Genomic DNA, 72,089 nt, shown 5'->3' with positions numbered 1-72,089 from the left:
TGATAATAAAGAAAGGGCTTATGAAATCCTCTGGCCCTTATGTCTCCTCCAACAATTTTTTTTGAAAGAAAAAAAAAAAACAATCGAAGTATGTTCTATCTCAGAGAACAGAGCCATCCACTAATTTAAAAAATTCTACAACCAAATGAACCTAAGCAATAAAAAGATTGGAAATTTTTATATTTCTCAAATTTTATAAGTATTATTAGAGCGACTGAAGTATTTAACATTAATATGATAAAATGTCCAAATGTCATATATACTCAAATGTGAATCGCTCTTTGTTTAAAGTCTTCATTGTACGCACTTCTCTTTTTCAACGACTTGTCTGTTTTCTGTGTATTGTGGTTTAGAGGCATCTGAATTGAGTAAGTCTCTCTCTCTGCTCCCACTTCCTTTGCTTCTCTTCTCGAACTCACCAGTTCAAGACTTGTCCTTTTCAGTGCTCTTCTGTATGTGCTTTTCATATTTGCCTCTCAAAATCTGCCATCTATTTTAAGAGATTAAATCTTTTTTGAAAAATTAATCTCAATCTGAAAATCTTTTTTAATCTTAAGAGCTTAATTCCTTTTTCCTTTAGGATCATTATTTGGCTCTTGTACATTCTAATCCTTTTTTATTAACTGCGTGAAAAATGCTTTTCATCTTACATTTTTAAATGAGAGGAAATAGAAGATTTAATTAAAAAAAAAATATGAAATGGGCCTAGAATCTCTTGTGGCGCCAAAAAGTAAGGAAATGCTCAGCAAAGGATGTGAGCATGTTGGAAAGACATGGGCACCGATTTGAAGAGGCTCCCAGCAGCCAATGCTAGGTCAGTTTGAGCAAATAAGTAAATAGAGGTGCCTGAGTGGCTCAGTTGGTTAAGTGTCCAACTGTTGGTTGGGACTCAGGTCATGAGCTCACGGTTTTGTGGTTTTGAGCCCCACATCGGACTCTGCTCTGAAGGCCTGGAGCCTGCTTGGGATTCTCCCTCTTTTTCTGCCCCTCCTCCACTCACACTGTCTCTGTCTCTCTCAAAATAAATAAATGAACAAACAAATAAGTAATAGTTACAACATTGGATTAGAACCCATAGAACAAGACATATCCATACATCCATGCTGATAGAAACATAATTGAATAAGTGAATTAGTGAGGGAGAATAGAAAGCTGTACCTTGAGGAGAATTCTAATTAATGTAGAAGGAATGAGGGAATAGAAAATCGTCATAAGGCAAACAAGAGAGTTATTAGAGGCAAGATCCACTGATAAGTGCTAAGAGTAGTAGGTGAAAGTTTGAGAAGGAGGGTTTCTGCACTCTCTCAACATGTCTTGCCCCAAGGTATTAATTCGTTATAAGAGAAAAAGCAGGAAGTTTATGCAGCACAAACCTGGCAGACACCACCTTGGCTGTAGGACAAATCTTCATCACAAACCACCTGATAGGATGCTCTGAGAAGGACATGGCATCGCTTGTGCAATGTTCTTGCCAAAAATGAAGAACCTGAATCTTACATGAGAAAACATCACACCAACCCAAATCCAGGAATATTCTACCTGCCAAAGTCATAGAAAACAAGGAAAGATTGAGGAACTATTACAGATTAAAGGACACCAGGTAGACCTGGCAACTAAATGCAGTGTAGGACCTTGAATTAAATCTCGGAACAACAGCAACAAAAATGGACATTAGTGGAAACACTGCTCAGCTTCAGATGAGGCAGCTTAGTTGATAATGTTGTGTCAATATTCCTATCCTGGCTTTGGTGATTGAAAGCTGTGAACATTAGAAAAATCTGAGTGAGGGGCAGATGAGAGCTCTGTATTATTTTTACAATTTTTCTGTAAGTCTAAAATTACTTCAAAATGAAAAGTTTATATTTATATGTTTATATATGTATGTGTATGTTTTAAGCATTGGTTTTCTCTGTCTTAAAGTTTCATGCTGTACTTGTGTTAGCTCTGTTTCTTTACTGTTACAAGTAAAGAAAAGGCTCTTCAGCCTTTTTTTTTTTTATGACCCTTAAGCAAAGGTCCATATTTGTGCGTTAAGACCCTTAAGCAAAGGTCCATATTTGTGCGTTAAGAACGACAACAGCAACCACTGAAACCTTCTAAATAGGTATTATCCATAAGTGTGTAGCAAATTTTCCTGCCCACACCAGAGAACTAAGAAAGAGGTTATAGTTTAGAGTTTTTATGGCCGCCTTGATGTTCTATCATTTTTTTTGAAAACTGATTTAACAAATAATGGAAAACATTACCCATGTCTCCCTGAGTGGGGCAAACTCCAGCCTTTCCCTGAGTGCTCTGTCCTGTGGGTGGTGTTGTGTCAGTGGCTGTGTCAGGAGAGGGATGGGGCTAAGGAAGTGAAGGAGAAGTTGAAGAGAGGACAGAAGCCCCTCGGGGAGGGGTGGAAAATCTTCCCCTCAGCATCCTATTTGGTAGTTCCACTTGGCTGCTCCAAAAGCCCCCTAGGCTGTTAGGTTTTGGTACCTACTACTGTGCTTTGACTAACTCCCTTGCTCTCACTTAGATATCTCTCACTTAGCATCTCCTGAGGGCAGTAGTCCAGTTAGGTGACAGTCAGAGCACTATTTATCTTTGTTATAAATGGGTCAAAATGTAAATACCTATATGTTTACCAGCAGGGGTTGTCAGACCAGGCAATTTTGCAGCACCCCCTTCCAGGAACATTTGACAACGTTTGGAGAAATTAAAAAAAATTTTTTTTAAGTTTATTTATTTTTGAAAGAGAGAGAGAGAGAGAGAGAGAGAGCATGAGTGGGAGAGGAGCAGAGAGAGAGGGAGACACAGCATCAAGGCAGTCTCCAGACTCTGAGCTATCAGCACACAACGTGACACAGGGCTTGAGATCATGACCTGAGCCAAGTCCGTTGCTTAACTGACTGAGCCACCCAGATGTCCTGGCGATATTTTTGATTGTCAGAATGGGGAGGTTGTACCAGAAGAGACCAGGAAGGTTGATAAACTTCCTACAATGTATAGGACATCCCCTCACCAAAAGGATTACCTGAAAATGTCAATATTGTTGAATACCCTAATGACATAACTTTAGTTGTTTTTAGGAACTAGGTAAAGAACCCTATCAGAGTTCTCTAGTCCTAAAACCAGCCTGTATCTAATATCACACACACACACACACACACACACACACACACACACGTCACCACACTGCTAACTTCCCTTTTTAATATGTTTGCATTAATAATGCAAGCTGATCCACTGCTTCAGCCTTATTTGACTATAACAATAACAATTAATATTTACATAGAGCTTTAAACTACATCAAGATTTTCCCATGTGTTACCCCATTTGAACCTTGGGTCAAGATGCAATCACGGCGAGGTCATTCCAGGGTAGAGCTCATTAATCTTGTGTGGTAATATCCAAATGCATGTATCTAGGGGTCTTAGCAAAAATAACGCATGCTCTCACAGAGGGCACAAGAGCAGACAAGTAAGTTAGCTGATTCTCAGAACCAGCCCTCCAAGTCCACTGTCCCCTGGAGTAAATAGACAAACTATTAATGACCTGGATTATGTATCTAATTAGATTTTTGGCAGAAAGCACAAGAAAATCAAATCAGGTTGTTGCTGTGAAGGGACACAATAATGTTTACTCTTTGATTTTTCCATTTTAAGAAAAATCAAGAAAGGAATGATGACTACTATTAAGAAGGAAGCTATTTTCTGTTCTTTTTTGTTGTAAGTATAATGCAGCTGTATTTATTAGATGGGAAGAGGGCTTTAAATTTTCCTAAAATTGTCTCATTTTAATTTTCATTATACCATCTTTTCTAGCTACCACTAAATGCGATTGGTTTCCAAACACACTTCCCCAGGTAAGAATCATATTAACCACCTCAAATCCAACATCCTCAGAAACCAGGAACAGTTCTCACTCCTTCCCACAGTCCCTTCCCCTCCTTCCTCTGTGCACCATTTTGACAGCACCAGTAGCCTGACAGCCCAGAAAAGTTTAGAGGGCTCATGGGTTCCTTTCCACTTCCTCAAACCAATTTTTAAAATCTAAGTAAGGGCACTGTTTTGTTTTTAATATTCATTTTTAATTGTGGTAAAATACACATAACAAAAGGTGCCCTTTTAATCATTTTGAAGTGTCTGATTCAGTGCCATTAATTACACGCTCCAAGCTGTACAACCATCACCATTATCTAAAATCAAAATTTTTCTGTCACTCCAACCAGAAACTCTACCCATTAAATAATAACACCCATCCCTCTTTCCCCAGACCCTGGTATCCTCCAATCTACTTTCTGTCCCTATGAATTTGTCTCTTGTCAATATTGCATAAAAATGGAATCTTACAAAATTTGTCCTTTTATGCCTGTCTTATTTCACTTAGGTTAATGTTTTTAAGGTTCATCTACATTGTACCATGTATTAGAACTTCACTCCGTCTATGGCTGAGTAATAAATGTGGATGTACCACATTTGCTTATCTATTTACCTATGGATAAATGGGTTGTTTCCACGTTTTGGCTATTTCAATCATGTTTTTGTGACCATTCACATGCAAGTAACTGTTTCAGTCCCTGTTTTAAATTTTTTGGGTATATACATATGAGTGTCATTGCTGGGTCATACACACACAAAGAAAATAATTCTTAGCATTCTAATTGGATGAATATATTTTACAGAAATAAGGAAAGTGTGTACACAGTTATTTCCATGTTATCTGCAGATATATCAAAGCATGTATGAATTTCTGGGAATTGTTATTTTTAAATAATTTTAATATTTTATTTTTAAGTTATTTATTTGTTTACTTATTTAATCATTTATGTTCTTTTTTAAAAATGTTTATTTATTTTTGAGAGACAGAGACAGAGCATGAGCAGGGAGGGGCATAGAAAGAGGGAGACAGAGAATCTGAACCGGGCTCCAGGCTCTGAGCTGTCAGCACAGAACCTGATATAGGACTTGAACTCACGAATGGTGAGATCATGACCTGAGCCAATGTTGGATGTTCAACTGATTGAGTCACCCAGGCACCCAATATGTTTTTTTTACTTTGAGAAAGAGAAAGGTGGGGGAGGGACAGAGAAAGGGAGAGAGAGAACCCCAAGCAGGTTCCGTGCTGTCAGCACAGAGTCCTTACATGGGGCTCAAGCTCACAAACCATGAGATCATGATCTGAGCTGAAATCAATAGTCAGACACTTACCCAACTGAGCCACCCAAGCACCTCTCTATTCTTCTTTAGTAATAAATATTATTCATAGTACAATAGTAAAAAATGACTTATATCACACTTAAAACAGCTTGTGACACACCAATGATTAATGTAGTGACAAAAGGATCAACACTTGGTATGAAGTACTATCACTTAGGTCTGGCATTGGCCCCCCTTGTCCTGTAATTAACCGCTTGGAAATAATGCCTAAGATAGTAGGTGATGGGTGCATAATCTTGGGAGAGATTGACATATGACCATAGTGGAAGTTCAGAGACATCTAAAAAGAAATTCAGTACAGAGACAGATAAAGTCTGGCAGAATGTAAGAGTAATACAAGATGACAGGATAGTAATATTAATGTCCCTTAATTATATCACATAGGTCGGTGTCTGCTCTTTTGTGGAAGGAAAAAAAAAGGCCTACTGTCAGCACAAAATATTAGGGTGAATATGAGGTTCACCTCCAGGAACCTTAGCCACCTTCCATGTCATACCAACTCTGCCCTGGCTCATGCCCCCTTCCTGGGGCTGATAGTTACTTGTCTCACGAATGCTGGGATCTTCCTCATGGCCACCACAAAGCAGCCAGGCAGGCCCATCTGGAGTTCTGACTCCTCCAGCTACCTGAAGATTTCAATAAAATATCACGCCTCAGGGCTTGACTTATGGCATCCCAAGAGGCAGCTGAAATAGCCAAATGATGCCACCTGGCAGCATGGCGGGTTATATTCCATTGATACACACTTTAACCAGTGGGGAAGATATGTGTGAAGCCCAGCCTATGTATTCCCTTCTCTTTCTCCCTCCAAGGGACTGGCCTGATGCATGGATTCTCTTTTTGGCAATCCAGGATATCCCATGCCAGGTAGATACATCTGCTGATTACCATGGCTTTGTATCTCCTTGTGCCTCATGTCTCTTCTTTCCCTTACCCTTACCACTCCAGATTTTCACCCCCCCCCACCCCCCACATTAAGTATCATTGCTTTCAACCTGGCCTCAGGCTCTGTTTTCTAGGCAATCTGGGCTGAGATGTTTGGCATTGATATCCCCATTTTACAGATGAGGATAATATTAGTAAAACTCAAAGAAGTTGAATAACTTTGAAGTCACATAAATAGCAAGTGGCAGGCCAAATCCAGTCCAAATGCTAGGTCTGTAACATACTCCATCTGCATCTAAGAAAGATTAGTTATGTCTTGCAAAGGCAGTAAAGTGACAAACACAGAACTATTATGATAATGTCCTGAAGCCTAGCCATCACTTTAGAAAGCCCAGGAAAATACAACGCTTGAACTTAAAAATGGAAATGTCATTAATACATTCAGAAAGAAAAAAATCCACTAATATATTTCTAAGGAAAAAAAAAATAGGCTGTTTTTAGGCAGAACACCAAGACCAAACACAAGGATCTGTACTGTTCTTAGCCAAAGGATTTTAATCTTGTTACACTCTCTTCCCAATCTTCTCTGTGCCAAGTATTCCATTACCAAAATTAAACTGGCAATGTTTAAGTATAGCATGAAAGCATTTTCTGTGAATGTGGACAAAATAAAAATCCAGATATATCACATTGTGCTAGTTACAAACTGCATGTGTCTCATTTATCACTTTTGTGCTTTGTGTTTAAATCATCATTTTTAATCGGTAATACGTTCATATGGACCAAAAGGATATTCAGGTTAAAATCTCCATCTCACTTTGTTCCCAGCTGTTCAACTTCCCTAAGAAAGTGTAGTGTATCCTTCTGGGATGAAGAAGTTAAATTAACTGCTTGAAATCTACATAGTCCTTGACAGGGGACATGCACCCAAGGGAAGGACAGGAGACCTGGTCTAACTTCTGGCATCTGGACCTCTACCTATAAATAGACTTACTAATACGTGTTAGGAGGAAGAGGCATTGTCTCAAAAAGGTTTTTAGCAGGCAGTCCCTGGCTGAGGATAACCTATGGTAAACAGAGCCCAGAGTCACTGAGGTGGGCCTCCTGGGTGAACGTCAGGTAGGATATACCTGGGTATAAAATAGAGATGTATCATAATTAAATGCTCCTACTGTGGGAGGTGATTCTGTGAACCACACATAGAGAGCATTTCTGGATGATGGGGTGTCAGCCTCCATAACTTCACAGACTTCTCTCTGCTTCATCTGAGCATTTTGATCATGTGGGCCCTCACCATTCTTAATAAAACCTGATCTTGAGAAATATGTCTGTGATTCGTGGCAGTCTATGTGCTACCTCACCCTCTGAGAACTTCTATGCATATACACAATACATATTTCTATCCTAACATTTTTTAACCAGTGTGGTATATGATACATACTGTTCTGTGACTGGATTTCTTCTATTAATTTGAAAATTCAAAAAAAGAGCAAAGCCAAAAAAAAAAAAAAAGACAAAAAGGGAAGGGATCACTTATAATACCACCAAACTCTATTTGTCGTGCAGTTTTTACATTTTCTGTGTTAAGTCAGTCTTGGGGAAAAGAATGGAGTAAACACAAGCTACATTGACAGGGGTGGATAGAAACAGGTATTTTCATACATCACTTATGGGAACGTAAATTGAGACCATCTCTGTGAAGCACCTTTGGGCCACGGCTGTCAAAGTCATATACACCTCTTTCCTTTTTCTTTTTAATTTTTTAAAAATGTTTATATTTACTTTTGAGACAGAGAGAGACAGGGCATGAGTGGGGGAAGGGTGGAGAGAGAGGGAGACACAGAATCCGAAGCAGGCTCTAGGCTTTGAACTGTCAGCACAGAGCCCAATGCGGGGCTTGAACTCATGAACTGTGTGATCATGACCTGAGCCAAAGGTGGGTCATGACTTAACCAACTGAGCCACCCAGGGGCCCCTACACCTCTTTCCTTTAAGTCAGCAATTCTGCTTCTAGGAAACCGTTCTACAGATGTACTTGCATATATGCAGCGTATTAAGCGTACAAGATTATTCCCTGCAACAACTGCTTAAGAAAGTAAGTTTAGAAACAACCTAAATTCTGTCAACAGAAAACTGATTAAATTTGCATAATACTGAAGCTGTAAAACAATGAGAAAGCTCTTTATATGCTGCTACAGCATTATGTACAAACCATATTAGTTACAGCCACACATTGCAACACTTTTTTATTAACTGCTAAGGAATCTCTGGTATATATATTTTAAGGGATTTTTGTGTGTGCATGACCACACCGATATATTTTTCCAATATGGTATCATACTACACATGCTATTTTATAACCTACCTTTTTTGTTATATTTTCTAATATGATAAACATTAATTTATGTTAAATAAACTTCAGGGATATGATATTTCCAAAGCCTTTAAAAAAAAAACTTGTCTGTTTATTTTGAGAGAGAGAGAGAGCAGGCGAGGAGTAGAGAGAGGGAGAGAGAGAATCCCAAGTAGGCTGTGTGCCGCTGTCAGTGTAAAGCCCAGCGTGGGGCTCAGTCCCACGAACTGTGAGATCATGACCTGAGCCCAAATCCAGAGTCAGACACTTAACTGACTGAGCCACCCAGGCGCCCCTCAAATGCTTTAATTGAAGTAACATACACATATGGGAAAGCATACAAACCACAAGTGTATATACAGCAATGAGTTCTCCTGAAATGAACAAACCCACTTCCAAACGCCAGTGGCAATTTCTATCCTCACTGTCCTGACTTGTTCATGAACTCATAACCTTTTTGGAACAAAATCCCATTTTAGCAAGTCTTCTCTCTATATTATAAATTTTGCAATGTAAAGATGGCAAAGTAGTTTGCACTAGCAATATAGAGCCAGTTATGACTAATTTCTGACAGCAAATCAACTAAAACGTATTTTACGGTGGCCTTCCTACTAAAAAAAAATCTGAGCTTGTGAAGGGTCTCTGATGTGATAATACATCTCAAGCTGAAACTATTTATATTAAGCTCATGGGCTGAAAGTATTCAAGTATTAAAGTTCTTTAATGAATTAAGACCACTCTTTCTGAATATCTTTTCTGTGGTTGATACCAACCTATTACCTACCAACTTTGTTATTAAATATGCTTTTAATAAGGACATATGTAAATCACCATAAAGGTGGTAAATGATTATAGGAGACATTTAAATACTAAATGATGCTTTAAAAACCAGTAAATTTTGTGACAATTTTATTTCTTGAAAATGTAGTATTCTGGGGGCACTTGGGTGGCTCAATTGGTTAAGCATCGTCTGACTTCAGCTCAGGTCATGATCTCAGAGTTTGTGAGTTCGATCCCCACATAGATCCTCTGTCCCCCTCTCTCTCCCCCTCCCCCACTTACACTCTATCTCTTCCTCTCTCTGTCTAAAATAAATAAACATTTAAAAAATCTTAAAAAAAAAGAAAATGTAGTATTTTATAGAAAATACGTAAGTGTATTATTGGAAGAAAAAAGTCAAACATAGGAAACTTTTTTTCCTAGAAGTAATAATTTTATTCACAATTGGTAAATAATAATTACCAAGTTCATAGATATAAGTGCTCTTGTTGGCGTGTTGTAATTGTCATTTATGACTGGTGTGGCCTGACAGTGTGTATGAGAAAGCCCATGGTGCCCATGGGCTCTCTGGGCCTCCTGATGTGAAGTTGGCCTTGTCTCTTCCAGTCTTGTTTTCTTTCCTATCCTTGAGGGAGTCTGTAACTTTATGGACTCTTGCGAAGGAAGAGAGGAGGAAGGGACCAAATCTAAGAAAGAAGGATATGTTTTTCAGGTATGTGTGTATCAGAGAAACACTTGAGAACAACTTTGACATATGAGGAATTGAGGGGGAGGAGACCAAATCTTATTTTCATTTTTACTTTTTAAAATTGTTTCAATGTTTATTTTTGAGAGAGAGAGAGAGAGAGAGAGAGAGAGAAGAGGAGGGGTGAAGAGAGGGAGACACAGAATCTGAAACAGGCTCCAGCCTCTGAACTGTCAGCACAGAGCCCGATGTGGGTCTCGAACTCACGAACCGTGAGATCGTGACCTGAGCTGAAGTCGAACACTTAACCCACTGAGCCACCCAGGCACCCCTATTTTTAATTTTTAAAGAAACACTATGTGGCTCAAGTTTCCCTTTCATAAGACTTGAGAAATACAAACAGGATTATTTTGACATTACTTTTGGGTGTGGCGTTGTGCTCTTGCTCCATACCTGAACCATGTGGCTTAGCCATCTACATGAATCCTGAATGCAAAAGCTGGGCTTTACTGTAAATGTAGCATTAACTAACAAATCTTTGCCAATTTAATATCTAAATTCAGCATATATTTGTCACATCATTGAAGATATAGTGTATGTGAAACACTATACTATATGAATTCTTTCTCTTGGATCTTGACTGAAGGGTCTAAATTTACAAAACGTACTCTATTTCACAAATAAGACTGAAGCAGGTGCTGATGACATTACATTTCTTCACCGGGGTGCATTTATATATGTGGAAATGTTTGGGTATAATGAAAGGTTTCTATGACATTTTGGGTCTTTAGTGGGAGGCTGTTGTGTGCATTGGAGAATATTTAGTAGCACCACTGGCCTTTGACAGCTATGTACCTATAACACCTTCCCCTCCTAAGTAACAACCAGAATGTGTCCAATCACTGCCAAATGCTCGCTAGGGGACAAAGCCACCTCCATGCTCCATTGAGAACCACTATTAGAGTAATTTTCTAATGAAAATCTCCACCTACAGGAGAATGCTTGTCTACTCCTTCACAATAGCCAACATGATTTTTACTTGGACCTGCCTCCTCGCAACCTAAGTGAAAAGTGGTGTGGTGTTTGTTTCACCTTCTCCTAGGAAGAATGTTTTCTGTCACTTTTCCAAATCCTGGGTTTGCTTCTATTTCTTAGTTCTTTTATCCAGTGGTTCATACAGAAGAAGTATTTTATTTTATTTTATTTTATTTTATTTTATTTTATTTTAATTTTATTTTATTCCAGTACGCTTAACACACAGTGGTATGTTAGTTTCAGGGTTACAATATTGTGATTCAACACTTCTGTACATCACCCAGTGCCCATCACGACAAGTGCACTTCTTAATCCCCATTACCTATCTCACCCATCTCACCACTCACCTCCCCTCTGATAATCATCAGTTTGTTCTCTATAATTAAGAGTCTGTTCCTTGGTTCATCTTTCTTTCTCTCTCTTTCTCTCTCTCTCTTTCCCCTTTGCTCATTTGTTTTGTTTCTTAAATTCCACATATGAGTGAACTCATACAGAATTTGTCTTTCTCTGACTGATTTATTTAGCTTAGCATTATACTCTCATCCATGTTGCTGCAAGTGGCAAGACTGCATTCTTTTTTTCTAGCTGGATAATATTCCATTGTATATATACCACATCTTCTTTGTCCATTCATCTATCAATGGACACTTGGGCTGCTGCTTCCATAGTTTGGCTATTGTAAATAATGCTGCCATAAATAGAGGGGTGCATGTATCCCGTTGAATTACCATTTCTTGTATATTTTTTAAAAGTTTATTTATTTTAAGAGAGAAGGAGAGAGGGTGTGAGTGGGGGAGGGGCAGAGAGAGGGGGAGAGAGAGAATACCAAGCAGGCTCTGCACTGTCTGCCCAGAGCCCCACTCAGGGCTTGATCTCACAAACTGTGAGATCATGACCTAAGCCTAGATGGAGAGTTGGATGCTTACCTGACTGAGCCACCCCTGCTTTGTTTTTGTTTTTGTTTTTGTTTTTTAGTAAATACTCAGTACTGCAATTACTGGATCATAGAGTAGTTCTATTTTTAACTTTTTGAGGACCCTCCACACTGTTTTCCACAGTTCCTGCACCAGTTTGCATTCTGAAGAGGACTTTTTAATCACCTTTAATGATGTGATGAAAATTCTGTCTTTTGTACAGCTTAGAAAAAGATCAATCAAGGAAGTCTTATACTTTCAAACTAAACATCTGAAAATAAAATTAGTTTACTATTTCTGGTCCATTAGTATGGGAAAATCAAGTATTTGTAAGTGTTACTTAGATTTGTTTCCGTTTTTATTGGTAATAAAAGGTAGAAGCTGAAAACTTGACAACATAATGCACATTTAATATTACAGATGTTTTCAAGTACATGTTGTCTTTTTTTTAATGTTTATTTATTTTTGAGAGAGAGACAAAGAGAGAGAGAAAGAGAGAGAACAAGCGGGGAGGGGCAGAGAGACAGGGAGACACAGACTCTGAAGCAGGCTCCAGGCTCTGAGCTGTCAGCACAAAGCCCGACATGGGGCTCAACCCATGAACCGTGAGATCATGACCTGAGCCGAAGTCGGACACTCAACCAGCTGAACCACCTAGGCGCCTCTAATATATTTTTTTAAGTATTTTATTAGAGTTTTTAAATCCGTACTTTTAGTATTTAGAATATTAAGTTAAGGAGATGCATTTCGTTAAGTGGTAGTATAGTATCATTTCTCAGTGTTTGCAGTGGGGTGCTGGAGTTATCTTGTATCAGATTTTACAGAACAAATAATATGTTTTCAGAAATTTTATCAGCTGGAGGACATTAAGCTGGTGGTCTGAAATCAGCCATGGTGGCAGAACTTAGAAACTGGCAAACTCAACAAATCAAGGCTTCCCAGCCTCAGAGATGTGGGCTGTTAAACATCTACCATTATACCTCCTGGCTTAACCTAAAAGGACGTTATACAGAATCTATCCTACTACATTTATAATTTTAAAGTATTCTGTTTATTCCTCAGTAATAAATTGTTCTAGTGATTTAGGTGAAATACAGACTCCTGTTTTAAGTTACATTTTAGTTACATTTTCTCTGATACCACAGACTTTGACTATTTTTCCAATTTTTATCAGGAACGTATAAATTATTCCCTAGCAGTTATCCCAAAGCATTTTCTTAGGTAAAATGCAAGATATTGAACTCTAGACCTGCATTCTCTAATATTTTAATGATTACCTTTGTCTAATATTGGATTTTAGAATTTTATAGAATGACAAAGGAAGAGGAGCTTAAAATAGGGACAGAGACTAAACATTAGGAGTATAAAATTAAGTTTATTCAGTGGTGAACAGTTGTTTCCTACCTTCACCAAAATGTACACAAAACAAATTTTTTTAAAAATCATAATTTAAGTATCTGGGGAAATATTTGCTTCATATATCAAGAAATATTTACCAAAATGAGATATGTACAATGAATTCTTGTATAGACACACAAGAGCTGACAGTTTAATTAAAATGTTTTGTTGCCTTGGAGCAGAGCAATAAACTCAAAGGACATCTTTGTTCCTTCCAGTTTCTTCTCTACAATAAAAATAAATAGTGACTTAATGTGTTAAGCACACAAATATAGTTTCTAATTTCCCGACCTTCAAATGCCAAAAGATAACAGATACTTGTTCATAATAAACGTGGTTTGGATTTTTTTTTTTTAAGGTTGAGAGTTGAACTTTGATGTTCTTAGACTTTCATGCCGTTGTATCATTTTCTCCATCTGCCCCTCTTTATTCCTATGTCTTTTTCAGAGTAGCACTCAAGTTCATTATGTTCACTGGCGTGTTCTCAGCCTTCCTATTCTGAAATGCTCTACACCATCTAAAACTTAGTATTTTCTGAACATTACTTAAATTTTATTGTTTCATGTGTTATCAGTCAATGCCTTGCACATTAAGAACAGAGACTCATGCCTCTCTTGCTCTCACAGAATCTAGCATAAGACCTATACACAATATATGCTCCATGAAATTTGTTGAATGAAATCTCTAGGCCCAGTGATTAGTACAGATCACCAAGCATTATAGGCAAGTGTTATACTTGGATTCATTAATGTTATTTTCCCTTTTGTGTACAGTTTGCTAGATTTGTGGCACACAACTGCTATAGAATAAACATTATGCATACCTCTTTCCCAGTTTTCATTTAATCCTACTTTAAAATTGATACAAACATGCCAGGTTCCTGAATATCCTGTAATCAGAGAATATAACTGAAAAGTGAGGAGGGTGAGGGGCACCTGTGTGGCTCAGTCCATTAAGCGTCAGACTCTTGGTTTTGGCTCAGGCCATGATCACAGTTTCTGAGTTTGAGCCCTGCATCAATGATGTGCCAATGATGGCTCAGAGCCTGCTTGGGATTCTCTCTCTTTCTCTCTCTCTCTCTCTCTCTCTCTCTCTCTCTCTCTCTCTCTCTCTGTCTCTCTCTCTCTCTCTCTCTCTCTCTCCCTTCCCCTTACCCACCCCCACTCCCCGCTGAATCTCTAGCTCTCTCTCTCTCAAAAATAAAAAAATAAACATTTCTTTTTTAAGTGAGGAAGGCGAGTAGTTACAAAAGGAAAGTATTTAGAGTCCACTGGGGAGTTTATGAAACTGGCGTGGTTTATTCTAATCACACTTGATTGAATCCAAAGAGGAATCATTGGGAATCACCAAATAAACTATATTAATAACTATAAAATATACTTTCCTGATGAGCTTTTTGCTCAAGCAACTCTTCATATTCATCTGCCATTTTCATTTATTCTTCTCTGGCTATTTATAATCTTTTCTATTTTCCTCTTGGGTTGTACTTCTTTTTCTTAATTATTAGTAGAACTTCTTGAATTTTAGGGATATGAAACCTTTGTGTATATTTCAGATCATTTTGCCCAATTTGGCTTAATTTTATATTTACTGTGTGGCAAACTTATCAGAATCCTTTTATGACCTCAATGTTTCATGTGTTACTTAAAAAGACTTTGCCCACCAATGATTCTAGAAGTATCCTCCCAAAACTTTTTAAAGAGCATTTGTTATTTTGTGCTTTTTTCATTTGTGAATCTGAAATCTATTTTGGTGTTTAGATTATGATAGAGATGCATATATATATATATATATATAGAGAGAGAGAGAGAGAGAGATGAAGAGGAAGTTTTCCTAGCACTACTGTGCATTAGTCTAATGTTTCTCACTGATTTGAAGTGCCTTTTGTGGACATTATTAGTGTAACATTAATCTTCAGTTTCTAAGGACAACCACCATTCCTAGAAATTAGGCTGTCTTATGATTAGTCCTGGCCAATGGACTATGAGTCAAACTGTTATGTGCAGCTTTTGGACTGAGGAAGCCAAAAAAGCTTCTTGAAGCCTTTTACTTTTCTCTTTTTCTACTATGATTGATCATAGAGGAGGACTCATGTTGAGATGCAAGAGCCATAAGATTGAAGCAGCTTGTATTGTGTCAACCCTGCCCAGGGTTCAGCTTCTCTAAAGAATCTCTTAGATCCAAGATGGAATTTGTGTGGCAGAGACATGAGCTTTGTGAGTTAAGCCTTTGAGATTTGGGGGACTGTTTGTTACTGCAGCCTAAGTATACCTTTTCCTAACTAATATATCACCTTATACATATATATTCGTCTATATATAGTTGTTTCTTGAATCTTTACTCTGATTCATTTGCCTATTTGCTATTACCTATTTACCTCCATTTTATTGTAACTTGATAGCATACTTTAATACCTGAAGGGGCAATATTTACATCATTGATCTTTTTCAAAATCCTGTGCCCAAGATTAACTTTTTAAGACAAATTTTTAGAATTCTGTATAAAAGATCTGTATAAAAGGCTGTTATTTGAATCATACTGCATTAGATTTACAAACTAATTTGGGAAAATTGACATCTCCATAATATAAAGTCGTCCTGTTTTTTTCATATGTCTTGCATGTTTCTTTAGCTTTTTTTTCTGGTAATTTTTATTGCTCTTCAATAAGATCTTTGTCCATATTATCTTTTTATTGTCCATATTATATTTTATTTATTTATTTATTTATTTTTAAATATTTATTTTTGAGAGAGAGAGTGTGCATGTGAGCATGGGTGAGGGGCAGAGAGAGACTGAGACAGAATTCAAAGCAGGCTTCAGGCTCTGAGCTGTCAGCACAGAGCCTGATGTGGGACTCAAATCCACAAGCTGCAAGATCATGACCTGAGCCAAAGTTGGAGGCTTAACTGACTGAGCCACCCAGGTGTCCCAATTTATTTATTTTTTAATGTTTATTTTTGAGAAAAAGAGAGCACAAGCAGGGAAAGTACGGAGAGACAGGGGGACAGAGGATCCGAAGGAGGCTCTGCATGGACAGCAGACAGCCTGATGTGGGGCTCAACCAGGCTCAAACTCACAAACCATGAGATCATGACCTGAACCAAAGTCAAATGCTTAACCAACTGAGCCACCCAGGCTCCCCTTGTCCAGATTACGTTTTAAAATTAATTCTTACTGGTGTATAGGAAGAGAATTGGTTTATATATATCTCCCTTGTATGTAGCCTTCCTTAGCTCCAAGAGAATTGGTTGATTCTCTTTCCCCAAGTGGTGGTCCTGGGATTGCTATTTTGTAGAGATTTATCCTTTTTCTGAATTCATTTCTAGTCACTAACCTGGGATAATTCAATGTATTTCCATTCTTCATGGTTTCTCTTACCATCTGTTCTAGGAAGTGTCCTATTTAAATTTTCCCTCCACCTCTTGTTCCTGTAAGGCATTTAGCAAATCTGTTTGTGTAATTAAATTCCTGTACTATTATTACCTCATGGGCTAATTTTACAGCACTACATAGCTTATTTAATATTTCTATATTGGTTTAACCATCCTCAATAGGAAACTGTTGTATATTACTTACTTACCCTATTATTATAGAGTTCGTAATCTGAATATATTCTCTTTATCTCTCATTGCATTATCTTCTTGATATCAAGTCCTGAGTTGCCAATTTAGGAAGGTCTTTGCTTGCTATTATGCATTAAAAGTTTCTAAATATATGTGCAGATATGGATTGGAATATATACTTTTATCTCACTTGGTAAACTGTTTTCTTAAATTCATTATTCAATGTGTAAAAAGAGTTCAGAGTATGAAAGATAGCTCACCTTTATGAGTATGTTTATATAAATCTTACTACATTCTTTTGAATCTTTTTGGAATAAGCCCAACAAAAATCCTGCGAAGTCCCATGAGTACTTAAATAAAACGGCATGAAAGAGTATAGCTTCCCAATGCTTAAAAGCCATTTTTTCCAATACATTTTTTTTTAAATAAATACCTAATTTTTTTGCAAATAAATACCTAATACAGCAAATAAATACCTAATACAACTTTAACAAAAGTTAAAAGGGAAGAGGTAGTTCCTATGCTGCGTTCTGGAAATATCACCCCAAAACACCCTTTCAGCTATTCTTGACCAAGTCCTAAAAGGAAGATACTGGGTTAGTCAGAACTGGGTTACGTGATCCTTCAGTGATAACCCCAAGTTTTCAGGGTGACTTTTTGATAGATGAAAGATGGCCACACTTTATTTTCCTGCTTCTTGTTATGGGGTAACGTCCTCTTCCCTTTAATCTGGGCTGGAGTTAAGTGGTTTGTTTAACCAATATAGTGTAGTGGACTGACATTCTCAGACTTCTGAAGTGAAGTCTTAAAAAGCAGTGCAGCTTCCAGTTAGGTCTCTGGAAACTCACTCTAGAGAAAGTATGACAGCGCTGAGACTGTCATGATGAAGGAAAGCCTAAGTAGCCACAAGGAGAGGATGTATGGATAGGAGAGATGTCTCATCTGTCCCCAGCTGTTCCAGCCATTCTGTACCAGGTACCAGATATGAGAGTGCAAAAGATTTCAAATAACTCTACCCTTAGCTTCCAAATGTCTTTCACCATATGCAGAAACCCAAGCAAAAACAACCCAACCATGCCCATCAGCCCTCAAAACCATGAGACTTGATATTGAGGTAGTTATGGAGTAATAGCTAACCTGAATAGGTTTCTCATAATTTTCTCTTAATGACAGTGTATTTCTTGCCAATGTAAAATCCACTGAAAATCCAGGGGACCTTCAGGGGCAACAGTTCTCCGTGGGGCATTTTAGCAACCTAGGCTTCTCTGGTCTTGTAGATTCCTAGACTGTGTCTTTTCTCTAAAAGTTTGACAGTAGGAGCTTCCTGCTTCTACTGGAGGGTCTCACATTAGAGATTAAATGCTTCAGTCTTCAAGTGGTATATACATATCCTTTTGGCTTGCAGCCCATTAGCCAGAACTTTTACACTGCATAGGGGGTGTAGAAGCATACTCCTCTGCAGGCTGAGAAAGAGAAGGGAATCGGATAGGCATCTATCACATTCTTCCTCTCTCTCTCTCTCTCCTGCTATAGTGTCCCCTCATCACAGTCCAAAAAATTCCTTTTCTGGGTAGGAACCGTATACTTCATGTGACTATAGCTGCCCCACAGTATCACCATTTGAACTGCTCTAGTGGTAAAAGCTCTTTCTCCCAGTATCTGGGACCAAACTTCTTAAAATTGTCAGTAGGTACTTTACACATAAAAAGGATTGAGCACTGATCTAGTTCCCTATTGCTGTGTAACAAATTACCCCAACCAAATCTTGGTGGCTTAAAACAACATTTATGGGGCACCTGGCTGGCTCAGTCAGGAAAGCATGCAACTCATGATCTAGGGGGTGTGAGTTCAAGCCCCATGTTGGGCATAGAGCCAACTAAAGAAAACAAAATAAAAACAAACAAAGAGAAAAACATTTCTTCACACTCTCTGTGGGTTAGAGGACCTAGTTAAGCTTGTCCCTCTGGCTTTGGGTCACTTATGAGGCTCAGTCATCTCAAGAGGAGAGGAAGGATCTGCTTCTAGGTCACTTACGTGGTTATTCATTTGCAAGATTAAGTTCTTCCAAGCTGACTGAATCGAGGACTCAGTTCCTCATGAAATGTTGGCTGAAGGCCTCCTTTAGTCACATGGAGCTCTCCATACAGAGTCTCAGAGTGAGCAAGACAGAGATAAAGAGATGGAAGTTCCAGTTTTTGTAAACTTGTCCCAGAAATGATATCCCATTATTTTTGTCATTTTTCTGTTTATTAGAAGTGAGGCACTAGGCCCAGCCCACACTCGAGGGAAGACAATTACATAAGGGCCTAAACACCAGGAGGTAGAGATACTGGGGCCATGTGGGAGGCTGCCTACTCCTTCACCCCTAGGAGATGGGTAGTCTGCTATGTGGGACACACAAAGATAAATAAGGCAAAGCACTAAACTTTGGAGTAGTGGGGAAAGAGGGTCATAAGTGCATGTAATTATAATACAAAAGAGGGGTGTGACCAAGTTATATGGAAGAAAAGCTATTGGATCTGAGAAGAAATAGCAGCTAATTCTCTATGGCTATGGAGGTAAAATGTGAGCTACATGATAGAGGCTGAATAATGATTCGCTAGGCTACTAGAGAAGAAGGTTCTGAGCAGAATGAAAAGCAACAAGGCATACAAGTACATTATTATTATTATTATTATTATTATTATTATTTTAGAGGTCATGGATATAATGAGACAGTGGCTGTGGCATCATTACTGCTGGGTACCCCTCCCTGCTCTTCTGGGAGGTGCTAGTCATGCAAACTAGTTCTTTGGCAGGTTCTCGCTGCTGGGCCATGGACTCAGAAAGATCCACACAGAATGGGTAGGTGAGGAAGGGTGTTGAAAGAGGAGATAACTGGAGTGAAGTTACAAAAAGGGGCAGGGAGGAAGCTAACTCTTTGCCCAAAAAATGCCAGCATACCGAGGTTTTCTATGGACACAATGACTATAACTAGATTAATGTGATGTTGATTACACAGTAAATTCAGGAATGGCCAATATCCTGTGACAGAAATGTGATGCATGGGTGAGAAACGTGCAGATCTGGGGAAGGAGACAAGGACACTTGGATTTTAACTCCCTCTTCAACCCTAGAAAGGGGAAGCAGGTTGTCAACCTGACCTCAAGTCACACTCCAAAAGACTTCAGCAGATTCCTGATGTGCCTGGGGAATGGGGAATAGAGCTATGGGGCAGAGGATTGTGGGAATGGCAGCATGCAAAGTGGGCAAGACTGAAGCTGGATTGTGAAGGCTTTTGTGTACCATGAAAAGCAAATTTGACATTAATCTAGGAAAGATAGACTTAGAAGTGTTATAGTATGTTGTTGCCTCCAGATAACAAGACATAAACTTTATTAATCATACCATGTTCTAGGCATTATATTTACCCCATGTAAACTTCACAGCCACCTTATGTGGAGGTTCTATTATTACCTGCATTTAAACAGAAACCCCGTAGTAACTAGTTTTAGCCCCAAGTCACATAGGTAAGAAGTGTCAAGGCTCAGATACCAATCACTGGACAGCAGTTGCCTTTACCCTGCTCTGTGCAACCCTTTTGCTCCTTTGCTCCCATACATTCTTCCTATATTTCTTCCTACTGACTTACTCTGAAAGCCAGGAAATGCAATCCTTGAATACATGTCTTATGTTAGAAAGAGAAAGAGCTTCAGCAATGAGTTTCCTTTGTGCCTCCAGATACTCTCTTTAACTTTAAATTTTGCAAGTTTTCCAGCATACACAAAAGTAGAGAAAAGCAAAAATGAACTTAGCTTCAGCACAGATTGATGTTGTATCACTTATGTTTATCCATCCTATTTCCATCCCCCAAATTTTATTTCTGGAGTATTTTTAAGTTAATTCTAGACACCAGATTGTTTCACACATAAGTATTTTACTATCTGTAACCAATAAAGACTTTTAAAAATATAGTTATAACACCATTATCACACCCAACAAAATTAACAAAATTGTTATTTCTTTTTTTTTAATTTTTTTAAATGTTTATTTACTTTTTGAGAGAAACAGAGCGCAAGCAGGGGAGAGACAGAGAGAGGAGGAAACAGAATCTGAGCAGACTCCAGGCTCTGAGCTGTTAGCACAGAGCCTGACCCAGGGCTCGAATTCATGAACCATGAGATCATGACCTGAGCTGAAATCAAGAGTCAGATGCTTAACCAACTGAGCCACCCAGCTGCCCCCAAAATTGTTACTCCTTAATAGCAGATTCTATTTTTAAGACTTTTTTCTACCAATCACATATCATATACAAAAGTTTCACTGAAAAGAATGATAGAATTCCTGTGTATGAAATTTCTTTTTATAAGCAAAATATTTTCTAATGAGTTTATAGGATTGATCTGCAGGCAATAACAGTGATTCTTAGTAACATTTATTGCAAGAACATTTTCCAAATTTACAATAGATTGTAAATGTCTTATATTTTTATAAGGGCTAGCTCCACATAGAATTGAGATACTACCAATTAACACCTTATTAAAGTAAGATCTTCTCTGAAGGCAAAATTAAACCTATCTCTCCTATAAGTACTGATTGGAGATTGATCTCATATGCCCTGCAGTACTGTTAGTTTTATAGCTGTCTTTGTTGTAAGCCCGGGATAGAAATCACACTTTTTCACCATGTATTGACCACATTACTCAGTTTTATGCTTTGCACAGCTAGCAAATTTTTATAAAGCACACTTTGAAAAAGCTCAGTCACCTTCTAATTGTAACTCAGTCATACATATACTCAGGGTGTGGTGATCTCAAGGTATAGATGCATCTAATGTGTATCTGCAAAGAAATTTGGAAATCATTTAGGCTGCTTTCATTTTAGATCTGATGAACTGTAGCCAAGAGCCGTGCGAGACCCATGTAATTCCAACTGCCAATAGTCTTTTATTCACTGACTCATTTTATGTTAGTACTCATGTTTTAAAAGTTTCTTTTAAAATTTAAATTAATAAAAGATACAATTGCAGAGTCCGGTTTCACTATTATCTCCAATAAGGTAGTGATACTTCAATATACACATGCAGAGAGTACTTAAATTTTCCTCTCCCTTCCAGCAAGAGGCCACGGCCAAACACCCTCCCATCTCCTCATTATAAATAGGTTTACTTTGCAGTCCATTCTTGTTCTCGCTGCCACAGAATAGGGGGTGAATTTTTTAATTACTGGCCGCGATTCTCTTTAGAAAACCCCACGCGCGCCAACCTCAGTACTGGAGCCTGGGTGCATGAGGCGCCTGTTCTAACTTAGGCAACATTGGGTCATCTGTTTATTTTCGGGGGGGAAGGGGGGAGTGGTGTCAGAAAGAAAGGGCGGCCGTTGCCCAGGCAACCGACACCCGGGGCAACGGCAGGGGGAGGCGGGAGGGGGCGTGGCCTCGGCGGGACCAGGAGGATAAGAGGCGGCGCTGACTGCCCGCCTTGTAAGCTGGGACTGTTCGTGCGGCGGGGCGGAGGCGGGGCGGCCCGGCACCACCTCCGACTACCTGGAAAGGCCCGGGCTTGCGAGCTAGCGAGGCTCCGGGCCCATCGCTTCCTCTCGCCACGTCCCCTGCCGAGGAGGCTCGCTCCACGCGCCAACATGGCGGGCGGGCACTGGGGCCCGCTGCTGACGGCGCTTCTGGCCGCCCGGGTCGCGGTGGCGGAGGAGGCCGGCCCCGCGCAGGCCGCGCTGCCGGAGGAGCGGAGCTGGGTGCGGCCCATGACCGCCTCCAACTGGACGCTGGTGATGGAGGGCGAGTGGATGCTGAAATTGTGAGTGTGCCCGCACGTCCCGCACGCCACACTACCCCCCTGGGCCCCGCCCTCCCAGAGCCGCGCGGGCCGCTGTGGAGTCCGCACCGCCCGCTGGGCTCCGCCACTGCCCGCCCGGCGGCCCGCCGCGCGGGGGCCGCCTGCTCACGCTGCGCATGCGCGCCAGGCCCTCCGCGGTGACAGCTGCGGGTGCGGAGCATCCCGCCTCTCTCCGCACCCGCCGCCCCCCTCGCCTGCTAAGCCCCCTGCCTTTGGTGGTGGGGGCGGGGGCAAGAGTTGAGGGATGGGGTGGGCAGCGTGCCAAGGGGAGTCGGGGGAAATGGAGGAAATCTGTGAGAAAATCGCGTGCTTTTGGTACAGGTGTGTACGAAGAGAAAAGGGCTGCCATTCAGTGAAATTAACGCCCAGTACAAATACGTAGCACGGGCTACGCAGGATATTTGTTGAATGGATAATTACAGACCGTGAAGGGCACACCAGCTAGTGCAAAGTATTTTGGTTTTCATTTTGAATTCTCCGAGATGTCATTGTGAAAAATAAAACAGGAAGATGGGGGTGTTTTTGAAGTTTTAGAACAAGATTTCAAATAAATGTTGATATTCCTTATCATTTTTAGAGGTAGAGATTTCTGGGTAGATAATTGTGCTAGTGTAATAAAGAAAGGGACATTAGTACATCGCCCCTTTTGAACAATAGAAGGTAAACTGTGGATAGTGTCTTTGCTTGAAGGAGATGGGAAAATACAGTTTTGAGTTAGGAACAGGCACATGGCTTAAAATTAACTTCTAGGAAGAAAGTGATCCTTTGGAAAAAGCCTTGAAGGAGACCATGGGAGGATGTTTGAACAGGCTTCAGAGACCATCACGGTGGGCTTGTGGGGAGTATGAAGAACATCTGGAGAAATGATACCTTAACTCCTTAGACTGTAGTTTCAGATCATGTATATACTTGATCACTACTATTTTGCCATTAATCTTACCTTGAGGACACAGACACACAGAATTGGATCTTTCCTTTATTTGTCCAAGACCACATTTTGATTTTCTCAATTTCAGTTGCAAATAGATGCGTATGGAGTGAAAACCTCAGTGTGAGATCAGGGCCCAAAGTTACAAGTCCCTTAGCAGATTACGCTGTTCAGAGAACATAGTACACATTACCCCTTCAAACATGCATTTACCTTTTGTCCACGAAGAAGGTGATAGAAAGACCTGAAAGTAAAATGCCTTTGGTGTCATAATGAACCAATGAAATGATTAAGGAAATATGTAGTCATGAAGCACTTATTAAACTACTTAATGAGTTTAGTATGAGGAGGATGAAGATGAAGAGGTCATTTTCCATTTAAGAGAGAAGCTTTTAACGTAAGTGGAGCTTTATTCAAGACTGTCATGTTTGTAATAATTGTAAGATTTTAGACTGCATTTTGTCAGCTAGTACTACAAAGAGTTCTTTTTGAGAGTAGGTGCTTATACGGTGGAGCTTTGTAGATGCCAGTTTTCTGATTAAAACTGAGTTTGTGTATGTACGTGATGAAGGTCAAAACAGAAAGGCCTCAACTCCTTTATAGCTCCTTTTTGGAATAACCATCTCTCTATTTTTTTTTTTTTCTTAGTAAAAGAACTAAACAAGCTAAAGCTCACGTGAGTGTAAGCCATGTGAAGCTTGTAAACGTGCAACAGCCAACAACTCGTATGTTTGGCTACGTCGACTGTCAAATTAAACTTTTCATAAATGTTCAAGCCCAGACATAGTAACCAATTGATCTAAACTTGCCATGTGTCCATCGCATGGAATATGTTGGGCTGTGATGAAAGATGGGACTTAGAACCCAGAAGTAAGCTGTATTGTGCCTAAGATCATTTTAGAAGTTCCCTTTTCATTGGGTACACTTCAGAATAAGTCACTATGAAGGGAGGCTCTAAAGGAAAGAAGATTTAAACCATTGTATCCAAATTTTTTCTACATAATAGAACCTAAGTCCTGAAGAAATATTGTTGCTCTTATCTGTTTGTGATACCCCCTTTCCTCCCTTTCACAAAGGGAGGAAATTTTCTATTTTTTCTTATTTTCTATTTTCACAAATTTTCTATTTTTTCTTAAAAAAATAGAAAATTCATTATATTCTCAACCACTACAGGCCTACCATAAATTTCTAAGAATTCACTCAAATAGCCTATCAGAATCTTTTTGCTGATGTATAGAACAGAGAAAAGCCAAATGTGTTAATACTAGCTACCGTTTCAACACTTTTTTCAAGTAAACAGATCATAATAAATGGAGATTGTGAGGGGTCTACAGATGATGCATTTAACTTTTCTAAAGAAGCAATTAGGAGACTTTCTGATAGTATGAAAAATTTGACATTACTGTGAATGACATTTCTTTATTTGTTCATTTGCTTATATCCTACTTCTCTTCTGGGATTTTTTTCTCATATCCCACTTCATACAAAGCTCCTATAATACAATTTTTGGTTATACTGGTATTGATAATTTCAGTTGTTTTTAAGGACCTAGCAGTGTTTTCTACTCCTGTTATGAAATTTAATTTGTTATATTTTCTTTGTTTTAAAAACAGTCAATTGTTTTGGAAACTTGCAATTGAATTTTCAATTTTTAAAAAGCACTTCTCTGTTAAGGGGAAATATCAGTTAAAATATATTTGTAGTAATTCACCATTTCAATTCTGAAAACTTTTTTTAAAAAATCTGAAAAATTATCCCATTATTATTTGCATTTTCTTTAATGCTTGTTGTATATTCAGTTTTTCTCTTCTTGTTTGCTTTCATATATTGTTTTATAATTTTAATCCCTATTTCTGCCATGTCTCTATGATTGGCTTGCTGTACTTTTCTCATCCTAACCTCTGATGAAAAGTTTGCCCTTTCTCAGGATTAGGAAAGAGTACATATAATCTTTAGAATACCTTCTGAAGTTTTCTTTTTTTCTATTTCCATTGTTTCATACTATCCTTTATTCAGTTACTTTGTAACCTTTTACTATTTTAAACTTTTTTGGTTCCCATTGTATCAGTTCTTGAGAATACCGCTTTTGTTCTTTTGACACACAAAAATGTACATTCTATATATTTTTCTGGTGTTTCCCCCCCACCCCAAAGAAATAAGTAGATATCCAAGTAGCTTAATTTTGATCTGCCTTCTTTAAAAAAATATTTATTTTATTTTATTATATATATAGTGAGAGCACAAGCAGGGAAGAGGGGCATAGGGAGAGAAAGAGAGAATCTTTTTTTTTTTTTTTAGTTTTTTAAATGTTTACTTATTTTTGGGAGAGAGACAGAGTGTGAGCAGGAGAGGGACAGAGAGAGAGGGAGATACAGAATCCAAAGCAGGCTCCAGGCTCTGAGCTGTCAGCACAGAGCCCAGCGTGGGGCTTGAACCCACTATCCATGAGATCATGACCTGAGCCGAAGTTGGGACACTTAACCGACTGAGCCACCCAGGTGCCCCAAGAAAGAGAGAATCTTAACTGGGCTCCACACTCAGCATGGAGCCCAACTCAGGGCTCGATTCCATGACCCTGGGATCATGCATGACCTGAGCTGAAATCAAGTCAGACACTCAACCAACTGAGCCACCCAAGGGGCCCTGACCTGCCTACTTTTAAACTGATATCCAGAAGAAAAGTATATCTTTGGGTTAATTTACCTCTGTAAAGCTTATAGATCTTTATAAAATACTACCTTTTCTGACTTGATTCTAATTTAAATTAGTCACTGTGATGGAGGGAAGCCTCATTTATATCCTTAGAACCTCTAAGTTTTAGTACTTTTTTTCCAAAATCCTTCTTATTCCCGAAGAGAATGTCTTCAAGCAGCATCACCTTAGCTTGTCAGATAGTCATAATTTTTTGAAGTTTAATAGAGTATAGTGATATGTGGATTGAATGTTTAAGAGATAGTCATTACATGCTTGTTATGTTTCAAGTTTAGACTTGGGGGTCTTGGAAGATGAAAATGAATGAACGACATTCTTTGATTTCAAGGGACAGTCAATCTACTGTGCTCTGAAGGAAATAAATAGCAGATACAGCATTCATTTATTTAGCAAATGTTTCCTGAATGCTTCTTCTCTGTCAGGCATTCAGCAGTGGTTCTCATCAGGGCACTGTTGGCATCTTGGGTTGGACAGTTCTTTGATATGTGGGGATGGCCTGCCTGTTGCAGAACCGTCAGCATCACTGCCTCTACCCATCACATTCTAGTGTTCATGTGACATCAAAAAAATTTTAATCATCTCCATTCCCTATGCACATTTCCAAATGTCTCTGATTGAAAACTACTGCCCTGGGTACTGTTATGGGTATTTAAAAACATGAAAAAGAATAGCTCATAAGTGAACATAGAAGTATTTAATTTCAGATTGTTTCCACAAAGGGTTATCCACATTATCACCTCTATGATCATCATCATCTCAGTCACAGTAAACAGTTACATTGCTTCCATTTCATGTCCTGAATGCTGTCTTATTTCATCATCCCAGCAATCTGGTGCAGAGTTAGCATTCTCGTTAACTAGGGGAGATGAAACTTGAAAAGGTTAAAGCTTTGGCCAAGGCCAGATCCTTAGGAAGTGATTGGCAAGGCCAGAACTAGAACGCAGGCCTGAGCTTTGCAGTTCCTGCTGCAAACCTAGGAGAATAGCAGGGACCTAGGGGAGGAAGGTACAAAGCCTGGCCGGTTCATGCTTAGGCTGTCAGCTGGCCAGCACCATAAAGGGTGCACCATTAAGGGAGGCCTTTTCCCTGTGGGATTCAACGACCCACCCATGGTTTTATCGTCTCTAGATTCTCCAGATGAGGAGCATTATTGCTATATGCTCATTCCTGACACTCTTCACCACTCATACAGGTGCTCTGCCTTTTCTGCACCCCAACCACCCAGGAAAATTCTCACTTTGCCTTGTTTGTACCTAGCCTGGCCCTTATCACAACTCGTAATTATAAATTAATTTATATGCTTCTCTGATTCTTCCTCTAGACAATAAGCTTTTCAGTAGAGAAAGAAATTTTTTCTTTTTCCTGTTTATCTCCAGAGCCTTAATAACTATCACATTCAATAAATACTTTAAGTAAACGAATTACTGTCTATTACAGTCTATTATTCAATAGACTAGTTGTTCCTTTAATCAAGAGCTTCCTCAAGTGTATCACTGAGGTAACACCTGTATATATTGTCTTAGATACTAAGGAGAGTCACTATCATCTCCCATTTGTTCATTAATGTATTAAATATTTACTGTGGTCCAGGACCTGCCAGGCTCTGTTCTGGCTCGGTATAAGCAATATACCAGTCCCTGCCTTCATTGAGGGTTTGTCTTTTTTTTTTTTTTTCCTTAATTTTTTTTTTAACATTTATTCATTTTTGAGAGACAAAGTGTGAGTGGGGAGAGAGAGAGAGGGAGACACAGAATCTGAAGCAAGCTCTAGGCTCTGAACCGTCAGCACAGAGCCTGACACGGGGCTTGAACTCAAGAACCTTGAGATCATGACCTGAGATGAAGTCAAATGCTTAACTCACTGAGCCACCAAGGAGCCCCCATGGAGTGAATTCTATTTTCTCTAGCACATAACGTGATTTTTGTGGAGTTATCCATTTTTATTTTTTCTCTACATTTTATGATAAAGTGCCCTAGAAATGATCTTCTAAAGAAATCAAATTAAATATAAGCCTTCCAACTCTTGGATTATTATGAGTTTTCCCATGTTTTCCAGATATAAGAATGACCCTTGATGTAGTTAAGTCATCAGCTAAGACATTTTGATTTAGTTTCATGTATTAAGGCATAGAAAAATGACCCTCGTTTACCTTTTCATCTTCATTATCACATATTCTTTTGAGCATTTTGGGCAAAATAAGTTCTAAGTGAAAATCGACTGTATCAGTCATTGTCCATCTCATCTCTGCATGGATGAGAAAAGAGAATGTATGGGGACACACTGGTGAAATTTGAGCCAAAACAGAAGAAGAAAAATTGCACATTATTGGGAGAATAAAAATGTAGTTTTAGTAAAATTTTATTTCTACGAAATGTATTTAAGTTAACTCCTTTCTCTGATGTGTTTCATGTACTTAATGAAATCTCACACCAAATTCAGTTGGTTCATGAAATCAAAGTAATCACAGGCCTTCAACTACCTTACGTATAACAGAAACTAAGTATAATTTATGCATGAATTGCATAACATGGATGACGAAAACATGCTTTAGAATTTTGTTTCCCAAAGTGGTTAAAAACCTTGGATTAATATTCAAGTCTGTGTTTTAGCCGTACGGCATTTTAAATGTGTTTATGAAGCTTGCTAATTTTATATACCCCTGGCACCTGGGAAAAGCCTAAATAGATAAGATACTGTCATATAGTTTTCATGACTGTAAAGGTTCTAATTCCTTTTGGAGGCTCTTAAATGAAAGAAGGATTAATTTGAATGTAAAAGACATTTATGGCAGGTCAACCCTTTTATAGTTCTTAGAAGATTGACATTATGAACTAGTTTTAAATAATATAAATAAAGATCATGATCAGTCCTTTCTGATGATTTTCATCATGCGTTTTACAGAAAGATTACATTTATATACCCGTACTTACACAGACACAGAGAGTGCATTAGCACATGAAAGTCATGACTTTTCCTCTTTGTATTCGTTTGGTCCCTGAAGAACCTTCCTGTAGTAGGTTCTCAATTACCATCTAAATCATCGTCCTTCAGATACAAAAGAATACTAATAATTTGAAAAGCAGAAACAACAGTGGGCCAATTCCCACACCAGAGACTCAGCTGCCTTATTTCTACCACCAAAGAATGCACTAAGTTAATGAATGATGTTGGTGCACTCCAACACAAAAAGCTCTGATTAAATCTCAGAAATAATGGCATTCATAGTCCCTCAGTCTCCAGTGGGTAGCAGCTACATAAAAAATGGAATATCTAAAATAACCTCAGTGGCATTTTTATATCTAGGGATCAATGTTACCCAAATCTCACTTTATATAATAGCCTGTCTAGAGACTAGGGACTGGTATGTAAAAAATAAAAGATGGGGGGAGCCTGGGTGGCTCAGTTGGTTGAGCATCTGACTCTTGATTTTGGCTCAGGTCATGATCTCATGGATATGAGAACAAGCCCCAGTCAGCCTTTGTGCTAGGCATGGAGGCTCCTTGAGATTCTTTCTCCCTCTTCCCCTGAAGCACCCCCCCCACCCCCGCCTCAAAAAACAAAACAAAAACTAAATGCTCCATCTGGGTTCTTACTCTGTGTGGTCTTAGGTGACCTTAAGCTAGGTCCTTTAAATCTGCATTCCCTGTTTGACAGTGAGGTTGTAAGGTTCAGATGAGCTAATGTATCATAAAAGTGTCTTGGAAACCAAACAGTGTATTACAAATGTAATTGGTATTAATAATTGTTCTTAACATGTACCTGTTTTATATAAGTCATCTAATCTCCCAACAACCTTCTAAGGTAGCTGGTGTTATTATCCCATTTTGCAGTTGAGGAAGCTGAGGCATGGAGTGAGTATTAAGCTGCCTGCCCAAAGTCACATGGTTAATTTGTGGTTGGTCTTGCTGAATCCTCTGGCAGTACTCTTATCTAATACACAGAAATGCCTGTCAAAGTATACTTAATAATAAATGTCCTCTTTTTTCCTAAAGTTTACCAACTGCTTGTCCCAGTAACATCTACCATATGACGGTTTTTTTCTAAATTTATTTATTTTTTTTGGGGGGGGGAGAGAGAGAGAGAGCTTGTGCACAAAAGCAGGGGAGGAGCAGAGGGAACAGGAAACACAGAATCTGAAGCAGGCTCCAGGCTCCAAGCTGTTAGTACAGAGCCCGACGTGGGGCTCGAACTCAAGAACTGCAAGACCTGAGCTGAAGTTGGACACTTAACTAAGCCACCCAGGCACCCCTGAATGTTTTTCAAATATATAGAAAATGACTTTTCTCAAATAAAGACTATATATGTTTTTTAATTTTTTCATTTATTTATTCAGAAAATATTTATTGAGCACTTACTGCACCAGGTATATACAATGCCCTGGAAATGTAGAGATTCACATGTTTATAATCAGCTATGTTCAAAGATGTCAGTGGATTGTTCTTGGATCATGTCTTCTGGTCCACATATATCTCTGGGATCTCAGGGACTAGACAGTGAGATGTAATGAGAAGATTAATGACCTTTTAGAATCATCTTGGAATTGGCTATTCTACCTCTCTAGAGAAGTATGAACAATCCTTAGAGAGGGTGAAAAATTGTGCTTAAGTCTGGTTGCATCTAGGGGCCTGGCTGGACAGAGAAATGTGTGCCTTGCTTTGGACAGCCCTTTCTCTTGCTGGGCTGGGCCTAATCTCAATACTTGTCTTGAAGTAAATGCAACCCATCATGTTGACTTTTTAACCCCCTGTAACCTCCTCATAATGTGAAAGATCAAAATATTGCCCACTTTCAGTTTGTTACTGTTTTTCAGGAAAGTTGGTTTGTATGCGTCATTGCATTGAGTATTGCATGGCATTTACAGGCATGCTTCCGCCCAGGTTGAGATAAAAGGGTTTGTAAATGATGACCTAACAGCACCTTTGTGCCTAAATCTTATTACAGAATTTGATCATTTGACACTTTTTCCCCCTTTATTTCCTTTCCTAAGGCATTTTTTCCCTGTGTGTGCATGTGTGTTTGTCTTATTCTTTTTTTTTTTTTTTAATGTTTATTTATTTTTGAGAGAGAGAGACAGAGGTGGGTAGACAGGGGCAGAGAGACAGGGAGACACAGGATCCCAAGCAGGCTCCAGGCTTTGAGCTGTCAGCACAGAGCCTGACGTGGACCTCGAACTCACGATCTGTGAGATCATGACCTGAGCCAAAGTCAGACGCTTAACCGACTGAGCCACCCAGGTGTTCCTGTCTCATTCTTTGGCAGACATTCTTTCCTACCTCTCTTTCTCCCCCACCACTTTCTTCTCCTAACATAAAAATAATAGATGCCATATTTTGTAAAAATAGTTCGGGAATGGAATAAAATGGAAAATAAATCAGGGGTAAGAATCAACATTTTCACAATGTTGAGCCTGCCCATCCAGAACTTGGCATATCTTTCCATTTAATCAAGTCTTTTAAAAAATATATTTAATCATTATGTTGTACCTGAAACTAATGTAATGTTATATGTCAGTTATACTTTAATAAGACGACAGACAAAAGCTATTAGGAAAATTTAAAAAATACACAAAAATAGGGGTAGTACAATGAACCCTCATCATCCATCATCCAGATTTATCAGTTGTATCAACATACAGCCAATCTTGGTTCACCTATATCTCCTGCCCTCTACCCCTTGGTGGAATAATTTACCTACTCTAATATTCACCCATTGTATGTAAACAATCAGTGATATCAAGTCTTTTAAAAATACCTATTGCATTTATCCACTCAGTATTTTGACTTGAGTTGAGGATTTTTAAAGTGTAATTTAAACAGATTTAAGCAGATTTTTAAAAATTTTTTAATGTTTATTTATTTTTGAGAGAGAGACAGAGACAGAGAACGAGCAGGGAAGGGCAGAGAGAGAGAGAGACATAGAATTTGAAGTGGGCTCCAGGCTTCAAGCTGACAGCACAGAGCCTGACACGGGGCTCGATGTCACAAACTGTGAGATCATGACCTGAGCCAAAGTTGGATGCTTAACCAACTGAGCCACCCAGGCACCCCATTTAAGCAGATTTTTAAAGTATGCCTAGTTGGTGGCATCCCAAAATATTCAGTGTCCAGTGATTTTTTTGTGAGCATTGTGAACATTGTGTCCTATTTTGTGAGCATTGATTAATTTTATTTACTGCTTTTTCCATCTGGGTATTATTCAGCAAAACAAAATATCTCTCCATTTGTACTAATGTATTTTTGTGACATTATTCTGTAAATATTTTCCTTTTACTTGTGTCCTATGTTAGTACTTTAAAATGGATTTCCAGCACATGTTACTGTTTGTTAACAATAGTTTATAATAAGCATAGCTCGACCAACTCTTAAAATCTTCATAAGGCATATTTGATCTCAATCTCTTCTTATTTCAAATTTTATCTTCCTTTCTGTATTAGTTTCCTTGGACAACTGTAAATTACTACAAACTTAGTGGCTTAAAACAATGGAAATTTACTCTCTCACAATTCTGGAGACCCAAATTCCAAAATCAAAATGTTGGCAAGGTGGCTTCCTCTGGAGGCTCTGTGAGACTGTCTGTTCCATGCCTCTCCTAGCTTCTTGTGGCCAGCGTGGCTTCCCTTGGCCTGTAGCTGCATAACACCCATCTCTGACTATGTTTTCACATGGCCTTCCTTCTTCTCTGTGTCACACTTCCTTCTTCTTATGAGAACCTATCCTAAATCCAGGATAATCACACCCCAAGATCCTTAATTTAATTATATGTATAATGACCCTTATTCCAAATAAGATCATATGCATAGGTATGGGGGCTTAGGAGTTGGATGTATCTTTTTAAGAGACACTATTCAATCCACTATATTTCTAAACAGGAATCTTTTCTGGATTCCTATTTTAACACCTGCATATAAAATCTTGGCTGTGTTAGAGCTTTATGACCTATTTATGATGTTTTCTAGGATCATAGGAACAAAGCGAGGCCCTTAACATATTGCCAGGATGACAGCCTAACCTTCCAGTTTGCTTCCTTCCATCTTATCCTTCCCTGATCCATTATCCAAAGAGCTGCCAGGTGACTTTTCCAAAATGTAAATCTGATTATGATTCTCACTTTTTTAGAGTAGAGGTAATGGAGCTTTGAATAAAGTCCTAACTCCTCATACAACATTTTTAAAGGCTGTGAATGATGCCTTCATCCTGTCCTGTCAGTACTCTGATCCTTCACACTTACTGTTCTCTCTGCTTAGATTAGAACATTCCCTGAGCCCTCTCTGGCCGTTACTCTTACTTTAGATCTTAGCATGGATGCTCCTTTCTCTGTGGGCCCTCTGACATCACCCAGCTCCTGAGGGTCCCATAGCATCCACATTCTGAGTCATGGCATTTGCCACTTGGAATGTCGTTACCCCTATGTTTACCTCTTTTCATCTGTGGGTGATTCAGTCCACAAGGAGGAAGGAGGTACCACGTTTGTCTTGTTCACAGTTGTGGCCTCAGTTTCTAGAATGGTGCTTAGATCATGTTTGTTGAATGAAAAAAATAATGTAAAAAAACAGAGTTCTGGTTGAAGTCCCAAGTGTTTATTTCTAATTCCTCTTCTATTTAAGAAAGTGTCATTTAGCCAGCTTAGCCTATAGCTTCTACTTTCTGAGAATGCTTCAGACTGCCACATATCTTTGGAAATGATTTGCATTTGGGGGCACCCACTGGCAATACATCTTCTGTCCATCAGATCTCACATTGATGGGTCTGCAACTGGTTTGCCTAGTTTAAAGAGGCCCTTGTGAAAATTGTCTGCCATTAGTGGGGCACTCAAAATAGTTTGACCCTGAAAAATCATAACCTATCTGGAAAGTAGTATAATTTGGGTTCGTTGTAAGAATAACTTTGAAATAAAATATCTTATGTATTGTAGTAATTTGTGAAAATATTTTTAAACTTTGGCTAAGTTTTTCCTGGGGAATTGATATTCATACATTAGGTTCTAGCAGGGAAATATGCTTCTGTTTATCTGTATCAAGTGTCTTTGGAAAAGCTTGCTCTTGTGCTTCCCTTTAGTTAAAAACTTATTTCTCTATTTTGTTTTACAGATTTTTTTCATATGTTGATGATATTGATTAGCTATTCTTCTTTTATAGTTATGCCCCTTGGTGTCCGTCCTGCCAGCAGACTGACTCAGAATGGGAGACATTTGCAAGGAACGGTGAAACACTTCAAATCAGTGTAGGCAAAGTGGACGTCATTCAAGAGCCAGGTGCTGTACATGTTGGACCTGAAATGCAAAAGCTTATTAATTTTATTTTTGAATTTTTTATTTAAATGTATTTATTTATTTTAAAATGTATTTTTGAGAGAGAGAGAGAGAGAGAGAGAGAGACAGAGAGACAGAGCATGAGCAGGGGAAGGGCAGAGAGAGAGGGAGACACAGAATCCGAAGCAGACTCTGGGCTTGGAGCTGTCAGCACAGAGCCCGACGCAGGGCTCAAACTCAGGAGCCACAAGATCATGACCTGAGCTGAAGTCGGACGCTTAACCAACTGAGCCACCAAGGTGCCACCCCTTTATTTTGAATTTTTTCAAACAAATAGAAAAGATGAAAGGCTAGGATATTGAGTACCCATGAACTGACCATCTAGAATCAACAGATAACATGTTAACATATCTGGGTCTGTCTATGTATGCTGGTGTTGACATACATATATTTTATATTGTTATTAATTTGCTGAGTCATTTGAAAATCAGTTGTAGACATCATGATACTTTACCCTTCAGTACTTAAGTATATTAAAATCTTTTTCATTATTTCCCATTTTGAACCAGGGTATAATCAGGGTTCACCAATTGAATTTGGTAGCTATACTTTTTAGTCTCCCTCATTCTAGAAAATAGTCCCCCATTTTTTTTCATGACATTGATACTCTGAAGAGAACAGGCTGGGGATTTGCCTAGGTGTTTCTCTGTAGGAACATTTAATTTATTCTTATATTTTCTGCAACTTGAATTTTGGTCTAGAGACATGATTCAGGTTAGACATTTATGGCCAAGAGTACTTCATAGGTGATCCTGTGACTTAAATTGTATTCTACCAAAAGACAAATATTATCACACATATTAAGACACGTTAGTGATGTTGAGTTTGAGCACTTGTTTAAGGTGATGACATTAAACATCTCCATTGTAAAGAAAAGACCCCATTTTGTGATTAGCATATAATCTATGGGGTGATACATGGCGTTGATGATCTTACCTGAACCAAATGATGATCTTACTCGAACCAAATGATGATCTTACCCGAACCAAATATTTCATAGTGTGTTCCAGAATGGTGAATTTCTAATTCTGTTGTTTCATCTACATTTATTAGCTGTTAATGATATAATTTTTCAAAAGAAAGAGGGAAATAGAGGAAACTTTTAAATTCTGAAAAGATACACACAAGTAGTATTTGTAGTTTAAAAATAACTGTGTAAGGGTTTCCTGAGTGGCTCAGTCGGTTGAGCTGCCGATTCTTGATTTTGGCTCAGGTCATCATTCCAGGGTCGTGAGATCAAGCCCCAAGTCGGGACTCTGCACTGTGAACAGAGCCTGCTTGAGATTCTCTCTCTCTGTCTCTGCCCCTCCCCCAATGCTTGTGCATACTCTGTCTCTCTCTTCCCTTTACAAGGGAAAAAAGAAGGTAGGCAAGGAGGTGTAGCAATTACTTTTCTGAAACAACTGTGAGTGCAAAAACACAAAGTAACGAATTACCAATTACTTGGACAGGAAAACTGATGGCGTCTGTTAAGATGAATGTGTTGACAAACCCCTGGAGAGAGATTTCTGTTAAAGCCATTACTTCTCAAGCCTCCACCTTTTTAATCATTTGAATCAAATCCATTTCTGCCCATCTGCTATTTAGAGCTGGACAATTATACTTACTAGTTCATGGTTTGGGCTATTAGAATGAGTTATTCCATTTGGAAGTCATGTCATTGCAATTACATTTTTGCTGTAAACTTGTTTTTGTCTTTTAGTAGTTTGAGTCCAGTGAAATCAGGTGTAAGCCTTGCTAATTAGTGGGCAGGAGACACATTTGATGATGTGTTTCTTGGAAATGCAGTTGGCCTATTCACATTTCAGTCGTTTGGTGTACCTGCCGTGAATTCACAGCATGATTTGAGTTAAAAGAATTAAACAATTAACTTTGTGATGGATTCACAAATCTAAAGGTTAACTGAATATAGTCTTTCCATCTAAAATGTAGATTTACAGCTACTATTTCCAGTGTGAATGGATTGAGTGCTTTTTTGATAAGGTAGAGAGAAATCTATTATAATGAAATATTTTAAAAACAAATTTATTATTGACTCATACTATTTATGTAAATGTAAATTATATATATTTGAAATATTTATCAAAGAAGAAGGAAAAAAGTCGTTGGTCCAGTATTCTTTAGGAATAGCGAAGAAACAAAGTCCAAAAAAAGGAAAAAATGATTGTTTTATGTATTAAAACAAGTTTTAAAGTATAGTTCTAGAATTATTTTAAATAGAAAAAATTTAAAAACTGTAACTCATAAATAAAAATTATGAGACAAAATTCCACACACATGATTGAGTGGCCTAAAGAATATTTCACTTCAGATTATACTATTTTATTTTATACTTTATTAAATCTAATGCTGTTAGGGCCCCTGGGTGGCTCAGTTGGTTGAGTGTCCAACTCTTGATTTCGGCTCAGGTCATGACCCCAGCGTCGTGGAATTGAGCCGCACTTCAGGCTCTGCAATGAGCATGGAGCCTGCTTAAGATTCTCTCTCTCTCTTTCCCTCTCTCCCTCTCTCTGTCCCTCCACCCCTCTCCCCTGCTTGTGTGCACACTCTCTCTCTCTAAAATTTTTTTTTAGTCTAATGCTATCAATTAATCTTTTAAAAGGGTTTCAGAATAATGTACTTATTCAAGAAATATTTGAGTTTCTACCATGTACCAGGTCTTGTTCTAGATGGCAGTGATACAGGGGCGCCTAGGTGGCTCAGTCAGTTAAGCATCTGACTTTGGTCATGATCTCACGGTTCATGAGTTTGAGCCCCATATCGGGCTCTGTGCTGACAGCTCAGAGCCTGGAGCCTCTTCACATTCTGTGTCTCCTTCTTTCTCCCTGCCCTTCCACCACTTGTGTGTTCACTCTCTTTCTCTTTCAACAATAAATAAACATTATAAAAATTAGATGACAGTGATGTAGATAAATGATACAAGTAAATAAGGAATATAAAGACCTGGCTGCCCATTGAATTTACATTTTAGTGAAGGAGATAAATAGTAATGAGAGTAAAATGGAAAATAATGTCTGGTGGCAGTAAGGACTTGAAGAAAAAGAAAGCAGGATAAAAGTGTAGAAAATTGTGAGAGGCACTCTTTTATATAGGATGTGCAGGGAAGGACTGTTTGACTAGATGTCTTGACAAATTGAGAAAGTGAATTTCAACAAGCCATAGAGGAGGAGCATTCCAGGCAGAGCAAATGGCATGTGCAGGCAGGGGTGTATTTGGCTTATTTGAGGAACCATATGATAGCCAGTGAGATACTCAAGATAAACAGAACTGGAGGGGTAGCTAGGGACCAGACCATGCAGGGTGTTCTTGGCCATGACAAGGAATTTAGATATTAGTATGATAGGAAGGAAGCTACTGGAAGGTTTTGTGTAGGGGAGTGACATGATATGGTTTATGTTTTGAAAGAATTGCTTTGGCTGCTACATGAAAACTTGTCTGTAGGAAGTCAGAAGTGGAAACAAGAAGTTAAGAGGTTAATGTAGTAGTCCCAAGTGGAGATGATGGTGGCTCGGACAAGCAGCAGCAGTGATGAGTGATTGGAGTTGAGATACTACATTTGGCTGGAATATCCAAAAGGATTTCTTTATAGATTGGCTGTAGCATTTGATGGAAAGAAAGAATATGGAGAAGACCAAAGGGTTGAAGTTTAAGATGTTCAATAGAAAACCAAATAGAGCTGAGCTAGAGATATACATTTGAGGATCATCACTGTATATGGTATTTAAAAGAAGGGGAAGAATTGAGATCGCCTAGGGAGGGTGTGCCAGAGAAGTGTTTTGGGGATTGGGAACCAGGGAAGTCTAACATGTAGAAGGAAAGAGCTAGTTCCAACAGAGGAAAAAGAGAAGCAGGTGAGGTAGGAAGGAGCTGGAGGAGTAGGGGGTCCTGGAAGCCAAATGAAGAGAGACGCATCTTAGGTTGTACTGACTCATTGGCAGACCTCCAGGGCAGCTTGACCCTATTCTTGAAAGTTCTTTGGGTATTTACTTCATTTTTACAAAGTCTAACATCCTGAATACTACATTTCCCCAATTTGAACATTTTACTAGATTTCTTTTTTTTCCAGAGACAGAGAGGGCACAAGTGAGCCAGGGGCAGAGAGAGAGAAGGAGAGAGAGAATCCCGTGAGAAGGAGAATCCCATGAGAGAGAGAAAAGTGGGGCTCAGGTTCACCCGATGTGGGGCTTGAACTCACCAACTGTGAGATCATGACTTGAGCTGAAGTCAGATGCTTAACTGGCTGAGCCACCCAGGCACCTCTGGATATTTCCGTATACAGATTGGTGTTGGGTCACAGATCTCCATTGGTATATACTTTTATCAGGGCTGCCTTGCCAACACTGCTAGTAAGGCATAATTTCATTTCTTTTCCTTGCAAATAAAATTTAAAAAGAAGTGAAAGCAAGAATTTCTGAAGTGTTTATGCGTGTGTTTAGTCATGCCTGTAACTCTTCCAGGGGTATATCTCAGAAGAGATTTTTTTTTTGTAGGTATTTTGAACAGAAAATAAGATTTCAGAATTATCAAGATTGGGGATTATAAACACATTGCATTTTACAGCTGAGATGTAGAAGTCAAGGAAAGGAAAGGCCTTAGATTAGATCAGATTACATCGTCTGTGTAATACTACATAGGCCAGGCGATAGGTATTTCAGTTGCATGCTCTTTGGGAAAGTCAGTGTAATGAGTATGTACTTGAACCTTCTGTTCCAGGCAGATGAGCTTAGTTGTCAAGGGCAGGAAAACAGTAGCTGCTCATAGAGCACCCATGGGTGATGGTTTTTCACTAGACTAGAGGTAAACCAGACTCCCACCACGGTCAAGAATAAGCATTATGTTTAAGTTAAGCAAAAGCTGTTAGTTGACTGTTAGTTAACTGTGTTTCAGTTAATGTTCATATTTTAATTTGATAATTATAAAAATTAGTCTTTTGTATTCTATTATATTGACAACTTTATTTCCGTCTCAAAAGTAAGGTTAGTTCTTTTTTTTATTATTGCTTTCCTTCTGCTACTCTTTTGGTGATAATAACTAACATTTAGTTAAGCATTTACTTCAACCTATAATTGTTAGGCACTTATATACATTTTAGTTTCATAACAACTCTAGAGAGAACTATTTATCTCTATGTTACTAAGAAACCTGAGGCTCAGAGAGGTTAAATAACATGCCCAAAGTAGCACAGCTAATAATGGTAGAACAAAAGCTGGTAGCTATCTCCATTTTTTAAATATTTAACTTAAATAATTTCTATTGTGTTTTTGCATATCAAAATACAGTTCCCTGATGTAATTTTTCTTTCTATAATCTTTTAATTCTTTTTTTCTTTAAGATAAGCTTTCATGTTTAAGATAAGCTTGCTAATAAGAAATTAAAATTTTTCCTGAATTTTGGATTAATGCCTCTTTTATGTTGCAATAAATCTTCATTTTAAAGTGGAAGTTTCCCTTAAAGTAAAGAAGACATGCAGAAATGTTGGCAGACCTTGTGACCAACCTTTATCTCCTTTAGTTAAAGGTTTAGAGTACACTTGTTTCTTTTACACTTTCTGAAGTTTGTTGCAGTGAATCATTATGCAGACTTTGAAATGAGCTGCTGATCTGTTGTAATCCTTTGTTAAGATCCACACTTTACTTGTTTTTAAAACTTGAAGTTCACAACCTCAGCTGGTACTTCTCCGTTCCAGGGTGGTCATGTTTTAACTTTTCAGGTAATGAAAGGTTCCCTTGATACTTGATGGTATCAATACTAAATACATTTTTGGAGCACTGACATGAAACCCAAAGCTTTCTGACATTGTTAACCTCTCAGAAATGTCATTTATTTGAAGTGATTATCCTATGGTGTCAGATCTTCAAGGAGTTAGTAATGTGTCATAATCTCAGGGCTACATAAATTGTTCTTGATTTTGTGGTTGATTGTCCTGAATACAGCCTCAGTGACGATATATTATCCCAGACAGCAAACTGAACTCATATCTCAGTTAGGAGCTATGATTTTATTATTAGTATCCTGCATGGGTTTTCATTTAAAGGAATACTGACAGAGAAACATAAATGAAAGTTTTGAGGTGTTACAATTTATTAATAATGATCTTTATTTTAATTTTTTAAGTGTTTATTTAATTTTGAGAGGAAGAGAGGGAGAGACAGAGAGAGCACGCACATGCACGCAGGGGGAAGGGCAGAGAAAGAGAGAGACCCAGAATTGGAAGCAGGCTTCAAGCTCTGAGATATCAGCACAGAGCCTGACACAGGGCTCAAAGCCCATGAGATCATGACCTGGTCATGACCTGAGCTGAAGTCTGATGCTCAACCTACCAAGCCACCCAGGCGTCCCAAAAAGGATCTTTATTTTAAATAAGCCTTAACTGATGGTCTTATAAATTGGTACAGTAGTTCTGGAAAACAGCACAGCAATTCATATCAAGAGCCATAAAGTTCTTATACCCTTTATTCTAGGAATTTTGGGGATGAGCATCCTTCTAGCCTGAACCAGAAAAATGCAGAAAATTCTCAGAGACTATCTGTCATTATTTTCTCTATTGTGTTTTTTCATGGGCACGTTTATTTGTAAAGACACGTTATCCAAAATAGTGTCTGATTTCCAAAGCACTTAACACTAAGTTAGTTTATTACATCCTATTTTATCCTAACTTTTAACCAGAGACTTAAATATACAGCATATTAGTTCGGATGTATTTAGTACTTATTCTATGTCAAACGCTGCATTCTGTTTGCTTTATAAATAAGAAATCATTTAATACTAAAAAATACTGAGATAGAAATAATGATATCCATTTATGTGAAAACTGATGGTTTAAATTTACTGCCCCAGATTAAAAACTAATAAGAACCAGAAGTGGGATTTGACTTCAGGCAAGCTGGCCTGTGAATCTGGAAATACTGTTTATAAATACTGTGTAAGTTAATGTGTTTTATGAAATATTTCTTATGTTTGTTTACTTTTAATTTATTGCCATGGCCAATGATGACCAAGAATGTATGAAGGATTTTAAAGAACAAGTAAAAAATATTGCCTTCAGTGATGCCTGACATTTGTTAGAAATCCTATCTATTTCTTCTGATAAAAAAAAAAAACAAAAAAAAAACAAAAAAAAAAACCTAAATAGAGACTTGAAGTAGTGATGGGATACTAATTTGTTTATGCATTCCATTTTAAAGGCCATGTAAATAAAGTATAATTCCCTAACACTGTAACTCCGCTTGTACAAAGTTTGGAGCAGTCAAAACAATCTGTAGCTAGGGAAGAATTAAAATATGAAACTTTGTAATAAGCAAAACATATAATAATCTTCAGGTCTTTAGGATTACCAGTACTTTTTCTATGGCAATTTAGATTTGGAACTCTACTAAAAAAACCTTTTCTCCTTGATAGAGGGAGTTCCAAGCTTGTTACAGGTGAGAATGCCCTGTTGACACAGACGCTTGTTAGAGTTCTGTTACTGCCAGTACAACCTTTAAAAAAAAAGGTGCAGGGATAAATGTATGAACTTTATGTTTCTTTTTGTAACATTGACTTTTACTGCCTTCAGAGTACTGTGTTTGCTTTTAAGTGCCATAGGGGATGTTTTAGAATTGCTTGGCTTGGTATGAGAAAAAACAGAGAACCCTTCTTTGGGAAGACTCATCATTAATGAATAAATTGTTTTGTTGAGTATAGATTTAGTTTATAAAGTAGGTATCGACAAATATCCCTTGTTGTTAAAAATAAACCTTCTGTGTTTCAAACTGCAAGTTATCCCAGAGATGTAACATTTGAGCCACATTATTTAAATAGGCATTTGATTTTGTCCAGACTGTCCTTCAGTGGGAAAGGCAGAAGTGGTGAGAAATGAGGAAATGCTGTCTCTGCCAGCTTACCATGCTGGCCAGCGGAGTCCTTTAGTTTTCTCTTTGCCAGAACTGGGCTTACTCTCTTGTGGTGCCCACATCAACATTATTTATTGGTGAACATTTAAAGGGCAGGGATCTGTTCTTTACTCCTAGTCTCATGCAAGTTTTTGTTGTATGCCCCTTTCCTTCATATCATGCATCTCTGTTTCTGCTCGTGATTACCTGATTAAACTCTATCCCTCTGCCACTAGACTGTGGCAGAACAGTCTATGTCAAACGCTGTTCTTCCTTATCTATGTGTCTTGAGCCATTATTACAGTCCCTGAAACAAAGAAGATGCCTAGTAAATATTGGATCAGTGACGAAGGGTTTTATTTATCTTTATTTTCACATGTACCTAGGAAAGCATTTGATATGTGGTTATCGTTTTGTAAGGGTTTGCTAAGACAAATTGAAACAATCCATTAAAGTACACAGAGTTCCTTGACAGAAATTACAAATTTTATAAATGTACAAAAATTATAATGACCTTATAATTTCATATTCTTTGTTGTTTTTAAACCTATAATTGATTTGATATCTATAATTTATATTTAATATGTACTATTTTTAATTATGTGCTATTCTATTTAATATGTGCTAAGCACTTAATATACTTACCTTAACTTCAGAACAATTCAGTCAGGCTTTCATATACCCATTTCACAGAAAGGTTAAGTAATTTATCTAAGGTCACAAAGCTAGTAACTGGAGAATTTAGTATTTAACCCAGATTGCATGACTCTAAAATTTATCCTTTCAGCCACCATACAGTTCCAAGCAATGCACAAGCCAGAAAACTTTAGTGTAACACATCAAAGATAAGCACATTGTCTGTCAGTCATCAGAAAGTGGTAGGTAAATAAAAATGGATAAAAATAAGATATCTTTAAGTAAAAAAAAAACCCAAAAAACAAAAAACAAACAAAAACAAAAAAACTAGTAAATGTGATTAAATAACTGGAATGATTTTAATTACATGGCTATGAAAACAAGCTCAAGGCTGCTTATTCTTACAATGTAAGTTAGGTGCTTGGGGTAGTCTGAGTTTGACTTGTAACTTTTTTTGTTTGTGCCCCTTGTAGGTTTAAGTGGCCGCTTCTTTGTCACTACTCTCCCAGCATTTTTTCAGTAAGTTTAAATAATTTTCTGGTTAGACACTAGAAACATTAGAAAAGATTCGAAAGCAGTAGACATGTATCAAGAATTCTAAGTTGCCTTCCATAACCATTGCTCATTCAGCTTAAAATTTGAAGAGAGAAATACTGGTGTGTGTATTTACTGATAGCTGGAAGGAGAGAGGGATGCCCAGAGTACAGCAGGGGAAAGGCACCTAGTGTCAGGCAGGGAGTAGGACAGGGGTGGTCAAAGATGATTTCTCTGATGATATAGAAGTTAGGAATTGGGCTAAGCAGACAGAGTGGAGAAAACCTTTCCAGGTACAGGAGATAAGGAAAAGCCTGGAAGAAAATGAGATACCTTCTGAGGACTGTAATTTGTTCTGGCCTATGGAGTGCATTTGGATCATCCTGGGTGATGAGGTTAGAGAGGCTCAGGTAGAGTTACAGGGAAGGGAAAGGAAGGGGGATAGATCCTGGAAATACTTAGGATGTGAGATCATTGGAACATGGTGACTAATTAGCTATAACGAAGGAAGAGCCTGTAATGGGTACCAATAAGCCATGTAGAATTTGTAAAAGCTATTGAGGAGCCATTAGAATAAGATGAAGTTTGGAAGATAGAGGCCAGAATGGACAAGATAGTGTGAAGTGCCTCTGTTAATTCCAAATGGAGAAGTTTAGGTGCTGGTTTGATTTCCATATCTAAAGCTCAGAAGAAGGATCTAGACTGAAGACATGTATTTGGGATTCCTCAACATTGAGGTACATAAAAATGCAATGTATCTAGAGAGAATGTATACTGTGGAAGGAGAAATAAGTTAAGGATAGAACCTGGTGTTGACCAATATTAGAACATCTGCAAAGGAAGACAGGGAGTGAGGAACTGAACAGGGGTGGTCAGAGTAATAGGAAGAAGCCAAGAGAGCTCATGTCATAAAAGCCAACAGGAAGGAAGGGATTTTCACAAGTGGGCAGTGCCAATGAGCATAAGAGCAGTTTCTCTGGAGTCATGGAAGCAGAACCACCAATCACATGAGTAGTGAATAAACAATACAGGAGGAGAAAATGGCAAGTGTAGACTCTTCCCTTAAGGAAGCTGGACCATGGCGAGAAAATGAGAGGAAGGCCGAGGGGCCTGGAGAATACAAGGTGTTTTGTTAATTTTGACAGGGGGGATTTGAATGACATAAATTTGGAAGTGTGGATGCAGTTTTTTAAAGCTTGATAACAATTAATGTTTTGCTGTTGTAAGAGAAAAATTGAAATCATCTGTAGCAAAAATAATAAAAAGAAACTTGGTAGATTAGACACTGCCAAGAACTTTGCTTGTGGTCCCAAATTGTGCAGTGATAAAATTACACATAGAATATATTGTGCTTGCTGTTTTGGAATTTCTCAGCTGTAACAGATTAATATAATGCATACCTTCTGATTTATGCTTACCTATAATTGTTTTCTTCATTTGAGCCAAGTTAAAATTCAAAGTAGAGTTCACATGTAAAATTAGTTGTTTTGGTTTCTATTACCTATAACACTTATCATTTTAATAGATTTATTTTCTATTTGTTTTTATAATTTATAGTGCAAAGGATGGAATATTCCGCCGTTACCGTGGCCCAGGAATCTATGAAGACCTGCAGAATTATATCTTAGAGAAGAAATGGCAATCAGTTGAGCCTCTGACTGGCTGGAAATCCCCGGCTTCTCTGACGTAACTTGTTATTATTATTTTTTTTTTTATGACAGGGTGTTTTTATAAAACAGAGGTATCAAGTTAACAGTCCATAGGCATTCAAGGTCTACATTTTTCTTCATATTCACTTCTGATTACCCAGACTACATACTGACCATGCTTGGCCTGTGTTGTGTTTCTGGTTTTATGACCCACATATGTTTCAGCCAGTTGTTAGTATACTAGGAATTAAGTATTCAGATTCAGGTGGATTACAAAAGCCTTTCCTCTAGCTTTTGCACTAAGGCATATCAACTTTTTTGTCTTTACAAAATATGATATTGAATATCATTTACCATTCTTTCTTCTGAAGCTATCGTATCTATGTGGAAATAAAACCTATGGTGTCTTTGGCTACCTCGCGTAACACTGCTGGGGTAACTTTTGTTCATGATGGCAAACTGTATAATTCTTGGTGAAGTACATAATGCCAGACCATATTAACTTTTTTCCACAGTTGGTTTTAAATTTGAATGAATTGTGATAATTGCAGTTAATACTATGTTAGTTTACACAAGTATAGGGAATATTCCTGGTGAAATAGAATCAAATCATGCAATATTTCAGGAATAAATCATGAAATAGTATTTTATAAAATACCCAAGAAATACATAGCTTACTGTAAAAGCAGTTCATCTTTGACATTTCATTCTACAAATATTTGAGTACTGATTTTATGCCAGATGCTATTCTAGGTGCTAGATATTTAACAGGGAGCAAGACAGAGTTGGTCCCTCTGCTCTCTTTATGAAACTTAAAGTAAGACATATTAAGAAAAACAACTAGGGATATAAAGGATCTTAGTCTGGATAAGGGCTATTAAAAACAAACCCTTACTAAGACAGGGATGAACTATGGGGGCATGGGCGTCCATTGGATGACAGGCAGAGTAGCAGGCAGATCTGAAGGATAGAATGACCTAGCTGGGTAAAGAGCAAGGGTAGGAATATTCTCAACAATGGGTATAGCATGGCCAAAGGCCCCAATTTGGAAAGAGCTCATCGTGCTGAGGAGCAGAAACAAGGTTGAGCACAGGGAAAAGGATTAGGGGTGGTATACACCGAGAAAGAGAGGCAGGAGCCAGATCATATGGGTCTGGGTCTCATTTTGGACCTTGGATGTTATCATTGCATACAATTAGAAGATGGCTCTTAGGAGGAGAGGTTGGAAGGGGCACAAATAGATGAGGGGAGACAGTTAAAAGCTGTTGCAGTGTCCAGCCTAGGGATGGTTATAGTACCTATCAGTGTGTCAGCAGTGGGAATTGAGAGAATGGATGGATTTAAAATAAGTTTGAGATGCAGACTTCTTTCTAGAGCTCTCAGGTTGAATGTGTAGAGATGGGTCTCCATAGAGAATTGAGGAACAAAGTGTGTGAGTGGTATTTAAACCTTAGAAGGGAGGGGATCACCTAGAGAGAGGTAAAAAGAAAAGTGCTTGGGACTGAGCCAGGAGACACCCCAAAATTAAGATTAGAGAAGAAGTCAGCAAAAGGAAACTGAAAATGAGTACCAATGAGGCCGGCAGACAGTTAAGGGTGTACGATTTCCTAGAAGCTAAGCAAAGAGTGCTCAAGAAAGAGGGAGTAGTCACTTGTGTCCTGTGTTACCAAGGTTAAAAGATCGAGTCCGAGACATGGATGTTTGGTAAAGCAGTGCAAAGTCATCATGGTCTTGACAAGTAGTGATAATGTAGTAGTGAGGATGGAAGCCAGATGTGATGGTTAAAGGTATGGTGAAGAGAAGAAACAGTAAGCATAGCTACTCTTTGGAGACGTTTGTGAAGTCTAAGAATGTGCTTTTTAAAAGAAAAGAGGGGATAGAACATGTTTTCATGCAGAAGAAAATGATCCAGCAGAAAGGGAGAAATTACTAATGTAGGAAAAGGAGTGGCAGAAAGAGCCAAGTCATTAACAAGACTAAAGTGTCCAAGACTAAAGATCCAAGACGCAAATCGAGGAATTAGACTGTGGTAGGGCAGATCAACTTTCTCTGCTGTAACAGGAGGAGGTAGATCAGGTGTACACCAGGCTCAGATTTGATGGTGGGAAGATAAGAGAGGTCACATAATGGCTTCTGATTTCACAGGGGCATACAAGGAGTATTTGTTAGCTAAGCATGCATGGAAAGGGGAGGGTGTGGAAGGTCTGAAGAGAGGGAAAAGACATGAGCTATCATCTCAAGTGGAGCCTAAGACAATGCAGTATTGAGTGCTTCCTGAGGTTTGTGACTGGGAAGGGGGAGTAGTCAGTCATGTGGTTTTCTCCAGAGACACGCAGCTGCCCCGGGTTGGGGTTTTTGCCAGGTATGTACAATGGTGGGAGAAAGGGCCAGGGGGGTTGAATGTATTTATAGCAGAGGAATTGAAATGAAGGCTATGAAATCTAAGCTTTATGGGAATGGAAGTTAATCCAGGAGAGAGGACAACATATTGCAAAAAGTGGAGGGGCAGATCCTTATGACCTAAGCTTTGTTTTGGTTTGTTTCATCATAGTATATATCACCAGTGGTTCTCCTTCTCTTCATTTATTAATTTTTTTTTAGGATGTCTGGAATGGCTGGTCTATTTAGCATCTCTGGCAAGATATGGGTGAGTAATTAAATATACCTTTTGTGACTATCTTGGCAGAGAGGTTTTTAAGGAGTAAGAATGTAGCTTCTAAGCAATAGGAAAGTAAACACTTATAAGTACTTTTATAATTCACTTTTCTCCTTACGGCACACAATTGCTCTCATGTGGAGTCCCCAGTAGAAACGTGTCTCTGTGTAGAAGGGCATAAATTGAACATGGACCTGTAACTACTGTGTCAAAGTCCTATTCTGTGTGTCAGGGATCAGCAAACTATATCTTGGGGACTGGCCACCTGTTTTGATAACTTTTATTAGAACACATTAGTTTTCATTCATTGCCTGTTGTCTAGAACTACTTTCATGCTATGATGGTAGAGTTGAGTAGTTGTGACAGAGACCATGTGTCCCACAAGCCTAAGATATTTACTCTGTGACAATTTAAGAAGAACTTTGAGTGTCCCTTGTATATGTGATTTTATCATTTCCCTGAGTCATTTCAGTGAGTTAGAACTGTTATTTAGGTTAAAATTTGAACAATTATATAATCTTGAATGTGTTACGTAATCTTTTACTTCCATTTTTGTGTAGGATGGGCTAAATTTTGCCAAATTTAACAAACTTGCTGTGGAATTAAATATATATCCTTAAAGTATTTCAAAAAAATCTTTAGAAGTGTGTACTTATATTTGTCTTTTCAAACTATGATTCTAAGTCATGATGTCATATTTGGAACTTAACATTCAAGAAGTTCATAAGACTCTTCTGTTTCTCATGCACATCAGTGTATGTTTAGGAAATTTAAGAACAACCTTTTGCATCCTAGTTTTTCAGTTATATTTTATTTTCTGCCTTGTGAGGTAGAATAGTAACTTCAGAATTTTTTAAAAACAGAAATTAAGTTTGTCACTTGGATTCAGTATTTCTTAGTTAATGTTTGTTAATTATTTTTTGGCATTTGTGTATGATATTAAATAATAACTTGGATTTTCCCTCTCACCAGATAGCATGATTTTATATGGTTTCCTTCTACTATTTTCTTAACACTGGTGAGAAGTTTATTCAGGATTTGAGAATTATGAATTGCCAACTGAGAATTGAGAGTAAGGATTTTACCTTTTGCAGTATGTTGACACTGAAGGTTGTCAGAGTCCTATATTCTGATAGCCATCTGAGAACGTTGTAGCCTTATAATGTCTAATTGAACAGGATACTCATAATAGATGGATTTCAGGAATCATGAGAGCAAGATCTTGGCATTGAACCTATAATAAGTGCAGGTCAAGAGATGAATTTGTTTAGTTGTTTAAGAAGAGCTTGGATGGAAGTTGGTCATCAATTTCACACATTGTAAAAGAGATGTATTTTCAAATACAGTATCTGGGAAGAAAAATGTAAAATAAGTTTATTTTCAAATACAGTATCTGGGAAGAAAAACAATTACTTTGACCTCATATAACTTGGCATTTGTGCTTTGATAAGCAAGAGTTTAGGTAAGGAGTTACAGTTTTTCATTTTATCATGCAAATAATTACAATATGTGGCATTGTTGTGTCAAGGCCAGGAGTGGGTATTTTATCTTCATACACACAGTGCTCCAGCCATGGGCAAGCATGGAAAGATTCTGTGTGGATGTGTCAGACTGCAAAAAAAAAAAGAGGGGGGGCATTTTGGAGAATAGAATATGATCTGTCTCTGAATAACCAATTGAGATGTTCTTCTTAGTGATTGAGGAGTAGAGTATATATGATATTTATATACCCATGTATATTTAGAATATATTTCCCAATATTTAAAAGGGGACAAAAGAAGATAGTTTTATAGAATAAACTTAAATTTGACACACAGTTACATTTTACACTCTACAGAATCGCTTTTATCTAATATTAATACCATATTTTTTTCTTTTTTGTCAGTATTTGCCTGGAATGTTTTCCACTTTCAACCTTTTTAATTGCTTTTTCTGTTTTGAATGAGTCTTGTAAAATGCATACAGCAACAAGTAATTCTTTTAAATGATAAATTTAGTCCATTTATGTTTATTAGCATCAGTAATGTATTTGCCCTGACTATAGATTTTGTGTGTGTGTGGGGGGGGGGGGGGGGGTGTGTGCGCGCGCGTGCACCTTGGGGGTTAACGTGACTAAAAGAACATAAATGGTAAGTCTGTAGATTATTTTGATTTCTTCGTATGTGTATTCATTACCTTAAAAATCTGTGATAGAAATCATGTATCACCCTCTGTATCAGCATCTAGGTTTTTCAAGTCTCTTGGCAACTTTTGTAGTTTCTTCTTTTCTTAGAAACAAGTTTCCAGACTTGCATGAAATCTCTGGGAAGGGCTCTCACAACCTGTTTCCAGAATTGAGGCCTGGCCCTCTTATTCAAAGAGGGTATGATTTTCAGCCTGGTTCCCACCTCAGCCTTCAGGTGTAGTCTTGCCTTTTTACACCTAAAGAACCACTTACTGAGCCAGTCCTCCTAGCCGATTACCCAGCCCACTCAGCATATTTAGCCAGCCCATCTCCCTTGCCCAAGATCCTTTCATCAGTTGAATGTATAATTGTGGGGAACATAATCTGTTTATAACTCATGTCTAGACAATATAAAACTATAGTGCAATCATATTAACAGTGAACAAAAGAAACAGCATGTAGAGAGAGAGGGAGGGAGAGGGAATGGCAAGAACTAAATGAGTATAAAGTCCTTAAGGAAGAAGATCAAAACAGGGAAGAAGGAAAGACACAGAGTGGCTAATACCAGTGAGACAAGATTGTTGATGCCCACCCACAATCTCTTATCCTACTGAGATGTTGTGGCTACATAGACAGATAGAAGTCAGTGTTTCTTCAGCGACAGTCTAACCATGCATGAGTGGCTGATTATGTATAATACTTTTATGGGGGTGTTGCAGAGCGCCTGGATGGCTCAGTTGGTTAAGGCTCCAACTCTTGATATCAGCACAGGTCATAATCTCACAGTGTGTTTGAGACTCACATCAGGCTCTGTGCTGACAGCGTGGAGCCTGCTTGGGATTTTCTCTCTCCCTCTGTATGTGCCCCTCCCCTGCTCACACTCACGTGCAAGTACTCTCTTTCATGCTTTCTCTCTCTCTCTCAAAATAAATTAAATAAGCATTAAAAAAATACTTCTATAGGGAAAATTTTATGTTATTAAGTGGGGGAAAAGATAACAAAACAGTTTGTGTAAGGTTAAATTCATATGGAGTTTTTATGTGTATATAGGAAAATGCTTGGAAGGAGATTAATCAAATATCAACAGTAGCTATCTTTGATACTGAAATTATGGCTGATTTTTTAAAAATCTCTTATCTTGCTCTGTATTTGTCTTTTTTTCTGTAATGAAAAGATAAAATAAAAAGAAGAGCAGCATCTATAAGATCAGAGCCTACTTAACTAATCCTTAAAGTCCTTGAGTTTCTGCTTTAGTGAAGCCAGCCTGCGGGGTCTGGCAATTTGGAAATAAGAACTTGTCCTCAGGATGTCAGAATTGCTTGGTGAGGAGACACCCACACAGCTGAGTTCCTATGAACTCAAGGGTTTTGTTGTGCTCTACATTTGGCTTTCTTAACTCTACACCAACCTCCCATATGTTCTTGCTTGAATAAATGCTTGAGTGAAGAAGTTCCTTGAATAGTGTTATAAGCCAGATCCTGTGAGCTTCCTGCTGTCCTCTGGAATCTGAGGGATGCTTGGTAGGTAACTTGTACAACAATGTGGGAAAAGTGGGGGGAGGGGTGGTTGATAATCTCAAATGTTCTGTCCAGTCACTAAAATTCAGATTGTCTTTCCAATTCAGTGATGATGGTATCCACCTATGTATTTTAATTTTTATATAAACTCCTAGAAGTCACCACCACTTTAACTATAACACTTACCCTCACATGTAGTCTTGACATTTGCCTACCTCATTAGAGTCACTGAAGCCTGGAAGATGTACAACTCAAGGAATTTCTCAAAGAATGGATAGACATTTTCTAGATATGGAATTGGTACTGATTATATATTTTTGGTAGCAATATACCAAACTTTGGAAGTTTTGGAAGTTTTCAAAGAAATTTTATTGAACTTATAAAAAGTCACTCAACTTAATGAAAAATATTAACAAATACAAAAGATAGTACAAGGTGAGACTAATGTCATGAAAGCAATGTACAGGAGATTGAACTTGGGAAGCACTGTCGCTGAGTCTGGGGCCACAGTCAGGGTTAGGAATCCTGGAGCTGTTGTCTGTGACACATGTATGAAGAGACTTTCTAGTCTTTTGTCTTTTCATCTCTTTTCATAGTTAGCAACAGTGGTGCAGGTAGGTATTAGCTTTCTGTCTTCCAGAGAAACAACTCCTTGTTCTCCACCTTGTGTGTGTATCTCTGAACCCATTAGTTTCCCCTGCTATAAACTATTGTCACTAGAACACTTTGAGTGCTTAGCATAGAACCTGGCACGTAGTCAGTACTTGGTAACTGTTTCTTGTTAGTTGTATTCATTAATCATTTGTCATCATGATTTTACTTTTTACCTCTGACTAGTCAATAAGGAATACTTTATCTTTTTATTCATTTATGTTTTAATCCAGGCTGATAGCAGGATTAAAATAGGATTGTATGCCAGTTGTACAACATGTACGTTTGTGAACTAGGTTTAGCATTTGCATGCATTTCAGTAATTATTTGATTTGGTGAATTTTTGCTGCTTGCTGAGCTAATATAGTATGTAACTTACTTCAGTGTTATGGTTGTTATGCAAGGATGTAGGCAGTAAGGTATGCTGCGTCTTTGGGAGGACAGTCTATGATGGAGAAGATTTAACACTCTGAATCCCTCGCAATGAGAATTAAAGGCCATGAGTATTTAGACTGGAAAATAATGAGAGTGGTTGTTTTTTTTTTTATTTTCAAAGTGGGACTACTTTTTCCAAAATTTTAATTCTAGTGTAATTAACAAATAGTGCTATATTAGTTTCAAGTGTACAATATAGTGACTCAGCCATTCTATATATTACTCAGTGCTCATCATGATAAGTGAACTCTTAATCCCCTTCACCTATTTCACCCATCCCCCACCCACCTCCCATCTGGTAACCATCAATTTGTTCTTTATGGTTAAGAACATGTTTTTTGGTTTGTGTCTTTTTTTCTTTGTTTTGTTTCTTAAATTCCACATGAGTGAAATCATATGAATTTGTCTTTGATAACTTATTTCACTTAGCATTTTACACTCTAGATCCAGCCATGTTGTTGCAAATGGCAAGATTTCGTTTTTTATAGCTAAGTAATATTCCATTGTACATATGTACCACATCTTTATCCACTCATCTGTTGATGAAACTCAGGTTGCTTCCATAATTTGGCTCTTATAAATAATTCTGCAAAAAAAAAATAGGGGTACATGTATCTTTTCCAGTTGGTGTTTTCATATTCTTTGGGTAAATACCCAGTAGTGGAATTACTGGATCACATGATAGTTCTATTTTTAACTTTTTGAGGAAACTCCATATTGTTTTCCACGTTGGCTGCACCAGTTTGCATTCATACCAGCAGTGCCTGAGGGTTCTTTTTCTCCACATCCACACCAACACTTAACAAGAGTATATTTTAAAGCTCTCAAAACATTTCTCTGTGTTTTAGATAGTGGCATCTCATCTCTTACTGTTTTGAGGTTTTTTTTTCCTTGTGAAGTTATCTAGGACCATGTTATAGTGGGATGGTGTACACCCACAAAATACCTCTCTCAATGCCTACAAGAGGCTGCAAGATTGTGTCTTGTTGCAAGTGTGAGAGTAAAACATCGCAGGTGAAGTGAACCCTTGGCCATTACTAGAGAAAGTCTTTCTGAGCTGCTCCCATGTAGGGCAGATATTTTGCGGATTCTAATCTGTGTTTGAAAGGGATATTGAGTTTGTCCCAAATGTCCTCAGAGTATATCCACATTGATGGGATCAAAATCCAAAAGGTTCTCCTGTAATTCAGGGCCAGCCCAGCTCTGAATGAGACTGTGCAACACTAGGCTGGATGGGTGCCCTTGGGCAGTATCTAACCTGACTTGCAGTGGTTCTGATCCCAGATCAGTTACAGATCTCTATAGAGAGAAGGCTCTAGCTCTGATCCATGGATGCCTTGGCCTTACTCCATTCCTTAAATCCATCTGACCACAGGGTAGAATGTTCTTCTGATTTATTCTACTGTAATGGTGTCTTCATCAGTCCTCTCAAATCTGTATCTAGCCAAAAATTAGCTCTAATTCAGTTGTTTATTACAATAGTGCAGTATAAGTCATCAGGCCCATTAGATGATATTTTTGTGCTTTTTAAGGAAACAGTAAGATGCTTCCTTATAATGAGATATAATATTGAGCAAGGATCAGTATTTTCCACAAATGAAAACTGTCACTTTGGCAATTAAAGAAACAGAAATATAGGAATCTAAAACTGAGATCAGTTTGAATCAGTTATTACTTGAAAATATATATATATATATCAAAATTTCAAGTACTCAATACCACAAACCCCAACACTCTTAAGGTGTTCTAAAACTATTGTGGACTCAGACAAAGTAAACAGATAAGGATTTATGTCTGCAATTGTGAAAACACAACTTGGTTAATGAGGCTTTAATATTAATCAACTAAAAGACCACAAGATGGCAGGGTTTCTCTAAGAGGCTCAAATAAATCCTTTAAAGAGTAAGTGAGGCTCAAATAAATCCTTTAAATGGTAAGTTAATACAAGAAAATTGAAGCAGAGCTTGCTACAATAAGAAGATATTTTGAATGCACTAAGAAATGTCTGACTTGGAATGCAATAATTCAAAGGCAAACAATTCACTTAATTCTAGAAAATAACTTAGAAAATTTCTTGAAGGTTACTTTAATCATTTATTTTGCAGAAAGGGCCTAAGGACCTAAAGTCTAGAAGTACTAATAACTGGACATTATTCATTCCAGCCATATAGATGGATATTATTTATAAAGCAAGCTCCAGAATGCGTATTTCTATGGGTCAGCACAAAGCCAGACTGACTTTCCATATCTTTTAATTCTTTGGCACATTTCAGAGTTTAATCCTGATAGTGGCACTGAGTCATCAAGAAAAGCATAAACTATGAAAACACAGAATTTGTATGATACATTTTAGAACTTACACTGAACAGAATTTGAATAAAGCAACCTTTTGCTATCCCAAATACCTCTTTTGCCTACTGGGCAGCACAATGTTAATTTGTTTAATTGTTTATTTTTGAGAGAGAGACAGAGTGTGGGCAGGGGAGGGGTAGAGAGAGAGGGAGACACAGAATCTGAAGCAAACTCTAGGCTGTGAGCTGTCAGCACAGAGCCTGATGCGGGGCTTGAACTCATGAACCGTGAAATCGTGACCTGAGCTAAAGTCTGACACTTAACCAACTGAGCCACCCAGACACCCCAGATTATTTTTAATAAACAATTGCCTCAGCTGAAGATAAAATGATGACCAGTTCCATCAACAGAGCACAGATGATAGTTTTACAAATCACAAGTTGTTTGCATTTCCTATGAATAATTGAAGGATTTGCTAGTATCTTTTTTTGTTCAATAAGTATTTGTTGAACACTTTGCACGTATCAGTATGTAAATTACTCGCTGGGTCTTTAGATCTATCTCTTCTAATGAATGAGAAATTGGGAGAGAGGAGATCTCAGATTATTCTAGACCAGTTAACTAGCTTTTTTGTTTGTTGGTTTATCATTCAGAATTAAGCCAGAATAAAATATATTATTTAATTGTATTGGCATTTATAAATGGAAAAGCCAACAGGAGATACTTGAGTAATTTGGATTTTGAGAAATATTAAAATAGAAACTAGGACTCATTGTCACCCACCTCATCAGCTCTAGGCAAGTCATTCAGTTGTTACCTCTGCTTGCTTGTGGCATTTAGCTCGGGACCATTTCATCTTGTGTCCGGTAAGTGCTTGGATTGTAGTGAATGACTGCTTTGGAGCTGGAAGGGCCTAACACAGATGATCACTAAGCCATCATGGTGAAGCATGGCTCCTACAAGCCCACATTTAAAAGGGCCTTGGCACCAAACTAGTAGGTTCATATTTGTATGACTTAGCATGTAAATAATTTCTAGCAAAAATGGTATCTCTTCACTGATTTTTTAAAGTATCTGACATCAAATAGGGTCTGAGGGAACAGTAAGAATGAAGGGATGTGAGCTCTACTCAAAAGACTGATGGAATCTCATTTGCTCATAATGAATTAACTGGAAAAATTTTTTCTGTTTAATATTTTCAGTTTTATGGTGAATTACGAAAGTTGTTGAGGATGGGTGGGGTAGAGTAATGGTCTGACTAGAAAAAAGGAAGTATGGAGACATTTTAAATGGTTGATACTCTGTAAGTAGTAATTTAGTTTCACTTAAAAATTGACAAAGGGCCAAGAAGTTTAATTTTTTATGGATGCCATATGATGAGTAAAAATTGAGATACAGAATTATTAGGGGAGAATGACCAAAAAGAATCTATGAAATGATGAAAGGAGGGGCTAGAAAAACAATTCTGCCAGAGTTCTACCAGATCATGAACAAAGAAATAGAACTCAAAGAAATATAACTTGAGAACAAAGGTCAAGATATGACCTTGATTATTACTCTCAGATTTTCAATGTTGTAAAATTTGACTTGTTCTTGAAGAATCATATAGATGCAGACTGGATGACCTTTGTGGGAGCTCATACATGTAGAAATAATTTGCAGACTTGAGTTATAGCTGGGGGGGGAGATTCAAACATATTTGGTGATAAGTAAAGATTTTATTTTATATTTTTCTTCTGATTACAGCATCTTCACAACTATTTCACAGTGACCCTTGGAATTCCTGCTTGGTGTTCTTATGTCTTTTTCATCATGGCCACCTTGATTTTTGGCCTTCTCATGGGTCTGGTAAGAAATAATGCCATTTCCCCCCCTTTCTGTAAAGCCACATGGATTTTATGCAAAACTAGAAAGCAACCAAGAAAGAAAAGATGCATAAACAAATATCATTTTGTGTATAATCTAAGAAGTTAAGTAGCATTTACTTGTTTGATATTGTCAGTGGTAATTTGAGATATAATGGAAAATTCATTTAATTGTTATCTCCTAATCCTATCCTGAAATATCCTGAAGATGTGTGCTGCCTAGAATATAGGCGGTAATGAAAGAATTGGAGACCTTATGTGAATTCATAGTCAGTTTCCAAGACAACCAAGTCAGCTGTGATTTCACACATTGCCTACTTGATTGGAACACTGTGGTGATAAGGCCAAACCTGTGAATTTGTTCCTTGAGTGAACAAGATGACTTTTTTCTTGTTCATATCCTCCAGTTGAATCTCTAATCCTGACCAGCTACTTATACATAGACTCTAGTTATCCCAAGGTGGATTTTTTAAGATAAGGTAGACAAAAAACACAGTCATTATTATGGGAAAAAATAAGATGCAAAGCACATTACTATGTCTTCTTTTGGTGTAAAAAGTGGTATCTAATAGGTATCTGTGCATTTTCTTCCTAGATGTTTTAGGTAAGAATTGAAATAATAAATTTATTTATTTAGCTGTATAGACAACTGCAAGGGTTTTGGCATGTTTTACTCTTTTATATAATTTTTTAATCTTTCTTTTTACCCACACTTGATCAGTTTGAGCTTTAAGCTCTAAGATAAGTTCTTTTTTTTTTTTTTTTTTAAGTTTATTTATTTTGGAGAGAGTGCGCATGTGTGCAAGCCAGGGAAGGGAGAGAGAATCTCAAGCAATCCCCAGTGTCAGCACAGAGCCTGACACAGGGCTTGAACTCATGAACTGTGAGATCATGACCTGAGCCAAAATCCAGAGTCAGATGCTTACTGAGTCTCCCAGGTGCCCCAAGATAAGTCTTTAAAACCATTGTGCTATATATTTATCACACAGCTCCTAAACGCTATATGATAGGAATAATTGATGATTATTAAGAATTTATGTAAAAAGGACAAACATTTAGGTAGGTCTGTCCTTACACTGTATAATGCATTTCAGCTCTTTAGCAAGTTCTTTTTATTTTATTTTTTTACCTTTTTTAAATTAGCAAGTTCTTTTTAAAAAATTAGCTTAAAATGTTAGCAGTTGCTTTTATCCATATTGATATATAACTTGGGATGACAAAGTCAGACTCCCAAGAAGCCAAGGAGGCTTTTATTTGATTCGATTTGGTTTTGCTACAAACATGCTTATTTCAAATTATGGTATATTTGATTTGTGACTGCTGGTGTTAGCTTCACAGGTGGGGATGGAATTCAGATATGTCATTCATTAGCTTGCATTAATCCTAGTGCTAACTAACATGTCCCTGACTGACTGGCCTAAAAGTATTTGACTTTGTATAAAGCTGACTGGATATAAATATGCTTCTCCTATCTATGGTCTAGTTCTGGATTGTTCTGGTGGTGTGTTTTAGGGCCACATGAGTGTGAGGCTTTTGTAGGGGGAGCACCATGAGATACTGGGTGGTTCTCAAGTGGAGTTATGGAGAATGTAGGTTGAGTGTGAGCCTTTTGGAAGACCATTGGAAACTCTTCTCAGCATAAAGGCTTTTTGAAATTTATCTTTGAGGTCAACTTTAAATTCAAGAAATCAAGTCAGGCTTGTCTATGCCCTAACTTCATTTGGGAACTTAGATTCAAATAATCAGTACAGGAGGGTTATTAAGATTTGGCCTGAAGAAACAAGAGAGTTGATTCTAGACTATTCAAGTGATTAAATGATATAGAATATCATTCCTTTATAAGAAATTGGGAGAGTAACTATTTAACAAAATAGTAATAATTTCAAAGCAGTAATAAACTCAGAAATTTTCTGGTAATACATTTCCATAAAATACCAAACACATATCTCTGATTCCTTTTCTACAACTGTAATACATACCAAAAGAAGCACACAACAACCAGAGTTGTTGCCTTCAGGGAGGTCTGCAGGTGTGCAGTTCTGTCTTGTATGTCACCTTTGCCATTAACTGAGGGCTGAAAGCAGAGCCCAGGCATGCAGTCACCTGAGGCTTGGTCCTGGTGACCCTGGAAGTTCTTCCCTGTATGAATTCTTATGGAGTTTAACTTCTACAGTGGCCAGGAGGGCAGGATGTTTTCCATAGAGAAGTCATTTCCTGATCAAGTCATTGTTTCCCATAAGCCTATTATGTTTTCTACTTTTTCCTAATTTTAGAAGATGAGAAGTCAAAACAAGGCTGCTGGTTTAGATTTTTGTTTGTTTTCATGATTGATCCTCACGATAGCTGAAATGTTAATACTAAATGTTATTTTGCACATGTCAGCAAAGGGCCCAGTTTTAGAAATCAAGTATATATTTTACATTTTAAATCAATATGGGAAAGACCCTTAAGTGTATCATCTGTATATGAAATCACTGTGGCAGTGTCGTTTTCTGTCATCAGTGACTCTGCTCTGAAGGATAAAAGACAGCAAAGCTCTAGGCAAACAGAAGAGCAGTGGAAAACACAGGCAGCGATCATATGCCTCTACTCTCCCGTCTCCATTTCAGTTGGTATATGTTGGGACTGTCTAAATTTTGGTACTTGGGTAGATTATTTTTCTGTGTGTTGCTCCCCAGTGTCTAGCACAGAGCCTCCCTCAGAGGAGGGTCTCTAATATCAAGAGGCCTAGACTTCACTCTCTGTGAAAGGTGGCAAATCTGTCTCCCCTCCTCATTTAGTTGCATGGCTATCTGTATCTACCTGGGTCACAGCTGGAATGTGAAAATATAACCCTGGAAGGGAAGAGGAAGAAAAGGGCACTACTCCCCTATAGACCCTGCTTTTAAATAGTGCCATTCTTAGTGGCTTAGGAAGTGGACCATTCCAAGGGAATAGTTCTCTAGATGAGAAAATAGATCTTGAACTGAGAGAATCTGGAGAATAAGAGGGTTTTCCTTCCAGTTTCTGAATTAAGGCTATATGATGGAATTGTGTACTATTAGATATAAAATAGACTTTGATGATAGGTTAACCCAAATCCATCCTTTTGAGAGAGTTCCAGTGAGAAAGCAGTTAAATGACTTGTTCAGGGTCACACAGTTAATGCGAGACAAGGTTGAGGTTAATATGCCTTAAGTCTTTTTCTAGGCCCTCTATACCTAGCCCTCTAGCTGGCCCAGGGAGCTTGTTCCTCACCAACCCACAGAGCTTTATGCATCCCACTTTCCTACCACACTGGTCTCCCCAGCCTTGCATTCAGGGCTTCCTCTGGATATAGGAGCCCCCATGGTCCAGTTTGGTGTAGCTTAGACGAACCAGGCAGCTGGTACTACCCATCCGCTCTGGACTATGCCCAGGGGCTTAAGTGATGCCTCCTTCAAGTGGTCATTCTTGATCCTTCCCAAACCCATAACTGGTTGTAATATCTGAATCTTTGAAATATCTGTCAAAGTGTTTTATTCATTTTTCTTATGAAATTCATGTTCCATATTGCTTTATGTTTAAACTGCCATTTTTTCTCCTTTTTTGAACTTGTCCCCACAGAAGTTAACACGATACCTTGAACCTAATGAACCAAATTTTGAGTAAAGTTGTAAATGAATATACAGATGGTGATAATCCTGAACACAAAGTAGGGTACTCATTTGATGTTTATGAAACTGAATCAAAAGAACTATGACATCAGGTGCTTTAAAATTTTAGAGCATCTTTAAAACACTAATGTATGAAGTAGTATTACTATCTTAAAGGCCAAGTCTGGGAGTCAGCTAGGTACAAGAAGGACACTGTCCTTCTAAATGGGCAGCTTCTTCCTGGTTGTATCTTTATGTTGTGTGATGCTGCATGGGAAGGTATGAAGAATGGCTGCAGCTTATTCTGGGTCCAGCTAACTGCACCCCACACCCATAGCTTCATCACCGTGGCCCATGCCGGACTAGGTATGGAACAGGGACTGAGATGAACCTGCCCCTAAGGAGCTTGTAGTTTATGTACATATGTAGTTATGTAGAAAATGATTCATTCATATTTCATTAAGGTCGGAGATGAAGCCAAGTCAGTCACTGTCTAAAATAGGGTTTAGTTCATATCACTGATAACTTTTCTTGCAATTTATTTCTGTAGAAATTTCTTATGGTACTCTTAAGAATTCTAGACCCTGAAATAAATAGCCTTTTACTCAGGCATTGGTGAGAGGCAGCCATATACAGACTAGTTTTGTTTGTCCAGAGGGGTGTTTTTAAAAAGGCTGCTTTAGACTTGACTGATAGTATCCATTTTCTTATACCTGTTTGATTTACCAGTTTTTGGTGGGATCTCTATAGACATTTGACTTTGTGACCCCTGTTATAAATCAATATTTTCCTACATTGTTACATTTGAAAAATTGGAAAGTCTTAATTATGCCCTTGTCCTTTTTGAGGACTTTTGACCAACCGCTAATTATTTGTCTGTAAATATCTGATTATAGATCCAAGACCTAAATTTGAGGCTCTTTGGTAATAAATGTCATATCTATTCACTGTAAAATCACTTTTTCTCTTCAGGTCTTGGTGATAATATCAGAATGTTTCTATGTACCACTTCCAAGGCATTTATCTGAGCGCACTGGTAAGTATGATAAACTCATGTGATAGAGTAGTTTTGGAATTCTGTGGCATGCCCTTTTGTGCTCAGATAGATACTGGAGTTTTCCCCCGACTCGCGAGGTGACCAAACCATCACTACTACCAAATTCTTTGAAATATGTTTTCTAGGTCAGATTTGAACAAAAATGATTTTTTTCTTCCCTTAAATTAGGTAATACTTCATTTTGGTCATTGTTTTTCCCCTTGAGTATATGCCCTTCATTAATTAGTTGACACCTTTTCCTTCATTCAAACTGGAATGAGGGAAGAGAACTCACATTTATTGAGTCTCAACCGTGTATCAGTAGCTATTCTAAATCCTATAAAAACAGTCTTCCCAAATCCTTGCACTGCTCCACACTGTTTGTGGGACTAAACAGCCCTGGGTTTTCACGTCTTTATTCCTAGTTTTGAGACTTTGCATGAAGACTTCTTTGAGGCTTTATAATTGCTTAATTTTATGTGGAAGTTTAACTAAATAAGCTTATATTAGGAAAAAAAGGAAATTTTATTAACTCACATAACTGAAAAATTTAGGGATGTTCTGGTTGCAAGCTCAGCCCAAGGGATGTTAGGTTTCTGTTTCTATGTGGCTGATTCAGTGGCTGTCAACAGCCCTAACTCACATTTTATCAGTTTATCAATTCCTGTAGAAAGAGAGAAGGCTTTTCTTCTTGACTCTGGCCAAAAAACTCCTGGGAAGTCCTGTGATTGGCTTGGCTTAAGTCACATTTCTTAACTAATCACCATGACTAATGAGTGGGTCACTGAGTAAGCCAGAAGGAACCTTTACCCTCCCTGGCTCTGTGCTCTATCAGTCAACACAGTTAGTGAACTTTCCAGAGAGGAATGTAGAAGCCCTGGATGGAGGTAGGACACCGCCAGACAGAGATCTGTGCAGTGTGATAACATAGCTTCAGATTGGAGAAAACGGTCATGGCCCCACCCTTTCATTTCACAGCTAAACACACTCAATTGACTGCTGAATGACCAGTTTATTCAGAGGATGTTCCCCTCTCTTCCCTCCACAGAGCAGACTCGGAGGTCAGAGGAGGCTCACAAAGCTGAACAGTTGCAGGATGCAGAGGAGGAAAAAGATGATTCAAATGAGGAAGAAAACAAGGACAGCCTTGTAGATGATGAAGAAGAGAAAGAAGACCTTGGTGATGAGGACGAAGCGGAGGAGGACGAGGAGGAGGACAGTGCTGCCACTCGCGTGGATGAGGAGAGGAACGACGCCCAGGACCAGGGGCCCCTGAGAGAGGTCCAGGAGGATGGAGAACCTGAGCCTGAAGAAGACACGCCTGTGCAGCCCAGCCCAGCCGACACAGAGGTGGCGGAAGACACATTGAGGCAGCGCAAAAGTCAGCATGCCGATAAGGGCCCATAGGTCTAGTGACGGTGTTTCCAAGAATTCAGACCAAAGGACTGTGTCAGCTTCCCTCTGGTCTGCAGTGTAAATCAAATCCGTACTTTTTCCTGAATGAGCAAGCTTCTGTTAAAAAATGATCTCTAGTCATGTAGTCTTACAGCATTAAGCCTCATGTATATTAATGAGAGTCTTTCAGGCATGACAATCAGGAAACAGAAAGACAAACATGGTGTTAGGATCTGTTTGAGCACTTAGTATGGGCACAAATTCATTTGCTTGGGGCTAGAGAGTTTTGACCTGAGAAAGCACCCCGCAGGCGCCATAAAATGAAAGCAAAGCAACATGAGCCTCCTCACAAGCAGCAGACGTCTTGTGGAAGTCTTTTGTGTGAAGTATTCGTTTTTGTCAAATGTAAGAAACATCAGCCACCGCGGTGGAGAGACACTTTTTTAGAGGTAGAAATTGAGAGGGCCCTGGATTATTATGGTAGAAAAGAGCTTGGACATCATCCCAACTCTCTGAATCTCTTTTGCTGTGATTTATTTCTTACCTTTAGTATCTCCAGCCTTCCCACCACAGGCCTGCAGGCGCCCCACACGCTTCACAATACTTCCTCAGTGATAGGCCACAGACAGCGGCCGGTTGACATCAGCCGCTTTCCTTCTTGACTTAAGGGTTTACATAATCCGGAACCAAAGCCCGTGACTGCCAAGCATCTTGAATGAAATGTTGTAACCTTTGGAGATTCAAAAGGAAGTAAGGGTTTTATAGGAGTGATTTTTGTTTTTGTTTTTTGCCAAAATGTAGTAATTACTTTTTTTCAAAAAGTTCCTTTAGCAATATTCTTTTGAAGCCAGAAGTGCCCTAAGTGTTGCCAGTACAAGGTAGTCTTGTGAAGAGAACTTGAATACTTTGTTGTTTTGCTTCCATCTCAAGGGGTTCCTTGGCTCTTGAACCACTTTATTATTAACTGCAAAACCATTTCTGGTTTTCGTTCAGTGATGTGCTTTTGGTGAAAGAATTAATGAAAGTGAATATCTGGAAATGAAAGATTTGGTTTCGTTTCCTTCTTCCTTAATCTTGTAGAGAATTTTATTCCTGTAAATCTCTCAATACTCAGTCCACTAAAAGTACCCAGGGGGCCTGATTTCTTTTAAAGAATCCATCCATCTACTTCTGTCTTACCTGATTTATGTCTTAGAATAAATTCATAAAATTAGATTCCAAGCTTATGAAAGATGTCTGAAGTTGATCCTACACCCCTTGGGTCCAGACAGAAAAACAAGTAGTACAGGTTTATGAAATTCGAAAAGTTTCTGTCATCTTTATAAAGAAATATGCAGTATACTCCTGTCTGGCTGTTTAGATAACCCTTACCTCATATTAACTTTGAACAGGGGCTCATTGGAGGAGGGGGAGGTCTGAAACTCTCTACCCTCGGTTGGATGAATGGGTCTGTTGCAAGCCTCACACAAAGGGAGTTTTTATTCTGACAGAAGCTAGTTTTTAGAGATGGTTATTTTTCATCTTTCCAACTCAGTTACCTGACAGGCTCATCCCCTAGTACGGTGAGGTTCATTAACAATCGCCAATAGTTTTTTGCTTCAGACAGCTACAGAATCTTGAGTTTGAAGCCATCACAGAACTGAGGGACTGGGGAAACCTTGACTTTGGCTCATTTCCTGCCCCTCCTCCCATGTAAGTCTCTGATACATCCTCACCCCAAGCACCATGGTTCTGATGGTGGCAGTTATGTCTCCCTAATATTGGGAAGCTTTTCTAGATCATTCTCTTCTGTCACTGGATTTCTTTCTCTGAAACAAAGTTTTCAAAGATCACTAAGTTCAAGTTCAGAGGTGTGGAATAAAAAAGGTTTCATTATTTGACTTTTTTGTTTAAACCTCCCCCCTTTGCCCATTCCCCTATATTAAAACTTTTTTTTTTTTTTTTAAGTGTAGTGTTTGACCAGAAGGGAAGGAATGAAGAAATAAAATCCACTTTGGCTTTTTATAAATGTAAGGCCAATTTCCAATTGGACCCCAAATAGTATCTAATTATAATAAGAAAAATATATGTTCTTTCTCAACAATACTTGTAAAAAATTGGAGGAAGAGGAGAAAACAGTTTGGCGAAGAAGGTCCATTAAAAGTTGGAGCATCTGTGGCTACAGGTACCATTTTTTTTTTAAACATCCCAGCAAAAGATGGGGTTTTTACTCAATGGACTGATAAGTACACATCTAATTTAATCTCTTCCCACTTGAGGCCTTTAGGTTTGTTTTCAGTATTTACTGAATATAAAACTAAAGGGAAAAAGTCAACCTAAAATAATTTATGATTAGATTAACACCTCAATAGGATTTTGTGGATTTTTCATGTGGATAATATATTTAATCCAGGAGCCAAATCATGGAAACACAATTTTGATTTTAAAAATTAAAAAATAATCATGCTTCCTTATGTTGCAATATCAGTTACTTACAGAATAGTGTTTTATGTAACTCAAATCAGGAAAATTAAATAAAAGTGTCTCTAGATTTTGGAATAGAAGTGAAATACTTTACATGGGAGCAGTTGGAGCAGGGTGTCTTTTCGCTGATTAGAAGGAAAATTTGAAACTTCTACCTTTTTCTTAGTTTCTTTTATCATTCATCTCTTGCTAGATCTGCTAAAGCACCCCAACTTGCTTAGAGCTCTCCCATTGATGCAATGAGTAGACAATCCCACTTCTTTCCTTCCCTTTGAAGTGTAAGCACTGAATGGGGTGACAGGCAGGACTCCTCTACTTCACAGGTCCCTGCACTGCATGGGTGCATACTTACCACCTGAACTGATGCATATGAGCCCTGTTAGCCACAGGACTCTTTAACTACAAAAAGAAATCCAAAATAATGACTGTAATAAAAAGTAAACAAGCTTTAGAGAATGCCAAATTTTGACTTTTTTATGGCCCCAATCCTTGCTGATAGCTATGGCATTGCTACATGATTTGAGTTTATATAAGCCTGCAGAGTCCACAGTGCATAACACCTTTGGGGAAGGATGATAAAAAATGTCTTCTGAAGTGAGCACTTAGCATATGACTTTTTATGACCAAGTATTTAAGACTGGAGCCTGTATGCTGCTTTACAGGATGGCAAGCATTAAAGAGTCCAAAAAAAAAAAAAAAAAAAAAAAAGTAGAAACAATAGGGTACACCTAAGATTTCAGTATAAAATGTTAAATTGGCATGAAGTGAGAGAAAGAAGGGAAAGATTGGTGCTTTTGCTAATGTGTATCAACTTATCTCTGTCCAACTCAGTGTTGAAGTGTTATCTGCCAGTATTATAAATGTATAATTGACCCATCCCATCAATTATAACAACATTTTGAAAAGTATTCATGTAAATCTTTTGTGCCAACAGAAAACTTCCTCCTTGTTCAGTATCTTTACCTCAGTCCTACATTTTAATCCTCTTCAGAAGATTAGTTTGTCTTGAAAAACCAAACACGGAGTCATCAAGTCTGATGAACCTTGATGGGGCAGCTTTTTGAGTAGCTTTTCTGAACCAGGAGTTTTGGTTGAAAGGCCTTTGGTAGTTTCAGACCAGGACATGGCCTTCAAATGGCCTCTTCTCGGTCAAGTTTCATGTGAACTGTGCCATTGTTTCTGTGTGCCTCAGACCATTTTAACATGTTTCCGATGTAGTGTGATTGTATTTGTTCCTAATTAGTTTCTTTGTGCAAATGCAGTTTTTACACTAAAAATACTGTTTATTTGTACTGTAATACATTCTAAATTTGTTATTTATACTTTTTGTAATAGTCGTAATTATTTAGCTCAGAGATATTTAATTATTTTTCTCTTCATCCATGTGTTCTTTGCTTCCTCAGATAGCATCTGCAGTAACTGGAAACAGTAATAGAAAATCAAGATATAAGCCTCAAGCATTATATTGCTTGAATTACAAATCACCTTATCACAAAATTGTATAGAATCTTTGATCATATACCTTTTTATTTTATCGTAAACTTCTATTTGCAGCCAAACCTAATGATAGTGATAAGTAAAATCAAAACAGTGTATGGCTTTTCATAGAACTATTTTCACAAAATTCATTCACCTAGGGAGTGAAAAATACTGCTTTGTTAAAAAATAATTTTCATCTGTCCATTCTGCATCCAATCTGTTTCCGCCCCCCGCCCCTTTCTTTCTGTCCTCTTTTTGACTTGGTGAAATGCAAACCATGTGCCTTTTAGCTACTTTGGAAAGTGCACAAACCAAGGACAAGTGCAAAGATCCAAGACTTCCTCTTTGTTATAGCCATTGTGTTGCCTATAGAAACTCATTTTACTCATTTGTCAGGTCTCCCTTGGCCCAGCCCTGAGGTGTGGAGGTGGCCAGGGCTGGTGAATATGGCAAAGGATGCTGCTAGTCCTTCAAGACACTGTGGACTGACCTGGTCTCCTGGGGCATTCAGAAGGCTCTGGTCTACACCTAATCCTTCTTATCATGGTAGCATTGGAAAAGCACAAAGGAGATGAGGTGACTTTTAAATGCCCTTAGGGACTGAACTATGGATATTGGATTTTTCACTTTTGAAAAAAAATTTTAATGTTTATTTATTTTTGAGAGAGAGAGAGAGAGAGAGAGAGAGAGAGCGAGTAGGGGAGGGGCAGAGACAGAGGGAGACACAGAATCTGAAGCAAGCTCCAGGCTCCAAGCCATCAGCACAGAGACCGAAGTGGGGCTTGAACCCACAAACCGTGAGATAATGACCTGAGCTGAAGTTGGACGCTTACCGACTGAGCCACCCATGCGCCCCTGGATTTTTCACTTTTGAAAGATGGTAAGGGATGTGCAGTTAGAAGAAAATGATTAAACTTCCATACTGCCAAGTCATTCCTTCAGAGAAACTGCCTCAGAAGGCTCTTTTGTCTATGTAGAGAAAAGTATCCATTATGCAGTGTCGCAGCCTACATGAACTTGGTCATACATCCTTGGTGGGAGAAAAGCCTGCAGCTTCTGAAGGCAAAAACACCAAATCTGGAACATATTCCACAGTATTTGGAATTCTATCTCAGAACATGTGAATTTCTCAAGATTGGTGACTGTATTAGGTCAGTCTAGACTGTGTTTACAGACTCCCAAATCTCAGAGGCTTTAAGAACAAGAATTTTATTTCTGCTTCACTTAGGTTAGATCAGTCAACCCAGATAATAGTTGCTCCACTTCATGTAGGTTTTTCTGGGACCCAAGAGAGGTCAGGAGAGGCTTTGCTGTCTAACATGTGGCTTCTAAGGTGGCTATGGTCATTTTCATCCAACCAGTCTAAAGGGGAAAGAGCATGGAGGAGTGTTTCTGGGAGATCTTAAAGCCAGGCTGCCAGGAGGCACATACGCATTACTTTTCTCATTCCTGTGAGAAGACTTAGTCACGGGGTCATGCCTAATCGAAAGGGAGGCTAGGATGTGTCACTTTGCCACGTGCTTAATAAAAAATGGAGATTAGAGAGCTGGCCTCTCTGCCACAGTGATGTCATTTTCCTACCTTTGCCACCTGAGCGTCTCACAAAGAGCAAGCCCATGTGAAATGTTAGTCACATGAACGCACTGGTGGCAGGAGAGGGAAGAATGCTTGTCTTCCTTCTGGACTTCGTTATATTTGATCTTCAAGATTCCAGACTTTTCAAACTGTGAATGGTGTGTTCTTAGAGAGTTTATATTTTATTTGGGAAGATGGACATTAGTAAGCAGGAAAAGAATTACAATGTGAGTTTGTGAAAAAGGAACCCAATCTAGGTGAGAGTTTAGGTGGTACATGTGACCAGGAGGGCATGATCAGGGTTGCTGATGCAGAGATAGATTTGGGACCCCTCCAACATACACACATAATCTTTACACTGCACATGTGGAAAAACAGGACTAGCATTTATCTCAATGAGAGGTTCTTGGCTGAGCCATTGGGATAGGTTCTGGGCCTCCTTTTCCTTTTGTATAAGGCAGTGATAGAGAAACAGCTTGTTATTCATCTTTTCATGAGCTGTTTCTTCAACTTTGATATCTTTGATATCTAATCAGTAATTTATAAACTCCATAAATCTCCCTAAATGGAATTCTAGCTGATAGACATCTGGTTAAATATGTTAACCTAAAAATGACAGTATAGAAAGATTGATACTATCAGAATTCTTTGTGTTCTGTTGTTACTGGTGAGGCATATAATTTCTAAAATTACTTATTATAATTAGTTACTTTGGTAGTGCACATAGGATAGACCAAAAGCACATTTGTATCCCAAAGGGACAACCTGCAAGATTTACAAAATTACACAGCTGCCACTCCATGGGATTGTCTTCAAATTCTAGCTCTCTGTGCAATACATTTTAAGCATGAGTCTCAATCTAATAGTATTAGAAGCCAGCAGGTTATGAGTTGGACATTAGCTTTTAATTATTTTACTAACAGCAATTTTGTATAGAGTATTCTAAGACTTTTCATATCCTTGACTACTCCATAGTATGGCATCAAGTCACCCGGCCCTCCTTCAGAGCCTTTACTCTATTGATACTAAAAAAGGTAAGAATTACCTCCTAACAGAGAAAGTTGTCCCAATAAATTGCATAGAATAGGATGATTTCTTTTTTCTTCTTTTTAACACTTATGAATATAGTATTGGTATTTGTTTTAAAATGACAGTTCTGCTCTCATGCTGTAGCAGAAAGATAGGCCCCCTGTTCCATGAGTACAATACAATCCTAGTGACAGGTTAAAGTAATGACCTTGAGAAACAGGCCCATCAGTACTCTAGAGCAGGGAGAACTGCCTCATTTATAATATGCAAACAGAATGGTGATTTAGGGGCAAACCCATCAAGAGAGATCTTAGTGTACATTGTTCCAAAAAGGGTTAAATTCTTGGCCTTTAACAGGCTAATGATGTGACTCCCCAAGGAGTTTAATCTAGCATTTCCAAGACTTTTTTGACAAGCAGTGTTGTGGAACAGAAATTTGAAAATCCCACTTTAAAAACTCAAAGTGTTGGCAAAATATAACTCCTCTTTTTAAAGGCAGAGCTAACTGCAAAAGAAAGAATTCACAGGGACCGAAAACCATGAGGTAAATAAACGTGATGTGGTTCTGGGGCTGCCTCAGTGGGTGATGGTGGTGGTGATGGTGGTGGTGATGGTGGTGGTGGTGGAGGTAGAGATCTGTGCCCTAGGTAACCACAGAGCACGTATTTTACTGGCCACATAGGTATAGATAAAAGGTCTTGACTATAGCAAGGTCAGAAGTTGGAACTGAAATTGCAGAAACTTCCTAGCTACATCCTCAGTGAAACAAAAAAATCTGCTCACTTGCACATGGAAACTACCATAAAGCTTCCTGTCTCAGCCTGGTCTGTGTGTTCAAAACTAGCTTCCCAGAGAAAGCGTGCATAGCCATGGGCCTAACCTTTACATATAGAAGTTTGAATTTACACTAGTTTCATTGTCTCAACAGGCCCCAAACCAAGAAATTATTTTTTTTTTTACGTTTTTATTTTATTTTTTGAGACAGAGAGAGAGCATGAATGGGGGAGGGTCAGAGAGAGAGGGAGACGCAGAATCTGAAACAGGCTCCAGGCTCTGAGCTGTCAGCAGAGAGCCCGATGCGGGGCTCAAACTCACGGACTGCGAGATCATGACCTGAGCCGAAGTCAAACACCCAACCAACTGACCCACCCAGGCGCCCCCAAACCAAGAAATTATAATAAAAAGGCTAATGGGGGGAGGGGACATACTAGCAGAAGGAACCACAAAACTAAGTGCTCTTGAAAACACCCTCAACCTGGCATTAAGATTTCCATAGATAAAGCCCCACTTAAGATAAACTCGCAATCAAAATTACAAAGTGTGCAAGGAAACCATTAATCAGCAGAATTAGATTTGCCCTAGTCCTTGAAATAATATCAGATAAAAACTTTAAACTTCTAAAAATGATTAAAAACATAGAAGAAGGAACATAAAACACAAAAGAATGTCCTTTTTTTCTTCAGAACAGCATATTTTAGGTTTGTTTGTGCCGCATATATCATCAGTATTTCAATCCTTTTCACTAGTGTATAGTATCTCATTCTATGTGTTGTTTGCCCATGCAGAGTGTTTCCAGTTTTTGGATGGCCCTTTGAATCTTCTGATTATGAGGCATTCCCAGAACTACTTTATAATAAGCTTTGGTAGAAATACTGGAATGAATGTTAGAAATATATTCCTCAGGATTTTCCAAGATTTGTTCTTATATCACCAGAAAGTAGTGTGCATCACCCTTGCAGGGAACAGATGCTTGAGAAAATAGATGCTGGTGCAGGTCTTCCTGGGTTGAATCCCAGGTCCACCATTTGCCTGTGGTATGAACTTGAGCAAGTTACCTAACTTCTCTGTGCCTCATCTTTACAGTGGGGTAGTAAGGGATTTCCACATCTATTAATGAAGTTCTAGACAATTTTAACCAACCCTCCTAATCAAGGCAACTAGAAAACATACTCTAAAATATACATTTATATGTGTATGTTAAAATATTAATATAAATTTTAGACACACACACACACACACACACACACACACACACACACACACACACAAACACACAGTGCTTGAAGGCATCAGAGTTTACAAGACAGTGAAGGATTACCAGGCCAGGATCTAGGGAAGATGGAAAGGTCAGGAATGCCATGCTGGTGTGTTCTGAGCTGCTTTTCTGGGGGCATTTGGTGTTTCTAGGAGCAGGGATAGAGAGTGTGCCGTGGGGCTGAGTGTTACTTTTGACAACTTTGTCTGGTTGAGGGAACAGGGATTGGCTGAGGATGGGAGGGCCTATGAAGCTCCTTGTTTGGGTTGGGTCTCTTAAAGAACTCACACTAGGAATAAGGATGAACCAGAATTAGGCCCCACAGCTCAGCTACGATCTGCCCAGCAATGGAAAACAGGATGAGGTGACCCTGAAAGCAAGTGCAAATTCTAGGAAGAATGAATTTGGTAATGATTGAGTTCTTCTTAAGTTAACTGGTGGGTTCTCTTGCCTCTTTTACTTTACTACAATGTAGGATACCAGGGTCTAAATAAATCCTGAGGCTTATCTAGCCTTGTCTTTGTGGGTCATTGTGTGCAAACCCCCCCCCCATAATCTAGCAATCCAAAATAAACGTTGATTTCTTTATATTATTTTCATTA

General features: G+C 38.3%; 1 protein-coding gene across 2 annotated transcripts; it reads left to right on the top strand.

Annotated features, from left to right (window-relative positions):
* The first annotated feature begins 22,229 nt into the window (after positions 1 to 22,229).
* On the top strand, positions 22,230 to 66,077 carry TMX4 (thioredoxin related transmembrane protein 4). Of its 2 annotated transcripts, none has more exons than XM_042980901.1 (8): positions 22,230 to 22,605; positions 34,419 to 34,534; positions 43,572 to 43,617; positions 45,190 to 45,318; positions 47,883 to 47,928; positions 56,743 to 56,844; positions 61,448 to 61,511; positions 62,560 to 66,077. In XM_042980901.1, exons 1-8 carry the CDS (start codon positions 22,433 to 22,435, stop codon positions 62,916 to 62,918), a joined length of 1,035 nt encoding a protein of 344 aa, XP_042836835.1. In that variant the 5' UTR covers positions 22,230 to 22,432; the 3' UTR covers positions 62,919 to 66,077. The 2 variants fall into 2 exon arrangements, with proteins under 2 accessions (XP_042836835.1, XP_042836836.1); XM_042980902.1 differs by lacking the exon at positions 22,230 to 22,605 and adding an exon at positions 22,874 to 22,965.
* The last annotated feature ends 6,012 nt before the right edge of the window (positions 66,078 to 72,089 follow it).

This window comes from Panthera tigris, chromosome A3, assembly GCF_018350195.1.
Source record: "Panthera tigris isolate Pti1 chromosome A3, P.tigris_Pti1_mat1.1, whole genome shotgun sequence".
NCBI lineage: Eukaryota > Metazoa > Chordata > Mammalia > Carnivora > Felidae > Panthera > Panthera tigris.
This window is presented reverse-complemented; position numbering and strand designations above follow the sequence as displayed.

Coding starts and splice junctions, on each gene's coding strand:
- TMX4 (XM_042980901.1), top strand. CDS start 22,433: ATGGCGGGCGGGCACTGGGGCCCGCTGCTGACGGCGCTTCTGGCCGCC. Junction 47,929..56,742: donor GCATCTCTGGCAAGATATGG/GTGAGTAATTAA, acceptor TTCTGATTACAG/CATCTTCACAACTATTTCAC. Junction 56,845..61,447: donor TTGGCCTTCTCATGGGTCTG/GTAAGAAATAAT, acceptor TTTTCTCTTCAG/GTCTTGGTGATAATATCAGA.